The sequence below is a fragment of the Mesoplodon densirostris genome, chromosome 6 (genome assembly GCF_025265405.1).
Source record: "Mesoplodon densirostris isolate mMesDen1 chromosome 6, mMesDen1 primary haplotype, whole genome shotgun sequence".
NCBI classification, from domain to species: Eukaryota; Metazoa; Chordata; class Mammalia; order Artiodactyla; family Ziphiidae; genus Mesoplodon; species Mesoplodon densirostris.
In genome coordinates, this window is record NC_082666.1 from 92,403,266 (window position 1) to 92,475,354 (window position 72,089).

The window sequence follows — 72,089 nt, forward strand, 5'->3', positions numbered from 1 at the left end:
GACCCTTAGAAGCTTACAAGTAAGCTGGAATCTTCAAAAGTTACAATATTTATAAGTAAAAAGATTTATTAAAATGAATAACCAAGTGTTTTAATTGACATCAGAAGATCAAACCAATAAACCCTGAGAACATAGATAAAAGATAAATAAAGATATGAGCAGAACTTAATACAACAGCAAACGTATAAAATTGAGGTGATTTAGTAAGTCCAAAGAATATTCTTTGAAAAGATTGAAAAGACACACTTTGAGTAAGGAAAACAAAAACATAAGTGAAGAATATACAGAAAGAATCAGGACAATGTTATAGCAGAGAATATATGAAATGCCAGTAAATTTGAACATTTCTGTAAAGGGGACCATTTCCTAGCTCCTAAAGCTTACCAAAACTGACACAAGAGGAAGTCATTTAAGGTCATCATGTCTGCCCTTGGCATTCTCGGAACGCCCTGGCCTCAGAATGCAGCAACTGTAGTCCATGGTAACCTGAGGAGAGGGGGCGGGGCTGAGGCAGGTTGGAACACTGCCCTCACTGAGGGAGTGGGTGTGGCCATCTCTGCTGTGACTGAACAAAGGGAAGGGGAGCATGGGGCCGAGGGCAGGGCCGTCAGAGCCCGGCAGGCCCAGTGGGGTGTCACAAGCATTTAGGCCCAGGCCAAAGGGCGCCTTCTTTGTCTGAACAGCTGCCCAAACTCTCACCTTTCCACTCAGGCCGCCCTCTTACTTGAAGTGTGTGTGGAACCTCTCCACGCAGTACACCTCGCTGCACAGCTAACCATAGGTCTGGGCATCGTAGCTTCCTGCCAGGTGACCGATGTTCGCAGGTAGATCGGTCCCTGGGACACACGCGGAGAGGCTCCTGCCGGGGCCACAGGCCGCCCACTACCCCAGCCCCAGATTGGTGCCGCACAGCAGCCCTGTCTGAGTCCCCTCCCTCTAGAGGGAGTATTTAAACAACACTTCTAGAAAACGGAGTCCTCGCGCGCAACTCATTGGAGGGACACAAATTAATCTTTGCCGACTTTCTGCTGAAACTTAGGAGCATTCACACCTAAGCCTCTTACACGGTCAGCTGTTTAGCTAAACATGAGCTCATGATCTAAATTTACACAATAATGAAGAGATCAGCTACAAGGGGAGACAATCAGCAAAAACAATCAATACCAGAATTAGATTCCCAAAGCCATCCATCAGATGTTGGAATAATCAGGTGCAAGGCAGGATATATACAGAAAACTGGAACTGAAACAAGAAACAAGGATGTTTTCAAAGTCTGGTAGGATCTCTAAAACATTTTTAAAGTACATGTCATTGATAAAGCTAACTACTCAAAGGTTGTGTAATACAACAGATTAATCATTGAGAAGAGTGAAATTATGCTGTTTTGAAAACTATGGCAGGTAAGATTTTCTGCCTAATTATATAAGAAGATTTATCTAAAACATACACATTATTTCAAAGACTTATTGGCTGTGAAATAAGTTAAGGGTATTTCAAATGGCTTGTCTGCAATGAAAGGTGCTATGTACGGAATCACAGAAAGTCGAGGGGAAAATATGTCAATATATACATTGCTATAGGTTGAACTAAGCCTTAGGACAGCAACAATGTAGAGGACCATACCCTTAGAAGCTTACAAGTAAGCTGGAATCTTCAAAAGTTCCAATATTTATAAGTAAAAAGATTTATTAAAATGAATAACCAAGTGTTTTAATTGACATCAGAAGATCAAACCAATAAACCCTGAGAACATAGATAAAAGATAAATAAAGATATGAGCAGAACTTAATACAACAGCAAACGTATAAAATTGAGGTGATTTAGTAAGTCCAAAGAATATTCTTTGAAAAGATTGAGAAGACACACTTTGATTAAGGAAAACAAAAACGTAAGTAAAGAATATCCAGAAAGAGACAGGACAAAGTTATAGCAGAGAATATATGAAATGCCAGTAAATTTGAATATTTCTGTAAAGGGGACCATTTCCTAGCTCCTAAAGTTTACCAAAACTGACACAAGAGGAAATCATTTAAGGTCATCAGGTCTTCCCTTGGCATTCTCGGAACGCCCTGGCCTCAGAATTCAGCATCTGTAGTCCAGGGTAACCTGCGGAGAGGGGGCGGGGCTGAGTGTGGTTGGAACACTGCCCTCACTGAGGGAGTGGGTGTGGCCATCTCTGCTGTGACCGAACAATGGCAGGGGAGCATGGGTCCCAGGGAAGGGCCCTCAGAGCCCAGCAGGCCCTGTGTGGTGTCACAAGCATTTAGGCCCAGACTAAAGGGCGCCTTCTTTGTCTGAAGAGCTGCCCAAACTCTCACCTTTCCACTCAGGCCGCCCTCTTACTTGAAGTGTGTTTGGAAGCTGTCCGCGCAGTACACTTCGCTACACAGCTAACCATAGGTCTGGGCATCGTAGCTTCCTGGCAGGTGACCGAAGTTCGCAGGCATATGAGTCCCTGGGACACACGCGGAGAGGCTCCTGCCCGGGCCACAGGCCGCCCACTGCCCCAGCCCCAGATCAGGGGCCGCAAAGCAGCCCTGTCTGAGTCCCCTGCCTCTGGAGGTAGTATTGTACCAACACTTCTAGAAATAGGTGTCGTCGCGGGCAACTCATTGGAGGGACACAAATAAATCTTTGCCGACTTTCTGCTGAAACTTAGGAGCGTTCACACCTAAGCCTCTTACAAGGTCAGCTGTTTAGCTAAACATGAGCTCATGATCTAAATTTACACAATAATGAAGAGATCAGCTACAAGGGGAGACAATCAGCAAAAACAATCAATACCAGAATTAGATTCCCAAGGCCATCCATCAGATGTTGGAATAATCAGGTGCAAGGCAGGATGTATACATAAAACTGGAACTGAAACAAGAAATAAGGATGTTTTCAAAGTCTGGTACGATCTCTAAAACATTTTTAAAGTACATGTCATTGATAAAGCTAAATACTCAAAGGTTGTGTAATCCAACAGATTAATCATTGAGAAGAGTGAAATTATGCTGTTTTGAAAACTATGCCAGGTCAGATTTTCTGCCTAATTATATAAGAAGATTTATCTAAAACATACACATTATTTCAAAGACTTATTGGCTGTGAAATAAGTTAACGGTATTTCAAATGGCTTGTCTGCAATGAAAGGTGCTATGTAGGGAATCACAGAAAGTCGAGGGGAAAATATGTCAATATATACATTGCTATAGGTTGAACTAAGCCTTAGGACAGCAACAATGTAGAGGACCTGACCCTTAGAAGCTTACAAGTAAGCTGGAATCTTCAAAAGTTATAATTTTTATAAGTAAAAATATTTATTAAAATGAATAACCAAGTGTTTTAATTGACATCAGAAGATCAAACCAATAAACCCTGAGAACATAGATAAAAGAAAAATAAAGATATGAGCAGAACTTAATACAACAGCAAACGTATAAAATTGAGGTGATTTAGTAAGTCCAAAGAATATTCTTTGAAAAGATTTAAAAGACACACTTTGAGTAAGGAAAACAAAAACATAAGTAAAGAATATATAGAAAGAGTCAGGACAATGTTATAGCAAAGAATATATGAAATGCCAGTAAATTTGAATATTTCTGTAAAGGGGACCATTTCCTAGCTCCTAAAGTTTACCAAAACTGAGACAAGAGGAAATCATTTAAGGTCCTCATGCCTGCCCTTGTCATTCTGAGAACGAACTGGCCTCAGAATGCAGCATCTGTAGTCCATAGTAACCTGCGGAGGTGGGGCGGGGCTGAGGGAGTTTGGAACACTGCCCTCACTGAGGGAGTGGGTGTGGCCATCTCTGCTGTGACTGAACAAAGTGCAGGGGAGCAGGGGTCCCAGGCAAGGGCACTCAGAGCCCAGCAGGCCCAGTGTGGTTTCACAAGCATTTAGGCCCAGGCCAAAGGGTGCCTTCTTTGCCTGAACAGCTGCCCAAACTCTCACCTTTCCACTCAGGCCACCCTCTTTCTTGAAGTGTGTGTGGAAGCTGTCCGCGCAGTACACCTCGCTGCACAGCTAACCATAGGACTGGGCATCGTAGCTTCCTGCCAGGTGACCGAAGTTCGCAGGAAGATGGGTCCCTGGGACACACACGGAGAGGCTCCTGCCCGGGCCACAGGCCGCCCACTGCCCCAGCCCCAGTTCAGCGGCCGAAAATCAGCCCTGTGTGAGTCTCCTGCCTCTAGAAGGAGTATTGGACCAACACTTCTAGAAAATGGGGTCCTCACGGGCAACTCATTGGAGGGACAGAAATAAATCTTTGCCGACTTTCTGCTGAAACTTAGGAGCGTTCACACCAAAGCCTCTTACAAGGTCAGCTCTTTAGCTAAACATGAGCTCATTATCGAAATTTACACAATAATGAAGTGATCAGCTACAAGGGGAGACAATCAGCAAAAACAATCAATACCAGAATTAGATTCCCAAGGCCATCCATCAGATGTTGGAATAATCAGGTGCAAGGCAGGATATATACATAACACTGGAACTGAAACAAGAAACAAGGGTGTTTTCAAATTCTGGTACGATCTCTAAAACATTTTTAAAGTACATGTCATTGATAAAGCTAAATACTCAAAGGTTGTGTAATCCAACAGATTAATCATTGAGAAGAGTGAAATTATGCTGTTTTGAAAATTATGGCAGGTGAGATTTTCTTCCTAATTATATAAGAAGATTTCTCTAAAACATACACATTATTTCAAAGACTTATTGGCTGTGAAATAAGTTAGGGTATTTCAAATGGCTTGTCTGCAATGAAAGGTGCTATGTAGGGAATCACAGAAAGTCGAGGGGAAAATATGTCAATATATACATTGCTATAGGTTGAACTAAGCCTTAGGACAGCAACAATGTAGAGGACCTGACCCTTAGAAGCTTACAAGTAAGCTGGAATCTTCAAAAGTTCCAATATTTATAAGTAAAAAGATTTATTAAAATGAATAACCAAGTGTTTTAATTGACATCAGAAGATCAAACCAATAAACCCTGAGAACATAGATAAAAGATAAATAAAGATATGAGCAGAACTTAATACAACAGCAAACGTATAAAATTGAGGTGATTTAGTAAGTCCAAAGAATATTCTTTGAAAAGATTGAAAAGACACACTTTGATTAAGGAAAACAAAAACATAAGTGAAGAATATACAGAAAGAATCAGGACAATGTTATAGCAGAGAATATATGAAATGCCAGTAAATTTGAACATTTCTGTAAAGGGGACCATTTCCTAGCTCCTAAAGCTTACCAAAACTGACACAAGAGGAAGTCATTTAAGGTCATCATGTCTGCCCTTGGCATTCTCGGAACGCCCTGGCCTCAGAATGCAGCAACTGTAGTCCATGGTAACCTGAGGAGAGGGGGCGGGGCTGAGGCAGGTTGGAACACTGCCATCACTGAGGGAGTGGGTGTGGCCATCTCTGCTGTGACTGAACAAAGGGAAGGGGAGCATGGGGCCGAGGGCAGGGCCGTCAGAGCCCGGCAGGCCCAGTGGGGTGTCACAAGCATTTAGGCCCAGGCCAAAGGGCGCCTTCTTTGTCTGAACAGCTGCCCAAACTCTCACCTTTCCACTCAGGCCGCCCTCTTACTTGAAGTGTGTGTGGAACCTCTCCACGCAGTACACCTCGCTGCACAGCTAAACATAGGTCTGGGCATCGTAGCTTCCTGCCAGGTGACCGATGTTCGCAGGTAGATCGGTCCCTGGGACACACGCGGAGAGGCTCCTGCCCGGGCCACAGGCCGCCCACTACCCCAGCCCCAGATTGGTGCCGCACAGCAGCCCTGTCTGAATCCCCTCCCTCTAGAGGGAGTATTTAAACAACACTTCTAGAAAACGGAGTCCTCGCGCGCAACTCATTGGAGGGACACAAATTAATCTTTGCCGACTTTCTGCTGAAACTTAGGAGCATTCACACCTAAGCCTCTTACACGGTCAGCTGTTTAGCTAAACATGAGCTCATGATCTAAATTTACACAATAATGAAGAGATCAGCTACAAGTGGAGACAATCAGCAAAAACAATCAATACCATAATTAGATTCCCAAAGCCATCCATCAGATGTTGGAATAATCAGGTGCAAGGCAGGATATATACAGAAAACTGGAACTGAAACAAGAAACAAGGATGTTTTCAAAGTCTGGTCGGATCTCTAAAACATTTTTAAAGTACATGTCATTGATAAAGCTAACTACTCAAAGGTTGTGTAATACAACAGATTAATCATTGAGAAGAGTGAAATTATGCTGTTTTGAAAACTATGGCAGGTAAGATTTTCTGCCTAATTATATAAGAAGATTTATCTAAAACATACACATTATTTCAAAGACTTATTGGCTGTGAAATAAGTTAAGGGTATTTCAAATGGCTTGTCTGCAATGAAAGGTGCTATGTACGGAATCACAGAAAGTCGAAGGGAAAATATGTCAATATATACATTGCTATAGGTTGAACTAAGCCTTAGGACAGCAACAATGTAGAGGACCATACCCTTAGAAGCTTACAAGTAAGCTGGAATCTTCAAAAGTTCCAATATTTATAAGTAAAAAGATTTATTAAAATGAATAACCAAGTGTTTTAATTGACATCAGAAGATCAAACCAATAAACCCTGAGAACATAGATAAAAGATAAATAAAGATATGAGCAGAACTTAATACAACAGCAAACGTATAAAATTGAGGTGATTTAGTAAGTCCAAAGAATATTCTTTGAAAAGATTGAGAAGACACACTTTGATTAAGGAAAACAAAAACGTAAATAAAGAATATCCAGAAAGAGACAGGACAAAGTTATAGCAGAGAATATATGAAATGCCAGTAAATTTGAATATTTCTGTAAAGGGGACCATTTCCTAGCTCCTAAAGTTTACCAAAACTGACACAAGAGGAAATCATTTAAGGTCATCAGGTCTTCCCTTGGCATTCTCGGAACGCCCTGGCCTCAGAATTCAGCATCTGTAGTCCAGGGTAACCTGCGGAGAGGGGGCGGGGCTGAGTGTGGTTGGAACACTGCCCTCACTGAGGGAGTGGGTGTGGCCATCTCTGCTGTGACCGAACAATGGCAGGGGAGCATGGGTCCCAGGGAAGGGCCCTCAGAGCCCAGCAGGCCCTGTGTGGTGTCACAAGCATTTAGGCCCAGACTAAAGGGCGCCTTCTTTGTCTGAAGAGCTGCCCAAACTCTCACCTTTCCACTCAGGCCGCCCTCTTACTTGAAGTGTGTTTGGAAGCTGTCCGCGCAGTACACTTCGCTACACAGCTAACCATAGGTCTGGGCATCGTAGCTTCCTGGCAGGTGACCGAAGTTCGCAGGCATATGAGTCCCTGGGACACACGCGGAGAGGCTCCTGCCCGGGCCACAGGCCGCCCACTGCCCCAGCCCCAGATCAGGGGCCGCAAAGCAGCCCTGTCTGAGTCCCCTGCCTCTGGAGGTAGTATTGTACCAACACTTCTAGAAATAGGTGTCGTCGCGGGCAACTCATTGGAGGGACACAAATAAATCTTTGCCGACTTTCTGCTGAAACTTAGGAGCGTTCACACCTAAGCCTCTTACAAGGTCAGCTGTTTAGCTAAACATGAGCTCATGATCTAAATTTACACAATAATGAAGAGATCAGCTACAAGGGGAGACAATCAGCAAAAACAATCAATACCAGAATTAGATTCCCAAGGCCATCCAGCAGATGTTGGAATAATCAGGTGCAAGGCAGGATATATACATAAAACTGGAACTGAAACAAGAAATAAGGATGTTTTCAAAGTCTGGTACGATCTCTAAAACATTTTTAAAGTACATGTCATTGATAAAGCTAAATACTCAAAGGTTGTGTAATCCAACAGATTAATCATTGAGAAGAGTGAAATTATGCTGTTTTGAAAACTATGCCAGGTCAGATTTTCTGCCTAATTATATAAGAAGATTTATCTAAAACATACACATTATTTCAAAGACTTATTGGCTGTGAAATAAGTTAACGGTATTTCAAATGGCTTGTCTGCAATGAAAGGTGCTATGTAGGGAATCACAGAAAGTCGAGGGGAAAATATGTCAATATATACATTGCTATAGGTTGAACTAAGCCTTAGGACAGCAACAATGTAGAGGACCTGACCCTTAGAAGCTTACAAGTAAGCTGGAATCTTCAAAAGTTACAATTTTTATAAGTAAAAATATTTATTAAAATGAATAACCAAGTGTTTTAATTGACATCAGAAGATCAAACCAATAAACCCTGAGAACATAGATAAAAGAAAAATAAAGATATGAGCAGAACTTAATACAACAGCAAACGTATAAAATTGAGGTGATTTAGTAAGTCCAAAGAATATTCTTTGAAAAGATTTAAAAGACACACTTTGAGTAAGGAAAACAAAAACATAAGTAAAGAATATATAGAAAGAGTCAGGACAATGTTATAGCAAAGAATATATGAAATGCCAGTAAATTTGAATATTTCTGTAAAGGGGACCATTTCCTAGCTCCTAAAGTTTACCAAAACTGAGACAAGAGGAAATCATTTAAGGTCCTCATGCCTGCCCTTGTCATTCTGAGAATGAACTGGCCTCAGAATGCAGCATCTGTAGTCCATGGTAACCTGCGGAGGTGGGGCGGGGCTGAGGGAGTTTGGAACACTGCCCTCACTGAGGGAGTGGGTGTGGCCATCTCTGCTGTGACTGAACAAAGTGCAGGGGAGCAGGGGTCCCAGGCAAGGGCACTCAGAGCCCAGCAGGCCCAGTGTGGTTTCACAAGCATTTAGGCCCAGGCCAAAGGGTGCCTTCTTTGCCTGAACAGCTGCCCAAACTCTCACCTTTCCTCTCAGGCCACCCTCTTTCTTGAAGTGTGTGTGGAAGCTGTCCGCGCAGTACACCTCGCTGCACAGCTAACCATAGGACTGGGCATCGTAGCTTCCTGCCAGGTGACCGAAGTTCGCAGGAAGATGGGTCCCTGGGACACACACGGAGAGGCTCCTGCCCGGGCCACAGGCCGCCCACTGCCCCAGCCCCAGTTCAGCGGCCGAAAATCAGCCCTGTCTGAGTCTCCTGCCTCTAGAAGGAGTATTGGACCAACACTTCTAGAAAATGGGGTCCTCACGGGCAACTCATTGGAGGGACAGAAATAAATCTTTGCCGACTTTCTGCTGAAACTTAGGAGCGATCACACCAAAGCCTCTTACAAGGTCAGCTCTTTAGCTAAACATGAGCTCATTATCGAAATTTACACAATAATGAAGTGATCAGCTACAAGGGGAGACAATCAGCAAAAACAATCAATACCAGAATTAGATTCCCAAGGCCATCCATCAGATGTTGGAATAATCAGGTGCAAGGCAGGATATATACATAACACTGGAACTGAAACAAGAAACAAGGGTGTTTTCAAATTCTGGTACGATCTCTAAAACATTTTTAAAGTACATGTCATTGATAAAGCTAAATACTCAAAGGTTGTGTAATACAACAGATTAATCATTGAGAAGAGTGAAATTATGCTGTTTTGAAAATTATGGCAGGTGAGATTTTCTTCCTAATTATATAAGAAGATTTCTCTAAAACATACACATTATTTCAAAGACTTATTGGCTGTGAAATAAGTTAGGGTATTTCAAATGGCTTGTCTGCAATGAAAGGTGCTATGTAGGGAATCACAGAAAGTCGAGGGGAAAATATGTCAATATATACATTGCTATAGGTTGAACTAAGCCTTAGGACAGCAACAATGTAGAGGACCTGACCCTTAGAAGCTTACAAGTAAGCTGGAATCTTCAAAAGTTACAATATTTATAAGTAAAAAGATTTATTAAAATGAATAACCAAGTGTTTTAATTGACATCAGAAGATCAAACCAATAAACCCTGAGAACATAGATAAAAGATAAATAAAGATATGAGCAGAACTTAATACAACAGCAAACGTATAAAATTGAGGTGATTTAGTAAGTCCAAAGAATATTCTTTGAAAAGATTGAAAAGACACACTTTGATTAAGGAAAACAAAAACATAAGTGAAGAATATACAGAAAGAATCAGGACAATGTTATAGCAGAGAATATATGAAATGCCAGTAAATTTGAACATTTCTGTAAAGGGGACCATTTCCTAGCTCCTAAAGTTTACCAAAACTGACACAAGAGGAAGTCATTTAAGGTCATCCTGTCTGCCCTTGGCATTCTCGGAACGCCCTGGCCTCAGAATGCAACAACTGTAGTCCATGGTAACCTGAGGATAGGGGGCGGAGCTGAGGCAGGTTGGAACACTGCCCTCACTGAGGGAGTGGGTGTGGCCATCTCTGCTGTGACTGAACAAAGGGAAGGGGAGCATGGGGCCGAGGGCAGGGCCGTCAGAGCCCGGCAGGCCCAGTGGGGTGTCACAAGCATTTAGGCCCAGGCCAAAGGGCGCCTTCTTTGTCTGAACAGCTGCCCAAACTCTCACCTTTCCACTCAGGCCGCCCTCTTACTTGAAGTGTGTGTGGAACCTCTCCACGCAGTACACCTCGCTGCACAGCTAACCATAGGTCTGGGCATCGTAGCTTCCTGCCAGGTGACCGATGTTCGCAGGTAGCTCGGTCCCTGGGACACACGCGGAGAGGCTCCTGCCCGGGCCACAGGCCGCCCACTACCCCAGCCCCAGTTTGGTGCCGCACAGCAGCCCTGTCTGAGTCCCCTCCCTCTAGAGGGAGTATTTAAACAACACTTCTAGAAAACGGAGTCCTCGCGCGCAACTCATTGGAGGCACACAAATTAATCTTTGCCGACTTTCTGCTGAAACTTAGGAGCATTCACACCTAAGCCTCTTACACGGTCAGCTGTTTAGCTAAACATGAGCTCATGATCTAAATTTACACAATAATGAAGAGATCAGCTACAAGGGGAGACAATCAGCAAAAACAATCAATACCAGAATTAGATTCCCAAAGCCATCCATCAGATGTTGGAATAATCAGGTTCAAGGCAGGATATATACAGAAAACTGGAACTGAAACAAGAAACAAGGATGTTTTCAAAGTCTGGTAGGATCTCTAAAACATTTTTAAAGTACATGTCATTGATAAAGCTAACTACTCAAAGGTTGTGTAATACAACAGATTAATCATTGAGAAGAGTGAAATTATGCTGTTTCGAAAACTATGGCAGGTCAGATTTTCTGCCTAATTATATAAGAAGATTTCTCTAAAACATACACATGATTTCAAAGAGTTATTGGATGTGAAATAACTTAAGGGTATTTCAAATGGCTTGTCTGCAATGAAAGGTGCTATGTACGGAATCACAGAAAGTCGAAGGGAAAATATGTCAATATATACATTGCTATAGGTTGAACTAAGCCTTAGGACAGCAACAATGTAGAGGACCATACCCTTAGAAGCTTACAAGTAAGCTGGAATCTTCAAAAGTTCCAATATTTATAAGTAAAAAGATTTATTAAAATGAATAACCAAGTGTTTTAATTGACATCAGAAGATCAAACCAATAAACCCTGAGAACATAGATAAAAGATAAATAAAGATATGAGCAGAACTTAATACAACAGCAAACGTATAAAATTGAGGTGATTTAGTAAGTCCAAAGAATATTCTTTGAAAAGATTGAGAAGACACACTTTGATTAAGGAAAACAAAAACGTAAATAAAGAATATCCAGAAAGAGACAGGACAAAGTTATAGCAGAGAATATATGAAATGCCAGTAAATTTGAATATTTCTGTAAAGGGGACCATTTCCTAGCTCCTAAAGTTTACCAAAACTGACACAAGAGGAAATCATTTAAGGTCATCAGGTCTTCCCTTGGCATTCTCGGAACGCCCTGGCCTCAGAATTCAGCATCTGTAGTCCAGGGTAACCTGCGGAGAGGGGGCGGGGCTGAGTGTGGTTGGAACACTGCCCTCACTGAGGGAGTGGGTGTGGCCATCTCTGCTGTGACCGAACAATGGCAGGGGAGCATGGGTCCCAGGGAAGGGCCCTCAGAGCCCAGCAGGCCCTGTGTGGTGTCACAAGCATTTAGGCCCAGACTAAAGGGCGCCTTCTTTGTCTGAAGAGCTGCCCAAACTCTCACCTTTCCACTCAGGCCGCCCTCTTACTTGAAGTGTGTTTGGAAGCTGTCCGCGCAGTACACTTCGCTACACAGCTAACCATAGGTCTGGGCATCGTAGCTTCCTGGCAGGTGACCGAAGTTCGCAGGCATATGAGTCCCTGGGACACACGCGGAGAGGCTCCTGCCCGGGCCACAGGCCGCCCACTGCCCCAGCCCCAGATCAGGGGCCGCAAAGCAGCCCTGTCTGAGTCCCCTGCCTCTGGAGGTAGTATTGTACCAACACTTCTAGAAATAGGTGTCGTCGCGGGCAACTCATTGGAGGGACACAAATAAATCTTTGCCGACTTTCTGCTGAAACTTAGGAGCGTTCACACCTAAGCCTCTTACAAGGTCAGCTGTTTAGCTAAACATGAGCTCATGATCTAAATTTACACAATAATGAAGAGATCAGCTACAAGGGGAGACAATCAGCAAAAACAATCAATACCAGAATTAGATTCCCAAGGCCATCCATCAGATGTTGGAATAATCAGGTGCAAGGCAGGATATATACATAAAACTGGAACTGAAACAAGAAATAAGGATGTTTTCAAAGTCTGGTACGATCTCTAAAACATTTTTAAAGTACATGTCATTGATAAAGCTAAATACTCAAAGGTTGTGTAATCCAACAGATTAATCATTGAGAAGAGTGAAATTATGCTGTTTTGAAAACTATGCCAGGTCAGATTTTCTGCCTAATTATATAAGAAGATTTATCTAAAACATACACATTATTTCAAAGACTTATTGGCTGTGAAATAAGTTAACGGTATTTCAAATGGCTTGTCTGCAATGAAAGGTGCTATGTAGGGAATCACAGAAAGTCGAGGGGAAAATATGTCAATATATACATTGCTATAGGTTGAACTAAGCCTTAGGACAGCAACAATGTAGAGGACCTGACCCTTAGAAGCTTACAAGTAAGCTGGAATCTTCAAAAGTTACAATTTTTATAAGTAAAAATATTTATTAAAATGAATAACCAAGTGTTTTAATTGACATCAGAAGATCAAACCAATAAACCCTGAGAACATAGATAAAAGAAAAATAAAGATATGAGCAGAACTTAATACAACAGCAAACGTATAAAATTGAGGTGATTTAGTAAGTCCAAAGAATATTCTTTGAAAAGATTTAAAAGACACACTTTGAGTAAGGAAAACAAAAACATAAGTAAAGAATATATAGAAAGAGTCAGGACAATGTTATAGCAAAGAATATATGAAATGCCAGTAAATTTGAATATTTCTGTAAAGGGGACCATTTCCTAGCTCCTAAAGTTTACCAAAACTGAGACAAGAGGAAATCATTTAAGGTCCTCATGCCTGCCCTTGTCATTCTGAGAATGAACTGGCCTCAGAATGCAGCATCTGTAGTCCATGGTAACCTGCGGAGGTGGGGCGGGGCTGAGGGAGTTTGGAACACTGCCCTCACTGAGGGAGTGGGTGTGGCCATCTCTGCTGTGACTGAACAAAGTGCAGGGGAGCAGGGGTCCCAGGCAAGGGCACTCAGAGCCCAGCAGGCCCAGTGTGGTTTCACAAGCATTTAGGCCCAGGCCAAAGGGTGCCTTCTTTGCCTGAACAGCTGCCCAAACTCTCACCTTTCCTCTCAGGCCACCCTCTTTCTTGAAGTGTGTGTGGAAGCTGTCCGCGCAGTACACCTCGCTGCACAGCTAACCATAGGACTGGGCATCGTAGCTTCCTGCCAGGTGACCGAAGTTCGCAGGAAGATGGGTCCCTGGGACACACACGGAGAGGCTCCTGCCCGGGCCACAGGCCGCCCACTGCCCCAGCCCCAGTTCAGCGGCCGAAAATCAGCCCTGTCTGAGTCTCCTGCCTCTAGAAGGAGTATTGGACCAACACTTCTAGAAAATGGGGTCCTCACGGGCAACTCATTGGAGGGACAGAAATAAATCTTTGCCGACTTTCTGCTGAAACTTAGGAGCGATCACACCAAAGCCTCTTACAAGGTCAGCTCTTTAGCTAAACATGAGCTCATTATCGAAATTTACACAATAATGAAGTGATCAGCTACAAGGGGAGACAATCAGCAAAAACAATCAATACCAGAATTAGATTCCCAAGGCCATCCATCAGATGTTGGAATAATCAGGTGCAAGGCAGGATATATACATAACACTGGAACTGAAACAAGAAACAAGGGTGTTTTCAAATTCTGGTACGATCTCTAAAACATTTTTAAAGTACATGTCATTGATAAAGCTAAATACTCAAAGGTTGTGTAATACAACAGATTAATCATTGAGAAGAGTGAAATTATGCTGTTTTGAAAATTATGGCAGGTGAGATTTTCTTCCTAATTATATAAGAAGATTTCTCTAAAACATACACATTATTTCAAAGACTTATTGGCTGTGAAATAAGTTAGGGTATTTCAAATGGCTTGTCTGCAATGAAAGGTGCTATGTAGGGAATCACAGAAAGTCGAGGGGAAAATATGTCAATATATACATTGCTATAGGTTGAACTAAGCCTTAGGACAGCAACAATGTAGAGGACCTGACCCTTAGAAGCTTACAAGTAAGCTGGAATCTTCAAAAGTTACAATATTTATAAGTAAAAAGATTTATTAAAATGAATAACCAAGTGTTTTAATTGACATCAGAAGATCAAACCAATAAACCCTGAGAACATAGATAAAAGATAAATAAAGATATGAGCAGAACTTAATACAACAGCAAACGTATAAAATTGAGGTGATTTAGTAAGTCCAAAGAATATTCTTTGAAAAGATTGAAAAGACACACTTTGATTAAGGAAAACAAAAACATAAGTGAAGAATATACAGAAAGAATCAGGACAATGTTATAGCAGAGAATATATGAAATGCCAGTAAATTTGAACATTTCTGTAAAGGGGACCATTTCCTAGCTCCTAAAGTTTACCAAAACTGACACAAGAGGAAGTCATTTAAGGTCATCCTGTCTGCCCTTGGCATTCTCGGAACGCCCTGGCCTCAGAATGCAGCAACTGTAGTCCATGGTAACCTGAGGATAGGGGGCGGAGCTGAGGCAGGTTGGAACACTGCCCTCACTGAGGGAGTGGGTGTGGCCATCTCTGCTGTGACTGAACAAAGGGAAGGGGAGCATGGGGCCGAGGGCAGGGCCGTCAGAGCCCGGCAGGCCCAGTGGGGTGTCACAAGCATTTAGGCCCAGGCCAAAGGGCGCCTTCTTTGTCTGAACAGCTGCCCAAACTCTCACCTTTCCACTCAGGCCGCCCTCTTACTTGAAGTGTGTGTGGAACCTCTCCACGCAGTACACCTCGCTGCACAGCTAACCATAGGTCTGGGCATCGTAGCTTCCTGCCAGGTGACCGATGTTCGCAGGTAGCTCGGTCCCTGGGACACACGCGGAGAGGCTCCTGACCGGGCCACAGGCCGCCCACTACCCCAGCCCCAGTTTGGTGCCGCACAGCAGCCCTGTCTGAGTCCCCTCCCTCTAGAGGGAGTATTTAAACAACACTTCTAGAAAACGGAGTCCTCGCGCGCAACTCATTGGAGGCACACAAATTAATCTTTGCCGACTTTCTGCTGAAACTTAGGAGCATTCACACCTAAGCCTCTTACACGGTCAGCTGTTTAGCTAAACATGAGCTCATGATCTAAATTTACACAATAATGAAGAGATCAGCTACAAGGGGAGACAATCAGCAAAAACAATCAATACCAGAATTAGATTCCCAAAGCCATCCATCAGATGTTGGAATAATCAGGTTCAAGGCAGGATATATACAGAAAACTGGAACTGAAACAAGAAACAAGGATGTTTTCAAAGTCTGGTAGGATCTCTAAAACATTTTTAAAGTACATGTCATTGATAAAGCTAACTACTCAAAGGTTGTGTAATACAACAGATTAATCATTGAGAAGAGTGAAATTATGCTGTTTCGAAAACTATGGCAGGTCAGATTTTCTGCCTAATTATATAAGAAGATTTCTCTAAAACATACACATGATTTCAAAGAGTTATTGGCTGTGAAATAACTTAAGGGTATTTCAAATGGCTTGTCTGCCATGAAAGGTGCTATGTAGGGTATCACAGAAACTCGAGGGGAAAATATGTCAATATATACATTGCTATAGGTTAAAGTAAGCCTTAGGACAGCAACAATGTAGAGGACCTGACCCTTAGAAACTTACAAGTAAGCTGGAATCTTCAAAAGTTCCAATCTTTATAAGTAAAAAGATTTATTAAAATGAATAACCAAGTGTTTTAATTGACATCAGAAGATCAAACAAATAAACCCTGAGAACATAGATAAAAGATAAATAAAGATATGAGCAGAACTTAATACAACAGCAAACGTATAAAATTGGGGTGATTTAGTAAGTCCAAAGAATATTCTTTGAAAAGATTGAAAAGACACACTTTGATTAAGGAAAACAAAAATGTAAGTAAAGAATATACAGAAAGAGTCAGGACAAAGTTATAGCAGAGAATATATGAAATGCCAGTAAATTTGAACATTTCTGTAAAGGGGACCATTTCCTAGCTCCTAAAGTTTACCAAAACTGACACAAGATGAAATTATTTAAGGTCATCATGTCTGCCCTTGGCATGCTCGGAACGCCCTGGCCTCAGAATGCAGCATCTGTAGTCCATGGTAACCTGCGGAGAGGGGGCGGGGATGAGCGAGGTTGGAACACTGCCCTCACTGAGGGAGTGGGTGTGGCCAGCTCTGCTGTGACTGACAAAGGCCAGGGGAGCATGTGGCCGACGGCAGGGCCCTCAGTGCCCGGCAGGCCCAGTGGGGTGTCACAAGCTTTTACGCCCAGGCCAAAAGGCGCCTTCTTTGTCTGAACAGCTGCCCAAACACTCATCTTACCACTCAGGCCGCCCTCTTACTTGAAGTGTGTGTGGAACCTGTCCACGCAGTACACCTCGCTGCACAGCTAACCATAGGTCTGGGCATCGTAGATTCCTGTCAGGTGACCAAAGTTCGCAGGCAGATTGGTCCCTGGGACACACGCGGAGAGGCTCCTGCCTGGGCCACAGGCCGCCCACTACCCCAGCCCCAGATTGGGGGCCACACAGCAGCCCTGTCTGAGTCCTCTGCCTGTAGAGGGAGTATTGGACCAACACATCTAGAAAACGGGGTCCTCGCGGGCAACTCATTGGAGGGACACAAATAAATCTTTGCCGACTTTCTGCTGAAACTTTGGAGCGTTCACACCTAAGCCTCTTACAAGCTCAGCTGTTTAGCTAAACATGATCTCGTGATCGAAATTTACACAATAATGAAGAGATCAGCTACAAGGGGAGAAAATCAGCAAAAACAATCAATACCAGAATTAGATTCCCAAGGCCATCCATCAGATGTTGGAACAATCAGGTGCAAGGCAGGATATATACAGAAAACTGGAACTGAAAGAAGAAACAAGGATGTTTTCAAAGTCTAGTACGATCTCTAAAACATTTTTAAAGTACATGTCATTGATAAAGCTAAATACTCAAAGGTTGTGTAATACAACAGATTAATCATTGAGAAGAGTGAAATTATGCTGTTTTGAAAACTATGGCAGGTCAGATTTTCTGCCTAATTATATAAGAAGATTTATCTAAAACCTACACATTATTTCAAAGACTTATTGGCTGTGAAATAAGTTAAGGGTATTTCAAATGGCTTGTCTGCAATGAAAGGTACTATCTAGGGAATCACAGAAAGTCGAGGGGAAAATATGTCAATATATACATTGCTATATGTTGAACTAAGCCTTAGGACAGCAACAATGTAGAGCACCTGACACTTAGAAACTTGCAAGTAAGCTAGAATCTTCAAAAGTTCAAATCTTTATAAGTAAAAAGATTTATTAAAATGAATAACCAAGTGTTTTAATTGACGTCAGAATATCAAACAAATAAACGCTGAGAACATAGATAAAAGATAAATAAAGATATGAGCAGAACTTAATACAACAGGAAAAGTATAAAATTGAGGTGATTTGGTAAGTCCAAAGAATATTCTTTGAAAAGATTGAAAAGACACACTTTGATTAAGGAAAACAAAAACATAAGTAAAGAATATACAGAAAGAGTCAGGACAATGTTATAGCAGAGAATATATGAAATGACAGTAAATTTGAACATTTCTGTAAAGGGGACCATTTCCTAGCTCCTAAAGTTTACCAAAACTGACACAAGAGGAAGTCATTTAAGGTAATCATGTCTGCCCTTGGCATTCTCGGAACGCCCTGGCCTCAGAATGCAGCAACTGTAGTCCATGGTAACCTGCGGAGAGGGGGCGGGGCTGAGGGAGGTTGGAACACTGCCCTCACTGAGGGACTGGATGTGGCCATCTCTGCTGTGACTGAAAAAAGGGCAGGGGAGCTTGGGGCCGAGGGCAGGGCCCTCAGAGCCCCGCAGGCCCAGTGGGGTGTCACAAGCATTTAGGCCCAGGCCAAAGGGCGCCTTCTTTGTCTGAACAGCTGCCCAAACTCTCACCTTTCCACTCAGGCCGCCCTCTTACTTGAAGTGTGTGTGGAACCAGTCCACGCAGTACACCTCGATGCACAGCTAACCATAGGTCTGGGCATCGTAGCTTCCTGTCAGGTGACCGAAGTTCGCAGGTAGATGGGTCCCTGGGACACACGCGGAGAGGCTCCTGCCCGGGCCACAGGCCGCCCACTACCCCAGCACCAGATTGAGGCCACAGAGCAGCCCTGTCTGAGTCCCCTCCCTCTAGAGGGAGTATTGGACCAACATTTCTAGATAACGGAGTCCTCTCGGGCAACTCATTGGAGGGACACAAATAAATCTTTGCCGACTTTCTGCTGAAACTTAGGAGCATTCACACCTAAGCCTCTTACAAGGTCATCTGTTTAGCTAAACATGAGCTCATGATCTAAATTTACACAATAATGAAGAGATCAGCTAAAAGGGGAGACAATCCGCAAAAATAATCAATACCAGAATTAGATTTCCAAGGCCATCCATCAGATGTTGGAATAATCAGGTGCAAGGAAGGATATATACATAAAACTGGAACTGAATTAAGAAACCACATGTTTTCAAAGTCTGGTAGGATCTCTAAAACATTTTTAAAGTACATGTCATTGATAAAGCTAAATACTCAAAGTTTGTGTAATACAACAGATTAATCATTGAGAAGAGTGTAATTATGCTGTTTTGAAAACTATGGCAGGTCAGATTTTCTGCCTAATTATATAAGAAGATTTCTCTAAAACATACACATGATTTCAAAGAGTTATTGGCTGTGAAATAACTTAAGGGTATTTCAAATGGCTTGTCTGCCATGAAAGGTGCTATGTAGGGTATCACAGAAACTCGAGGGGAAAATATGTCAATATATACATTGCTATAGGTTAAAGTAAGCCTTAGGACAGCAACAATGTAGAGGACCTGACCCTTAGAAACTTACAAGTAAGCTGGAATCTTCAAAAGTTCCAATCTTTATAAGTAAAAAGATTTATTAAAATGAATAACCAAGTGTTTTAATTGACATCAGAAGATCAAACCAATAAACCCTGAGAACATAGATAAAAGATAAATAAAGATATGAGCAGAACTTAATACAACAGCAAACGTATAAAATTGGGGTGATTTAGTAAGTCCAAAGAATATTCTTTGAAAAGATTGAAAAGACACACTTTGATTAAGGAAAACAAAAATGTAAGTAAAGAATATACAGAAAGAGTCAGGACAAAGTTATAGCAGAGAATATATGAAATGCCAGTAAATTTGAACATTTCTGTAAAGGGGACCATTTCCTAGCTCCTAAAGTTTACCAAAACTGACACAAGAGGAAATTATTTAAGGTCATCATGTCTGCCTTTGGCATGCTCGGAACGCCCTGGCCTCAGAATGCAGCATCTGTAGTCCATGGTAACCTGCGGAGAGTGGGCGGGGATGAGCGAGGTTGGAACACTGCCCTCACTGAGGGAGTGGGTGTGGCCAGCTCTGCTGTGACTGACAAAGGCCAGGGGAGCATGTGGCCGAGGGCAGGGCCCTCAGTGCCCGGCAGGCCCAGTGGGGTGTCACAAGCTTTTACGCCCAGGCCAAAAGGCGCCTTCTTTGTCTGAACAGCTGCCCAAACACTCATCTTACCACTCAGGCCGCCCTCTTACTTGAAGTGTGTGTGGAACCTGTCCACGCAGTACACCTCGCTGCACAGCTAACCATAGGTCTGGGCATCGTAGATTCCTGCCAGGTGACCAAAGTTCGCAGGCAGATTGGTCCCTGGGACACACGCGGAGAGGCTCCTGCCTGGGCCACAGGCCGCCCACTACCCCAGCCCCAGATTGGGGGCCACACAGCAGCCCTGTCTGAGTCCTCTGCCTGTAGAGGGAGTATTGGACCAACACATCTAGAAAACGGGGTCCTCGCGGGCAACTCATTGGAGGGACACAAATAAATCTTTGCCGACTTTCTGCTGAAACTTTGGAGCGTTCACACCTAAGCCTCTTACAAGCTCAGCTGTTTAGCTAAACATGATCTCGTGATCGAAATTTACACAATAATGAAGAGATCAGCTACAAGGGGAGAAAATCAGCAAAAACAATCAATACCAGAATTAGATTCCCAAGGCCATCCATCAGATGTTGGAACAATCAGGTGCAAGGCAGGATATATACATAAAACTGGAACTGAAAGAAGAAACAAGGATGTTTTCAAAGTCTAGTACGATCTCTAAAACATTTTTAAAGTACATGTCATTGATAAAGCTAAATACTCAAAGGTTGTGTAATACAACAGATTAATCATTGAGAAGAGTGAAATTATGCTGTTTTGAAAACTATGGCAGGTCAGATTTTCTGCCTAATTATATAAGAAGATTTATCTAAAACCTACACATTATTTCAAAGACTTATTGGCTGTGAAATAAGTTAAGGGTATTTCAAATGGCTTGTCTGCAATGAAAGGTACTATCTAGGGAATCACAGAAAGTCGAGGGGAAAATATGTCAATATATACATTGCTATATGTTGAACTAAGCCTTAGGACAGCAACAATGTAGAGCACCTGACACTTAGAAACTTGCAAGTAAGCTAGAATCTTCAAAAGTTCAAATCTTTATAAGTAAAAAGATTTATTAAAATGAATAACCAAGTGTTTTAATTGACGTCAGAATATCAAACAAATAAACGCTGAGAACATAGATAAAAGATAAATAAAGATATGAGCAGAACTTAATACAATAGGAAAAGTATAAAATTGAGGTGATTTGGTAAGTCCAAAGAATATTCTTTGAAAAGATTGAAAAGACACACTTTGATTAAGGAAAACAAAAACATAAGTAAAGAATATACAGAAAGAGTCAGGACAATGTTATAGCAGAGAATATATGAAATGACAGTAAATTTGAACATTTCTGTAAAGGGGACCATTTCCTAGCTCCTAAAGTTTACCAAAACTGACACAAGAGGAAGTCATTTAAGGTAATCATGTCTGCCCTTGGCATTCTCGGAACGCCCTGGCCTCAGAATGCAGCAACTGTAGTCCATGGTAACCTGCGGAGAGGGGGCGGGGCTGAGGGAGGTTGGAACACTGCCCTCACTGAGGGACTGGGTGTGGCCATCTCTGCTGTGACTGAAAAAAGGGCAGGGGAGCTTGGGGCCGAGGGCAGGGCCCTCAGAGCCCCGCAGGCCCAGTGGGGTGTCACAAGCATTTAGGCCCAGGCCAAAGGGCGCCTTCTTTGTCTGAACAGCTGCCCAAACTCTCACCTTTCCACTCAGGCCGCCCTCTTACTTGAAGTGTGTGTGGAACCAGTCCACGCAGTACACCTCGATGCACAGCTAACCATAGGTCTGGGCATCGTAGCTTCCTGTCAGGTGACCGAAGTTCACAGGTAGATGGGTCCCTGGGACACACGCGGAGAGGCTCCTGCCCGGGCCACAGGCCGCCCACTACCCCAGCCCCAGATTGAGGCCACAGAGCAGCCCTGTCTGAGTCCCCTCCCTCTAGAGGGAGTATTGGACCAACATTTCTAGAAAACGGAGTCCTCGCGGGCAACTCATTGGAGGGACACAAATAAATCTTTGCCGACTTTCTGCTGAAACTTAGGAGCCTTCACACCTAAGCCTCTTACAAGGTCATCTGTTTAGCTAAACATGAGCTCATGATCTAAATTTACACAATAATGAAGAGATCACCTAAAAGGGGAGACAATCCGCAAAAATAATCAATACCAGAATTAGATTTCCAAGGCCATCCATCAGATGTTGGAATAATCAGGTGCAAGGCAGGATATATACATAAAACTGGAACTGAATTAAGAAACCACATGTTTTCAAAGTCTGGTAGGATCTCTAAAACATTTTTAAAGTACATGTCATTGATAAAGCTAAATACTCAAAGTTTGTGTAATACAACAGATTAATCATTGAGAAGAGTGTAATTATGCTGTTTTGAAAACTATGGCAGGTCACATTTTCTGCCTAATTATATAAGAAGAATTATCTAAAACATACACATTATTTCAAAGACTTATTGGCTGTGAAATAAGTTAAGGGTATTTCAAATGGCTTGTCTGCAATGAAAGGTGCTATGTAGGGAATCACAGAAAGTCGAGGGGAAAATATGTCAATATATACATTGCTATAGGTTGAACTAAGCCTTAGGACAGCAACAATGTAGAGGACCTGATCCTTAGAAGCTTACAAGTAAGCTGGAATCTTCAAAAGTTACAATATTTATAAGTAAAAAGATTTATTAAAATGAATAACCAAGTGTTTTAATTAACATCAGAAGATCAAACCAATAAACCCTGAGAACATAGATAAAAGAAAAATAAAGATATGAGCAGAACTTAATACAACAGCAAACGTATAAAATTGAGGTGATTTAGTAAGTCCAAAGAATATTCTTTGAAAAGATTTAAAAGACACACTTTGAGTAAGGAAAACAAAAACATAAGTAAAGAATATATAGAAAGAGTCAGGACAATGTTATAGCAAAGAATATATGAAATGCCAGTAAATTTGAATATTTCTGTAAAGGGGACCATTTCCTAGCTCCTAAAGTTTACCAAAACTGAGACAAGAGGAAATCATTTAAGGTCCTCATGCCTGCCCTTGGCATTCTGAGAACGCCCTGGCCTCAGAATGCAGCATCTGTAGTCCATGGTAACCTGCGGAGGGGGGGCGGGGCTGAGGGAGTTTGGAACACTGCCCTCACTGAGGGAGTGGGTGTGGCCATCTCTGCTGTGACTGAACAAAGTGCAGGGGAGCAGGGGTCCCAGGCAAGGGCACTCAGAGCCCAGCAGGCCCAGTGTGGTTTCACAAGCATTTAGGCCCAGGCCAAAGGGTGCCTTCTTTGCCTGAACAGCTGCCCAAACTCTCACCTTTCCACTCAGGCCACCCTCTTTCTTGAAGTGTGTGTGGAAGCTGTCCGCGCAGTACACCTCGCTGCACAGCTAACCATAGGACTGGGCATCGTAGCTTCCTGCCAGGTGACCGAAGTTCGCAGGAAGATGGGTCCCTGGGACACACACGGAGAGGATCCTGCCCGGGCCACAGGCCGCCCACTGCCCCAGCCCCAGTTCAGCGGCCGAAAATCAGCCCTGTCTGAGTCTCCTGCCTCTAGAAGGAGTATTGGACCAACACTTCTAGAAAATGGGGTCCTCACGGGCAACTCATTGGAGGGACAGAAATAAATCTTTGCCGACTTTCTGCTGAAACTTAGGAGCGTTCACACCAAAGCCTCTTACAAGGTCAGCTCTTTAGCTAAACATGAGCTCATTATCGAAATTTACACAATAATGAAGTGATCAGCTACAAGGGGAGACAATCAGCAAAAACAATCAATACCAGAATTAGATTCCCAAGGCCATCCATCAGATGTTGGAATAATCAGGTGCAAGGCAGGATATATACATAACACTGGAACTGAAACAAGAAACAAGGGTGTTTTCAAATTCTGGTACGATCTCTAAAACATTTTTAAAGTACATGTCATTGATAAAGCTAAATACTCAAAGGTTGTGTAATACAACAGATTAATCATTGAGAAGAGTGAAATTATGCTGTTTTGAAAATTATGGCAGGTGAGATTTTCTTCCTAATTATATAAGAAGATTTCTCTAAAACATACACATTATTTCAAAGACTTATTGGCTGTGAAATAAGTTAGGGTATTTCAAATGGCTTGTCTGCAATGAAAGGTGCTATGTAGGGAATCACAGAAAGTCGAGGGGAAAATATGTCAATATATACATTGCTATAGGTTGAACTAAGCCTTAGGACAGCAACAATGTAGAGGACCTGACCCTTAGAAGCTTACAAGTAAGCTGGAATCTTCAAAAGTTACAATATTTATAAGTAAAAAGATTTATTAAAATGAATAACCAAGTGTTTTAATTGACATCAGAAGATCAAACCAATAAACCCTGAGAACATAGATAAAAGATAAATAAAGATATGAGCAGAACTTAATACAACAGCAAACGTATAAAATTGAGGTGATTTAGTAAGTCCAAAGAATATTCTTTGAAAAGATTGAAAAGACACACTTTGATTAAGGAAAACAAAAACATAAGTGAAGAATATACAGAAAGAATCAGGACAATGTTATAGCAGAGAATATATGAAATGCCAGTAAATTTGAACATTTCTGTAAAGGGGACCATTTCCTAGCTCCTAAAGTTTACCAAAACTGACACAAGAGGAAGTCATTTAAGGTCATCCTGTCTGCCCTTGGCATGCTCGGAACGCCCTGGCCTCAGAATGCAGCAACTGTAGTCCATGGTAACCTGAGGATAGGGGGCGGAGCTGAGGCAGGTTGGAACACTGCCCTCACTGAGGGAGTGGGTGTGGCCATCTCTGCTGTGACTGAACAAAGGGAAGGGGAGCATGGGGCCGAGGGCAGGGCCGTCAGAGCCCGGCAGGCCCAGTGGGGTGTCACAAGCATTTAGGCCCAGGCCAAAGGGCGCCTTCTTTGTCTGAACAGCTGCCCAAACTCTCACCTTTCCACTCAGGCCGCCCTCTTACTTGAAGTGTGTGTGGAACCTCTCCACGCAGTACACCTCGCTGCACAGCTAACCATAGGTCTGGGCATCGTAGCTTCCTGCCAGGTGACCGATGTTCGCAGGTAGATCGGTCCCTGGGACACACGCGGAGAGGCTCCTGCCCGGGCCACAGGCCGCCCACTACCCCAGCCCCAGATTGGTGCCGCACAGCAGCCCTGTCTGAGTCCCCTCCCTCTAGAGGGAGTATTTAAACAATACTTCTAGAAAACGGAGTCCTCGCGCGCAACTCATTGGAGGGACACAAATTAATCTTTGCCGACTTTCTGCTGAAACTTAGGAGCATTCACACCTAAGCCTCTTACACGGTCAGCTGTTTAGCTAAACATGAGCTCATGATCTAAATTTACACAATAATGAAGAGATCAGCTACAAGGGGAGACAATCAGCAAAAACAATCAATACCATAATTAGATTCCCAAAGCCATCCATCAGATGTTGGAATAATCAGGTGCAAGGCAGGATATATACAGAAAACTGGAACTGAAACAAGAAACAAGGATGTTTTCAAAGTCTGGTAGGATCTCTAAAACATTTTTAAAGTACATGTCATTGATAAAGCTAACTACTCAAAGGTTGTGTAATACAACAGATTAATCATTGAGAAGAGTGAAATTATGCTGTTTCGAAAACTATGGCAGGTCAGATTTTCTGCCTAATTATATAAGAAGATTTCTCTAAAACATACACATGATTTCAAAGAGTTATTGGCTGTGAAATAACTTAAGGGTATTTCAAATGGCTTGTCTGCAATGAAAGGTGCTATGTAGGGTATCACAGAAACTCGAGGGGAAAATATGTCAATATATACATTGCTATAGGTTAAAGTAAGCCTTAGGAGAGCAACAATGTAGAGGACCTGACCCTTAGAAACTTACAAGTAAGCTGGAATCTTCAAAAGTTCCAATCTTTATAAGTAAAAAGATTTATTAAAATGAATAACCAAGTGTTTTAATTGACATCAGAAGATCAAACCAATAAACCCTGAGAACATAGATAAAAGATAAATAAAGATATGAGCAGAACTTAATACAACAGCAAACGTATAAAATTGGGGTGATTTAGTAAGTCCAAAGAATATTCTTTGAAAAGATTGAAAAGACACACTTTGATTAAGGAAAACAAAAATGTAAGTAAAGAATATACAGAAAGAGTCAGGACAAAGTTATAGCAGAGAATATATGAAATGCCAGTAAATTTGAACATTTCTGTAAAGGGGACCATTTCCTAGCTCCTAAAGTTTACCAAAACTGACACAAGAGGAAATCATTTAAGGTCATCATGTCTGCCCTTGGCATGCTCGGAACGCCCTGGCCTCAGAATGCAGCATCTGTAGTCCATGGTAACCTGCGGAGAGGGGGCGGGGATGAGCGAGGTTGGAACACTGCCCTCACTGAGGGAGTGGGTGTGGCCAGCTCTGCTGTGACTGACAAAGGCCAGGGCAGCATGTGGCCGAGGGCAGGGCCCTCAGTGCCCGGCAGGCCCAGTGGGGTGTCACAAGCTTTTACGCCCAGGCCAAAAGGCGCCTTCTTTGTCTGAACAGCTGCCCAAACACTCATCTTACCACTCAGGCCGCCCTCTTACTTGAAGTGTGTGTGGAACCTGTCCACGCAGTACACCTCGCTGCACAGCTAACCATAGGTCTGGGCATCGTAGATTCCTGCCAGGTGACCAAAGTTCGCAGGCAGATTGGTCCCTGGGACACACGCGGAGAGGCTCCTGCCTGGGCCACAGGCCGCCCACTACCCCAGCCCCAGATTGGGGGCCACACAGCAGCCCTGTCTGAGTCCTCTGCCTGTAGAGGGAGTATTGGACCAACACATCTAGAAAACGGGGTCCTCGCGGGCAACTCATTGAAGGGACACAAATAAATCTTTGCCGACTTTCTGCTGAAACTTTGGAGCGTTCACACCTAAGCCTCTTACAAGCTCAGCTGTTTAGCTAAACATGATCTCGTGATCGAAATTTACACAATAATGAAGAGATCAGCTACAAGGGGAGAAAATCAGCAAAAACAATCAATACCAGAATTAGATTCCCAAGGCCATCCATCAGATGTTGGAACAATCAGGTGCAAGGCAGGATATATACATAAAACTGGAACTGAAAGAAGAAACAAGGATGTTTTCAAAGTCTAGTACGATCTCTAAAACATTTTTAAAGTACATGTCATTGATAAAGCTAAATACTCAAAGGTTGTGTAATACAACAGATTAATCATTGAGAAGAGTGAAATTATGCTGTTTTGAAAACTATGGCAGGTCAGATTTTCTGCCTAATTATATAAGAAGATTTATCTAAAACCTACACATTATTTCAAAGACTTATTGGCTGTGAAATAAGTTAAGGGTATTTCAAATGGCTTGTCTGCAATGAAAGGTACTATCTAGGGAATCACAGAAAGTCGAGGGGAAAATATGTCAATATATACATTGCTATATGTTGAACTAAGCCTTAGGACAGCAACAATGTAGAGCACCTGACACTTAGAAACTTGCAAGTAAGCTAGAATCTTCAAAAGTTCAAATCTTTATAAGTAAAAAGATTTATTAAAATGAATAACCAAGTGTTTTAATTGACGTCAGAATATCAAACAAATAAACGCTGAGAACATAGATAAAAGATAAATAAAGATATGAGCAGAACTTAATACAACAGGAAAAGTATAAAATTGAGGTGATTTGGTAAGTCCAAAGAATATTCTTTGAAAAGATTGAAAAGACACACTTTGATTAAGGAAAACAAAAACATAAGTAAAGAATATACAGAAAGAGTCAGGACAATGTTATAGCAGAGAATATATGAAATGACAGTAAATTTGAACATTTCTGTAAAGGGGACCATTTCCTAGCTCCTAAAGTTTACCAAAACTGACACAAGAGGAAATCATTTAAGGTCATCATGTCTGCCCTTGGCATTCTCGGAACGCCCTGGCCTCAGAATGCAGCAACTGTAGTCCATGGTAACCTGCGGAGAGGGGGCGGGGCTGAGGGAGGTTGGAACACTGCCCTCACTGAGGGACTGGGTGTGGCCATCTCTGCTGTGACTGGACAAAGGGCAGGGGAGCTTGGGCCCGAGGGCAGGGCCCTCAGAGCCCCGCAGGCCCAGTGGGGTGTCACAAGCATTTAGGCCCAGGCCAAAGGGCGCCTTCTTTGTCTGAACAGCTGCCCAAACTCTCACCTTTCCACTCAGGCCGCCCTCTTACTTGAAGTGTGTGTGGAACCAGTCCACGCAGTACACCTCGATGCACAGCTAACCATAGGTCTGGGCATCGTAGCTTCCTGTCAGGTGACCGAAGTTCGCAGGTAGATGGGTCCCTGGGACACACGCGGAGAGGCTCCTGCCCGGGCCACAGGCCGCCCACTACCCCAGCCCCAGATTGAGGCCACAGAGCAGCCCTGTCTGAGTCCCCTCCCTCTAGAGGGAGTATTGGACCAACATTTCTAGAAAACGGAGTCCTCGCGGGCAACTCATTGGAGGGACACAAATAAATCTTTGCCGACTTTCTGCTGAAACTTAGGAGCATTCACACCTAAGCCTCTTACAAGGTCATCTGTTTAGCTAAACATGAGCTCATGATCTAAATTTACACAATAATGAAGAGATCAGCTAAAAGGGGAGACAATCCGCAAAAATAATCAATACCAGAATTAGATTTCCAAGGCCATCCATCAGATGTTGGAATAATCAGGTGCAAGGCAGGATATATACATAAAACTGGAACTGAATTAAGAAACCACATGTTTTCAAAGTCTGGTAGGATCTCTAAAACATTTTTAAAGTACATGTCATTGATAAAGCTAAATACTCAAAGTTTGTGTAATACAACAGATTAATCATTGAGAAGAGTGTAATTATGCTGTTTTGAAAACTATGGCAGGTCACATTCTCTGCCTAATTATATAAGAAGAATTATCTAAAACATACACATTATTTCAAAGACTTATTGGCTGTGAAATAAGTTAAGGGTATTTCAAATGGCTTGTCTGCAATGAAAGGTGCTATGTAGGGAATCACAGAAAGTCGAGGGGAAAATATGTCAATATATACATTGCTATAGGTTGAACTAAGCCTTAGGACAGCAACAATGTAGAGGACCTGATCCTTAGAAGCTTACAAGTAAGCTGGAATCTTCAAAAGTTCCAATATTTATAAGTAAAAAGATTTATTAAAATGAATAACCAAGTGTTTTAATTAACATCAGAAGATCAAACCAATAAACCCTGAGAACATAGATAAAAGAAAAATAAAGATATGAGCAGAACTTAATACAACAGCAAACGTATAAAATTGAGGTGATTTAGTAAGTCCAAAGAATATTCTTTGAAAAGATTTAAAAGACACACTTTGAGTAAGGAACACAAAAACATAAGTAAAGAATATATAGAAAGAGTCAGGACAATGTTATAGCAAAGAATATATGAAATGCCAGTAAATTTGAATATTTCTGTAAAGGGGACCATTTCCTAGCTCCTAAAGTTTACCAAAACTGAGACAAGAGGAAATCATTTAAGGTCCTCATGCCTGCCCTTGGCATTCTGAGAACGCCCTGGCCTCAGAATGCAGCATCTGTAGTCCATGGTAACCTGTGGAGGGGGGGCGGGGCTGAGGGAGTTTGGAACACTGCCCTCACTGAGGGAGTGGGTGTGGCCATCTCTGCTGTGACTGAACAAAGTGCAGGGGAGCAGGGGTCCCAAGGAAGGGCACTCAGAGCCCAGCAGGCCCAGTGTGGTTTCACAAGCATTTAGGCCCAGGCCAAAGGGTGCCTTCTTTGCCTGAACAGCTGCCCAAACTCTTACCTTTCCACTCAGGCCACCCTCTTTCTTGAAGTGTGTGTGGAAGCTGTCCACGCAGTACACCTCGCTGCACAGCTAACCATAGGTCTGGGCATCGTAGCTTCCTGCCAGGTGACCGATGTTCGCAGGTAGATCGGTCCCTGGGACACACGCGGAGAGGCTCCTGCCCGGGCCACAGGCCGCCCACTACCTCAGCCCCAGATTGGTGCCGCACAGCAGCCCTGTCTGAGTTCCCTCCCTCTAGAGGGAGTATTTAACCAACACTTCTAGAAAACGGAGTCCTCGCACACAACTCATTGGAGGGACACAAATTAATCTTTGCCGACTTTCTGCTGAAACTTAGGAGCATTCACACCTAAGCCTCTTACACGGTCAGCTGTTTAGCTAAACATGAGCTCATGATCTAAATTTACAGAATAATGAAGAAATCAGCTACAAGGGGAGACAATCAGCAAAAACAATCAATACCATAATTAGATTCCCAAAGCCATCCATCAGATGTTGGAATAATCAGGTGCAAGGCAGGATATATACAGAAAACTGGAACTGAAACAAGAAACAAGGATGTTTTCAAAGTCTGGTAGGATCTCTAAAACATTTTTAAAGTACATGTCATTGATAAAGCTAACTACTCAAAGGTTGTGTAATACAACAGATTAATCATTGAGAAGAGTGAAATTATGCTGTTTCGAAAACTATGGAAGGTCAAATTTTCTGCCTAATTATATAAAAAGATTTCTCTAAAACATACACATTATTTCAAAGAGTTATTGGCTGTGAAATAACTTAAGGGTATTTCAAATGGCTTGTCTGCAATGAAAGGTGCTATGTAGGGAATCACAGAAAGTCGAGGGGAAAATATGTCAATATATACATTGCTATAGGTTAAAGTAAGCCTTAGGACAGCAACAATGTAGAGGACCTGACCCTTAGAAACTTACAATTAAGCTGGAATCTTCAAAAGTTCCAATCTTTATAAGTAAAAAGATTTATTAAAATGAATAACCAAGTGTTTTAATTGACATCAGAAGATCAAACAAATAAACCCTGAGAACATAGATAAAAGATAAATAAAGATATGAGCAGAACTTAATACAACAGCAAACGTATGAAATTGGGGTGATTTAGTAAGTCCAAAGAATATTCTTTGAAAAGATTGAAAAGACACACTTTGATTAAGGAAAACAAAAACATAAGTAAAGAATATACAGAAAGAGTCAGGACAATGTTATAGCAGAGAATATATGAAATGCCAGTAAATTTGAACATTTCTGTAAAGGGGACCATTTCCTAGCTCCTAAAGTTTACCAAAACTGACACAAGAGGAAATCATTTAAGGTCATCATGTCTGCCCTTGTCATGCTCGGAACGCCCTGGCCTCAGAATGCAGCATCTGTAGTCCATGGTAACCTGCGGAGAGGGGGCGGGGCTCAGCGACTTTGGAACACTGCCCTCACTGAGGGAGTGGGTGTGGCCAGCTCTGCTGTGACTGAACAAAGGCCAGGGGAGCATGTGGCCGAGGGCAGGGCCCTCAGTGCCCGGCAGGCCCAGTGGTGTGTCACAAGCTTTTACGCCCAGGCCAAAGGGCGCCTTCTTTGTCTGAACAGCTGCCCAAACACTCATCTTACCACTCAGGCCTCCCTCTTACTTGAAGTGTGTGTGGATCCTGTCCACGCAGTACACCTCGCTGCACAGCTAACCATAGGTCTGGGCATCGTAGATTCCTGCCAGGTGACCGAAGTTCGCAGGCAGATGGGTCCCTGGGACACACGCGGAGAGGCTCCTGCCTGGGCCACAGGCCGCCCACTACCCCAGCCCCAGATTGGGGCCACACAGCAGCCCTGTCTGAGTCCTCTGCCTGTAGAGGGAGTATTGGACCAACACATCTAGAAAACGGGGTCCTCGCGGGCAACTCATTGGAGGGACACAAATAAATCTTTGCCGACTTTCTGCTGAAACTTTGGAGCGTTCACACCTAAGCCTCTTACAAGCTCAGCTGTTTAGCTAAACATGATCTCGTGATCGAAATTTACACAATAATGAAGAGATCAGCTACAAGGGGAGAAAATCAGCAAAAACAATCAATACCAGAATTAGATTCCCAAGGCCATCCATCAGATGTTGGAACAATCAGGTGCAAGGCAGGATATATACATAAAATTGGAACTGAAAGAAGAAACAAGGATGTTTTCAAAGTCTAGTACGATCTCTAAAACATTTTTAAAGTACATGTCATTGATAAAGCTAAATACTCAAAGGTTGTGTAATACAACAGATTAATCATTGAGAAGAGTGAAATTATGCTGTTTTGAAAACTATGGCAGGTCAGATTTTCTGCCTAATTATATAAGAAGATTTATCTAAAACCTACACATTATTTCAAAGACTTATTGGCTGTGAAATAAGTTAAGGGTATTTCAAATGGCTTGTCTGCAATGAAAGGTGCTATGTAGGGAATCACAGAAAGTCGAGGGGAAAATATGTCAATATATACATTGCTATATGTTGAACTAAGCCTTAGGACAGCAACAATGTAGAGCACCTGACACTTAGAAACTTGCAAGTAAGCTAGAATCTTCAAAAGTTCAAATCTTTATAAGTAAAAAGATTTATTAAAATGAATAACCAAGTGTTTTAATTGACATTAGAAGATCAAACAAATAAACCCTGAGAACATAGATAAAAGATAAATAAAGATATGAGCAGAACTTAATACAACAGCAAACGTATAAAATTGAGGTGATTTAGTAAGTCCAAAGAATATTCTTTGAAAAGATTGAGAAGACACACTTTGATTAAGGAAAACAAAAACGTAAGTAAAGAATATCCGGAAAGAGACAGGACAAAGTTATAGCAGAGAATATATGAAATGACAGTAAATTTGAACATTTCTGTAAAGGGGACCATTTCCTAGCTCCTAAAGTTTACCAAAACTGACACAAGAGGAAGTCATTTAAGGTCATCATGTCTGCCCTTGGCATTCTCGGAACGCCCTGGCCTCAGAATGCAGCAACTGTAGTCCATGGTAACCTGCGGAGAGGGGGCGGGGCTGAGGGAGGTTGGAACACTGCCCTCACTGAGGGACTGGGTGTGGCCATCTCTGCTGTGACTGAACAAAGGGCAGGGGAGCTTGGGGCCGAGGGCAGGGCCCTCAGAGCCCGGCAGGCCCAGTGGGGTGTCACAAGCATTTAGGCCCAGGCCAAAGGGCGCCTTCTTTGTCTGAACAGCTGCCCAAACTCTCACCTTTCCACTCAGGCCGCCCTCTTACTTGAAGTGTGTGTGGAACCAGTCCACGCAGTACACCTCGATACACAGCTAACCATAGGTCTGGGCATCGTAGCTTCCTATCAGGTGACCGAAGTTCGCAGGTAGATGGGTCCCTGGGACACACGCGGAGAGGCTCCTGCCCGGGCCACAGGCCGCCCACTACCCCAGCCCCAGATTGAGGCCACAGAGCAGCCCTGTCTGAGTCACCTCCCTCTAGAGGGAGTATTGGACCAACATTTCTAGAAAACGGAGTCCTCGCGGGCAACTCATTGGAGGGACACAAATAAATCTTTGCCGACTTTCTGCTGAAACTTAGGAGCATTCACACCTAAGCCTCTTACAAGGTCATCTGTTTAGCTAAACATGAGCTCATGATCTAAATTTACACAATAATGAAGAGATCACCTAAAAGGGGAGACAATCCGCAAAAACAATCAATACCAGAATTAGATTTCCAAGGCCATCCATCAGATGTTGGAATAATCAGGTGCAAGGCAGGATATATACATAAAACTGGAACTGAAATAAGAAACCAGGATGTTTTCAAAGTCTGGTAGGATCTCTAAAACATTTTTAAAGTACATGTCATTGATAAAGCTAAATACTCAAAGTTTGTGTAATACAACAGATTAATCATTGAGAAGAGTGTAATTATGCTGTTTTGAAAACTATGGCAGGTCAGATTTTCTGCCTAATTATATAAGAAGATTTATCTAAAACATACACATTATTTCAAAGACTTATTGGCTGTGAAATAAGTTAAGGGTATTTCAAATGGCTTGTCTGCAATGAAAGGTGCTATGTAGGGAATCACAGAAAGTCGATGGGAAAATATGTCAATATATACATTGCTATAGGTTGAACTAAGCCTTAGGACAGCAACAATGTAGAGGACCATACCCTTAGAAGCTTACAAGTAAGCTGGAATCTTCAAAAGTTCCAATATTTATAAGTAAAAAGATTTATTAAAATGAATAACCAAGTGTTTGAATTGACAACAGAAGATCAAACCAATAAACCCTGAGAACATAGATAAAAGATAAATAAAGTTATGAGCAGAACTTAATACAACAGCAAACGTATAAAATTGAGGTGATTTAGTAAGTCCAAAGAATATTCTTTGAAAAGATTGAGAAGACACACTTTGATTAAGGAAAACAAAAACGTAAGTAAAGAATATCCAGAAAGAGACAGGACAAAGTTATAGCAGAGAATATTTGAAATGCCAGTAAATTTGAATATTTCTGTAAAGGGGACCATTTCCTAGCTCCTAAAGTTTACCAAAACTGACACAAGAGGAAATCATTTAAGGTCATCAGGTCTGCCCTTGGCATTCTCGGAACGCCCTGGCCTCAGAATTCAGCATCTGTAGTCCATGGTAACCTGCGGAGAGGGGGCGGGGCTGAGTGTGGTTGGAACACTGCCCTCACTGAGGGAGTGGGTGTGGCCATCTCTGCTGTGACTGAACAATGGCAGGGGAGCAGGGGTCCCAGGGAAGGGCCCTCAGAGCCCTGCAGGCCCAGTGTGGTGTCACAAGCATTTAGGCCCAGACCAAAGGGCGCCTTCTTTGTCTGAAGAGCTGCCCAAACTCTCACCTTTCCACTCAGGCCGCCCTCTTACTTGAAGTGTGTTTGGAAGCTGTCCGCGCAGTACACTTCGCTACACAGCTAACCATAGGTCTGGGCATCGTAGCTTCCTGGCAGGTGACCGAAGTTCGCAGGCATATGAGTCCCTGGGACACACGCGGAGAGGCTCCTGCCCGGGCCAAAGGCCGCCCACTGCCCCAGCCCCAGATCAGGGGCCGCAAAGCAGCCCTGTCTGAGTCCCCTGCCTCTGGAGGGAGTATTGTACCAACACTTCTAGAAATAGGTGTCGTCGCGGGCAACCCATTGGAGGGACACAAATAAATCTTTGCCGACTTTCTGCTGAAACTTAGGAGCGTTCACACCTAAGCCTCTTACAAGGTCAGCTGTTTAGCTAAACATGACCTCATGATCTAAATTTACACAATAATGAAGAGATCAGCTACAAGGGGAGACAATCCGCAAAAACAATCAATACCAGAATTAGATTCTCAAGGCCATCCATCAGATGTTGGAATAATCAGGTGCAAGGCAGGATATATACAGAAAACTGGAACTGAAACAAGAAACAAGGATGTTTTCAAAGTCTGGTACGATCTCTAAAACATTTTTAAAGTACATGTCATTGATAAAGCTAAATACTCAAAGGTTGTGTAATCCAACAGATTAATCATTGAGAAGAGTGAAATTATGCTGTTTTGAAAACTATGCCAGGTCAGATTTTCTGCCTAATTATATAAGAAGATTTATCTAAAACATACACATTATTTCAAAGACTTATTGGCTGTGAAATAAGTTAACGGTATTTCAAATGGCTTGTCTGCAATGAAAGGTGCTATGTAGGGAATCACAGAAAGTCGAGGAGAAAATGTGTCAATATATACATTGCTATAGGTGAACTAAGCCTTAGGACAGCAACAATGTAGAGGACCTGACCCTTAGAGGCTTACAAGTAAGCTGGAATCTTCAAAAGTTACAATTTTTATAAGTAAAAATATTTATTAAAATGAATAACCAAGTGTTTTAATTGACATCAGAAGATCAAACCAATAAACCCTGAGAACATAGATAAAAGAAAAATAAAGATATGAGCAGAACTTAATACAACAGCAAACGTATAAAATTGAGGTGATTTAGTAAGTCCAAAGAATATTCTTTGAAAAGATTTAAAAGACACACTTTGAGTAAGGAAAACAAAAACATAAGTAAAGAATATATAGAAAGAGTCAGGACAATGTTATAGCAAAGAATATATGAAATGCCAGTAAATTTGAATATTTCTGTAAAGGGGACCATTTCCTAGCTCCTAAAGTTTACCAAAACTGAGACAAGAGGAAATCATTTAAGGTCCTCATGCCTGCCCTTGTCATTCTGAGAACGCCCTGGCCTCAGAATGCAGCATCTGTAGTCCATGGTAACCTGCGGAGGGGGGGCGGGGCTGAGGGAGTTTGGAACACTGCCCTCACTGAGGGAGTGGGTGTGGCCATCTCTGCTGTGACTGAACAAAGTGCAGGGGAGCAGCGGTCCAAGGGAAGGGCACTCAGAGCCCAGCAGGCCCAGTGTGGTTTCACAAGCATTTAGGCCCAGGGCAAAGGGTGCCTTCTTTGCCTGAACAGCTGCCCAAACTCTCACCTTTCCACTCAGGCCACCCTCTTTCTTGAAGTGTGTGTGGAAGCTGTCCGCGCAGTACACCTCGCTGCACAGCTAACCATAGGACTGGGCATCGTAGCTTCCTGCCATGTGACCGAAGTTCGCAGGAAGATGGGTCCCTGGGACACACACGGAGAGGCTCCTGCCCGGGCCACAGGCCGCCCACTGCCCCAGCCCCAGTTCAGCGGCCGAAAATCAGCCCTGTCTGAGTCTCCTGCCTCTAGAAGGAGTATTGGACCAACACTTCTAGAAAATAGGGTCCTCACGGGCAACTCATTGTAGGGACAGAAATAAATCTTTGCCGACTTTCTGCTGAAACTTAGGAGCATTCACACCTAAGCCTCTTACAAGGTCAGCTCTTTAGCTAAACATGAGCTCATTATCGAAATTTACACAATAATGAAGAGATCAGCTACAAGGGGAGACAATCAGCAAAAACAATCAATACCAGAATTAGATTCCCAAGGCCAACCATCAGATGTTGGAATAATCAGCTGCAAGGCAGGATATATACATAACACTGGAACTGAAACAAGAAACAAGGGTGTTTTCAAATTCTGGTACGATCTCTAAAACATTTTTAAAGTACATGTCATTGATAAAGCTAAATACTCAAAGGTTGTGTAATACAACAGATTAATCATTGAGAAGAGTGAAATTATGCTGTTTTGAAAATTATGGCAGGTGAGATTTTCTTCCTAATTATATAAGAAGATTTCTCTAAAACATACACATTATTTCAAAGACTTATTGGCTGTGAAATAAGTTAGGGTATTTCAAATGGCTTGTCTGCAATGAAAGGTGCTATGTAGGGAATCACAGAAAGTCGAGGGGAAAATATGTCAATATATACATTGCTATAGGTTGAACTAAGCCTTAGGACAGCAACAATGTAGAGGACCTGACCCTTAGAAGCTTACAAGTAAGCTGGAATCTTCAAAAGTTCCAATATTTATAAGTAAAAAGATTTATTAAAATGAATAACCAAGTGTTTGAATTGACATCAGAAGATCAAACCAATAAACCCTGAGAACATAGATAAAAGATAAATAAAGATATGAGCAGAACTTAATACAACAGCAAACGTATAAAATTGAGGTGATTTAGTAAGTCCAAAGAATATTCTTTGAAAAGATTGAAAAGACACACTTTGATTAAGAAAAACAAAAACATAAGTGAAGAATATACAGAAAGAATCAGGACAATGTTATAGCAGAGAATATATGAAATGCCAGTAAATTTGAACATTTCTGTAAAGGGGTCCATTTCCTAGCTCCTAAAGTTTACCAAAACTGACACAAGAGGAAGTCATTTAAGGTCATCATGTCTGCCCTTGGCATTCTCGGAACGCCCTGGACTCAGAATGCAGCAACTGTAGTCCATGGTAACCTGCGGAGAGGGGGCGGGGCTGAGGCAGGTTGGAACACTGCCCTCACTGAGGGAGTGGGTGTGGCCATCTCTGCTGTGACTGAACAAAGGGAAGGGGAGCATGGGGCCGAGGGCAGGGCCGTCAGAGCCCGGCAGGCCCAGTGGGGTGTCACAAGCATTTAGGCCCAGGCCAAAGGGCGCCTTCTTTGTCTGAACAGCTGCCCAAACTCTCACCCTTCCACTCAGGCCGCCCTCTTACTTGAAGTGTGTGTGGAACCTCTCCACGCAGTACACCTCGCTGCACAGCTAACCATAGGTCTGGGCATCGTAGCTTCCTGCCAGGTGACTGATGTTCGCAGGTAGATCGGTCCCTGGGATACACGTGGAGAGGCTCCTGCCCGGGCCACAGGCCGCCCACTACCCCAGCCCCAGATTGGTGCCGCACAGCAGCCCTGTCTGAGTCCCCTCCCTCTAGAGGGAGTATTTAACCAACACTTCTAGAAAACGGAGTCGTCGCGTGCAACTCATTGGAGGGACACAAATTAATCTTTGCCGACTTTCTGCTGAAACTTAGGAGCATTCACACCTAAGCCTCTTACACGGTCAGCTGTTTAGCTAAACATGAGCTCATGATCTAAATTTACACAATAATGAAGAGATCAGCTACAAGGGGAGACAATCAGCAAAAACAATCAATACCAGAATTAGATTCCCAAGGCCATCCATCAGAAGTTGGAATAATCAGGTGCAACGCAGGATATATACATAAAACTGGAACTGAAACAAGAAACAAGGATGTTTTCAAAGTCTGGTAGGATCTCTAAAACATTATTAAAGTACATGTCATTGATAAAGCTAAATACTCAAAGGTTGTGTAATACAACAGATTAATCATTGAGAAGAGTGAAATTATGCTGTTTCGAAAACTATGGCAGGTCAGATTTTCTGCCTAATTATATAAGAAGATTTCTCTAAAACATACACATGATTTCAAAGAGTTATTGGCTGTGAAATAACTTAAGGGTATTTCAAATGGCTTGTCTGCAATGAAAGGTGCTATGTAGGGAATCACAGAAAGTCGAGGGGAAAATATGTCAATATATACATTGCTATAGGTTAAAGTAAGCCTTAGGACAGCAACAATGTAGAGGACCTGACCCTTAGAAACTTACAAGTAAGCAGGAATCTTCAAAAGTTCCAATCTTTATAAGTAAAAAGATTTATTAAAATTAATAACCAAGTGTTTTAATTGACATCAGAAGATCAAACAAATAAACCCTGAGAACATAGATAAAAGATAAATAAAGATATGAGCAGAACTTAATACAACAGCAAACGTATAAAATTGGGGTGATTTAGTAAGTCCAAAGAATATTCTTTGAAAAGATTGAAAAGACACACTTTGATTAAGGAAAACAAAAATGTAAGTAAAGAATATACAGAAAGAGTCAGGACAAAGTTATAGCAGAGAATATATGAAATGCCAGTAAATTTGAACATTTCTGTAAAGGGGACCATTTCCTAGCTCCTAAAGTTTACCAAAACTGAGACAAGAGGAAATCATTTAAGGTCCTCATGCCTGCCCTTGTCATTCTGAGAATGAACTGGCCTCAGAATGCAGCATCTGTAGTCCTTGGTAACCTGCGGAGGTGGGGCGGGGCTGAGGGAGTTTGGAACACTGCCCTCACTGAGGGAGTGGGTGTGGCCATCTCTGCTGTGACTGAACAAAGTGCAGGGGAGCAGGGGTCCCAGGCAAGGGCACTCAGAGCCCAGCAGGCCCAGTGTGGTTTCACAAGCATTTAGGCCCAGGCCAAAGGGTGCCTTCTTTGCCTGAACAGCTGCCCAAACTCTCACCTTTCCTCTCAGGCCACCCTCTTTCTTGAAGTGTGTGTGGAAGCTGTCCGCGCAGTACACCTCGCTGCACAGCTAACCATAGGACTGGGCATCGTAGCTTCCTGCCATGTGACCGAAGTTCGCAGGAAGATGGGTCCCTGGGACACACACGGAGAGGCTCCTGCCCGGGCCACAGGCCGCCCACTGCCCCAGCCCCAGTTCAGCGGCCGAAAATCAGCCCTGTCTGAGTCTCCTGCCTCTAGAAGGAGTATTGGACCAACACTTCTAGAAAATAGGGTCCTCACGGGCAACTCATTGTAGGGACAGAAATAAATCTTTGCCGACTTTCTGCTGAAACTTAGGAGCATTCACACCTAAGCCTCTTACAAGGTCAGCTCTTTAGCTAAACATGAGCTCATTATCGAAATTTACACAATAATGAAGAGATCAGCTACAAGGGGAGACAATCAGCAAAAACAATCAATACCAGAATTAGATTCCCAAGGCCAACCATCAGATGTTGGAATAATCAGCTGCAAGGCAGGATATATACATAACACTGGAACTGAAACAAGAAACAAGGGTGTTTTCAAATTCTGGTACGATCTCTAAAACATTTTTAAAGTACATGTCATTGATAAAGCTAAATACTCAAAGGTTGTGTAATACAACAGATTAATCATTGAGAAGAGTGAAATTATGCTGTTTTGAAAATTATGGCAGGTGAGATTTTCTTCCTAATTATATAAGAAGATTTCTCTAAAACATACACATTATTTCAAAGACTTATTGGCTGTGAAATAAGTTAGGGTATTTCAAATGGCTTGTCTGCAATGAAAGGTGCTATGTAGGGAATCACAGAAAGTCGAGGGGAAAATATGTCAATATATACATTGCTATAGGTTGAACTAAGCCTTAGGACAGCAACAATGTAGAGGACCTGACCCTTAGAAGCTTACAAGTAAGCTGGAATCTTCAAAAGTTCCAATATTTATAAGTAAAAAGATTTATTAAAATGAATAACCAAGTGTTTGAATTGACATCAGAAGATCAAACCAATAAACCCTGAGAACATAGATAAAAGATAAATAAAGATATGAGCAGAACTTAATACAACAGCAAACGTATAAAATTGAGGTGATTTAGTAAGTCCAAAGAATATTCTTTGAAAAGATTGAAAAGACACACTTTGATTAAGAAAAACAAAAACATAAGTGAAGAATATACAGAAAGAATCAGGACAATGTTATAGCAGAGAATATATGAAATGCCAGTAAATTTGAACATTTCTGTAAAGGGGTCCATTTCCTAGCTCCTAAAGTTTACCAAAACTGACACAAGAGGAAGTCATTTAAGGTCATCATGTCTGCCCTTGGCATTCTCGGAACGCCCTGGACTCAGAATGCAGCAACTGTAGTCCATGGTAACCTGCGGAGAGGGGGCGGGGCTGAGGCAGGTTGGAACACTGCCCTCACTGAGGGAGTGGGTGTGGCCATCTCTGCTGTGACTGAACAAAGGGAAGGGGAGCATGGGGCCGAGGGCAGGGCCGTCAGAGCCCGGCAGGCCCAGTGGGGTGTCACAAGCATTTAGGCCCAGGCCAAAGGGCGCCTTCTTTGTCTGAACAGCTGCCCAAACTCTCACCCTTCCACTCAGGCCGCCCTCTTACTTGAAGTGTGTGTGGAACCTCTCCACGCAGTACACCTCGCTGCACAGCTAACCATAGGTCTGGGCATCGTAGCTTCCTGCCAGGTGACTGATGTTCGCAGGTAGATCGGTCCCTGGGATACACGTGGAGAGGCTCCTGCCCGGGCCACAGGCCGCCCACTACCCCAGCCCCAGATTGGTGCCGCACAGCAGCCCTGTCTGAGTCCCCTCCCTCTAGAGGGAGTATTTAACCAACACTTCTAGAAAACGGAGTCGTCGCGTGCAACTCATTGGAGGGACACAAATTAATCTTTGCCGACTTTCTGCTGAAACTTAGGAGCATTCACACCTAAGCCTCTTACACGGTCAGCTGTTTAGCTAAACATGAGCTCATGATCTAAATTTACACAATAATGAAGAGATCAGCTACAAGGGGAGACAATCAGCAAAAACAATCAATACCAGAATTAGATTCCCAAGGCCATCCATCAGAAGTTGGAATAATCAGGTGCAACGCAGGATATATACATAAAACTGGAACTGAAACAAGAAACAAGGATGTTTTCAAAGTCTGGTAGGATCTCTAAAACATTATTAAAGTACATGTCATTGATAAAGCTAAATACTCAAAGGTTGTGTAATACAACAGATTAATCATTGAGAAGAGTGAAATTATGCTGTTTCGAAAACTATGGCAGGTCAGATTTTCTGCCTAATTATATAAGAAGATTTCTCTAAAACATACACATGATTTCAAAGAGTTATTGGCTGTGAAATAACTTAAGGGTATTTCAAATGGCTTGTCTGCAATGAAAGGTGCTATGTAGGGAATCACAGAAAGTCGAGGGGAAAATATGTCAATATATACATTGCTATAGGTTAAAGTAAGCCTTAGGACAGCAACAATGTAGAGGACCTGACCCTTAGAAACTTACAAGTAAGCAGGAATCTTCAAAAGTTCCAATCTTTATAAGTAAAAAGATTTATTAAAATTAATAACCAAGTGTTTTAATTGACATCAGAAGATCAAACAAATAAACCCTGAGAACATAGATAAAAGATAAATAAAGATATGAGCAGAACTTAATACAACAGCAAACGTATAAAATTGGGGTGATTTAGTAATTCCAAAGAATATTCTTTGAAAAGATTGAAAAGACACACTTTGATTAAGGAAAACAAAAATGTAAGTAAAGAATATACAGAAAGAGTCAGGACAAAGTTATAGCAGAGAATATATGAAATGCCAGTAAATTTGAACATTTCTGTAAAGGGGACCATTTCCTAGCTCCTAAAGTTTACCAAAACTGAGACAAGAGGAAATCATTTAAGGTCCTCATGCCTGCCCTTGTCATTCTGAGAATGAACTGGCCTCAGAATGCAGCATCTGTAGTCCATGGTAACCTGCGGAGGTGGGGCGGGGCTGAGGGAGTTTGGAACACTGCCCTCACTGAGGGAGTGGGTGTGGCCATCTCTGCTGTGACTGAACAAAGTGCAGGGGAGCAGGGGTCCCAGGCAAGGGCACTCAGAGCCCAGCAGGCCCAGTGTGGTTTCACAAGCATTTAGGCCCAGGCCAAAGGGTGCCTTCTTTGCCTGAACAGCTGCCCAAACTCTCACCTTTCCTCTCAGGCCACCCTCTTTCTTGAAGTGTGTGTGGAAGCTGTCCGCGCAGTACACCTCGCTGCACAGCTAACCATAGGACTGGGCATCGTAGCTTCCTGCCAGGTGACCGAAGTTCGCAGGAAGATGGGTCCCTGGGACACACACGGAGAGGCTCCTGCCCGGGCCACAGGCCGCCCACTGCCCCAGCCCCAGTTCAGCGGCCGAAAATCAGCCCTGTCTGAGTCTCCTGCCTCTAGAAGGAGTATTGGACCAACACTTCTAGAAAATGGGGTCCTCACGGGCAACTCATTGGAGGGACAGAAATAAATCTTTGCCGACTTTCTGCTGAAACTTAGGAGCGATCACACCAAAGCCTCTTACAAGGTCAGCTCTTTAGCTAAACATGAGCTCATTATCGAAATTTACACAATAATGAAGTGATCAGCTACAAGGGGAGACAATCAGCAAAAACAATCAATACCAGAATTAGATTCCCAAGGCCATCCATCAGATGTTGGAATAATCAGGTGCAAGGCAGGATATATACATAACACTGGAACTGAAACAAGAAACAAGGGTGTTTTCAAATTCTGGTACGATCTCTAAAACATTTTTAAAGTACATGTCATTGATAAAGCTAAATACTCAAAGGTTGTGTAATACAACAGATTAATCATTGAGAAGAGTGAAATTATGCTGTTTTGAAAATTATGGCAGGTGAGATTTTCTTCCTAATTATATAAGAAGATTTCTCTAAAACATACACATTATTTCAAAGACTTATTGGCTGTGAAATAAGTTAGGGTATTTCAAATGGCTTGTCTGCAATGAAAGGTGCTATGTAGGGAATCACAGAAAGTCGAGGGGAAAATATGTCAATATATACATTGCTATAGGTTGAACTAAGCCTTAGGACAGCAACAATGTAGAGGACCTGACCCTTAGAAGCTTACAAGTAAGCTGGAATCTTCAAAAGTTACAATATTTATAAGTAAAAAGATTTATTAAAATGAATAACCAAGTGTTTTAATTGACATCAGAAGATCAAACCAATAAACCCTGAGAACATAGATAAAAGATAAATAAAGATATGAGCAGAACTTAATACAACAGCAAACGTATAAAATTGAGGTGATTTAGTAAGTCCAAAGAATATTCTTTGAAAAGATTGAAAAGACACACTTTGATTAAGGAAAACAAAAACATAAGTGAAGAATATACAGAAAGAATCAGGACAATGTTATAGCAGAGAATATATGAAATGCCAGTAAATTTGAACATTTCTGTAAAGGGGACCATTTCCTAGCTCCTAAAGTTTACCAAAACTGACACAAGAGGAAGTCATTTAAGGTCATCCTGTCTGCCCTTGGCATTCTCGGAACGCCCTGGCCTCAGAATGCAGCAACTGTAGTCCATGGTAACCTGAGGATAGGGGGCGGAGCTGAGGCAGGTTGGAACACTGCCCTCACTGAGGGAGTGGGTGTGGCCATCTCTGCTGTGACTGAACAAAGGGAAGGGGAGCATGGGGCCGAGGGCAGGGCCGTCAGAGCCCGGCAGGCCCAGTGGGGTGTCACAAGCATTTAGGCCCAGGCCAAAGGGCGCCTTCTTTGTCTGAACAGCTGCCCAAACACTCACCTTTCCACTCAGGCCGCCCTCTTACTTGAAGTGTGTGTGGAACCTCTCCACGCAGTACACCTCGCTGCACAGCTAACCATAGGTCTGGGCATCGTAGCTTCCTGCCAGGTGACCGATGTTCGCAGGTAGCTCGGTCCCTGGGACACACGCGGAGAGGCTCCTGACCGGGCCACAGGCCGCCCACTACCCCAGCCCCAGTTTGGTGCCGCACAGCAGCCCTGTCTGAGTCCCCTCCCTCTAGAGGGAGTATTTAAACAACACTTCTAGAAAACGGAGTCCTCGCGCGCAACTCATTGGAGGCACACAAATTAATCTTTGCCGACTTTCTGCTGAAACTTAGGAGCATTCACACCTAAGCCTCTTACACGGTCAGCTGTTTAGCTAAACATGAGCTCATGATCTAAATTTACACAATAATGAAGAGATCAGCTACAAGGGGAGACAATCAGCAAAAACAATCAATACCAGAATTAGATTCCCAAAGCCATCCATCAGATGTTGGAATAATCAGGTTCAAGGCAGGATATATACAGAAAACTGGAACTGAAACAAGAAACAAGGATGTTTTCAAAGTCTGGTAGGATCTCTAAAACATTTTTAAAGTACATGTCATTGATAAAGCTAACTACTCAAAGGTTGTGTAATACAACAGATTAATCATTGAGAAGAGTGAAATTATGCTGTTTCGAAAACTATGGCAGGTCAGATTTTCTGCCTAATTATATAAGAAGATTTCTCTAAAACATACACATGATTTCAAAGAGTTATTGGCTGTGAAATAACTTAAGGGTATTTCAAATGGCTTGTCTGCCATGAAAGGTGCTATGTAGGGTATCACAGAAACTCGAGGGGAAAATATGTCAATATATACATTGCTATAGGTTAAAGTAAGCCTTAGGACAGCAACAATGTAGAGGACCTGACCCTTAGAAACTTACAAGTAAGCTGGAATCTTCAAAAGTTCCAATCTTTATAAGTAAAAAGATTTATTAAAATGAATAACCAAGTGTTTTAATTGACATCAGAAGATCAAACAAATAAACCCTGAGAACATAGATAAAAGATAAATAAAGATATGAGCAGAACTTAATACAACAGCAAACGTATAAAATTGGGGTGATTTAGTAAGTCCAAAGAATATTCTTTGAAAAGATTGAAAAGACACACTTTGATTAAGGAAAACAAAAATGTAAGTAAAGAATATACAGAAAGAGTCAGGACAAAGTTATAGCAGAGAATATATGAAATGCCAGTAAATTTGAACATTTCTGTAAAGGGGACCATTTCCTAGCTCCTAAAGTTTACCAAAACTGACACAAGATGAAATTATTTAAGGTCATCATGTCTGCCCTTGGCATGCTCGGAACGCCCTGGCCTCAGAATGCAGCATCTGTAGTCCATGGTAACCTGCGGAGAGGGGGCGGGGATGAGCGAGGTTGGAACACTGCCCTCACTGAGGGAGTGGGTGTGGCCAGCTCTGCTGTGACTGACAAAGGCCAGGGGAGCATGTGGCCGACGGCAGGGCCCTCAGTGCCCGGCAGGCCCAGTGGGGTGTCACAAGCTTTTACGCCCAGGCCAAAAGGCGCCTTCTTTGTCTGAACAGCTGCCCAAACACTCATCTTACCACTCAGGCCGCCCTCTTACTTGAAGTGTGTGTGGAACCTGTCCACGCAGTACACCTCGCTGCACAGCTAACCATAGGTCTGGGCATCGTAGATTCCTGTCAGGTGACCAAAGTTCGCAGGCAGATTGGTCCCTGGGACACACGCGGAGAGGCTCCTGCCTGGGCCACAGGCCGCCCACTACCCCAGCCCCAGATTGGGGGCCACACAGCAGCCCTGTCTGAGTCCTCTGCCTGTAGAGGGAGTATTGGACCAACACATCTAGAAAACGGGGTCCTCGCGGGCAACTCATTGGAGGGACACAAATAAATCTTTGCCGACTTTCTGCTGAAACTTTGGAGCGTTCACACCTAAGCCTCTTACAAGCTCAGCTGTTTAGCTAAACATGATCTCGTGATCGAAATTTACACAATAATGAAGAGATCAGCTACAAGGGGAGAAAATCAGCAAAAACAATCAATACCAGAATTAGATTCCCAAGGCCATCCATCAGATGTTGGAACAATCAGGTGCAAGGCAGGATATATACAGAAAACTGGAACTGAAAGAAGAAACAAGGATGTTTTCAAAGTCTAGTACGATCTCTAAAACATTTTTAAAGTACATGTCATTGATAAAGCTAAATACTCAAAGGTTGTGTAATACAACAGATTAATCATTGAGAAGAGTGAAATTATGCTGTTTTGAAAACTATGGCAGGTCAGATTTTCTGCCTAATTATATAAGAAGATTTATCTAAAACCTACACATTATTTCAAAGACTTATTGGCTGTGAAATAAGTTAAGGGTATTTCAAATGGCTTGTCTGCAATGAAAGGTACTATCTAGGGAATCACAGAAAGTCGAGGGGAAAATATGTCAATATATACATTGCTATATGTTGAACTAAGCCTTAGGACAGCAACAATGTAGAGCACCTGACACTTAGAAACTTGCAAGTAAGCTAGAATCTTCAAAAGTTCAAATCTTTATAAGTAAAAAGATTTATTAAAATGAATAACCAAGTGTTTTAATTGACGTCAGAATATCAAACAAATAAACGCTGAGAACATAGATAAAAGATAAATAAAGATATGAGCAGAACTTAATACAACAGGAAAAGTATAAAATTGAGGTGATTTGGTAAGTCCAAAGAATATTCTTTGAAAAGATTGAAAAGACACACTTTGATTAAGGAAAACAAAAACATAAGTAAAGAATATACAGAAAGAGTCAGGACAATGTTATAGCAGAGAATATATGAAATGACAGTAAATTTGAACATTTCTGTAAAGGGGACCATTTCCTAGCTCCTAAAGTTTACCAAAACTGACACAAGAGGAAGTCATTTAAGGTAATCATGTCTGCCCTTGGCATTCTCGGAACGCCCTGGCCTCAGAATGCAGCAACTGTAGTCCATGGTAACCTGCGGAGAGGGGGCGGGGCTGAGGGAGGTTGGAACACTGCCCTCACTGAGGGACTGGATGTGGCCATCTCTGCTGTGACTGAAAAAAGGGCAGGGGAGCTTGGGGCCGAGGGCAGGGCCCTCAGAGCCCCGCAGGCCCAGTGGGGTGTCACAAGCATTTAGGCCCAGGCCAAAGGGCGCCTTCTTTGTCTGAACAGCTGCCCAAACTCTCACCTTTCCACTCAGGCCGCCCTCTTACTTGAAGTGTGTGTGGAACCAGTCCACGCAGTACACCTCGATGCACAGCTAACCATAGGTCTGGGCATCGTAGCTTCCTGTCAGGTGACCGAAGTTCGCAGGTAGATGGGTCCCTGGGACACACGCGGAGAGGCTCCTGCCCGGGCCACAGGCCGCCCACTACCCCAGCACCAGATTGAGGCCACAGAGCAGCCCTGTCTGAGTCCCCTCCCTCTAGAGGGAGTATTGGACCAACATTTCTAGATAACGGAGTCCTCTCGGGCAACTCATTGGAGGGACACAAATAAATCTTTGCCGACTTTCTGCTGAAACTTAGGAGCATTCACACCTAAGCCTCTTACAAGGTCATCTGTTTAGCTAAACATGAGCTCATGATCTAAATTTACACAATAATGAAGAGATCAGCTAAAAGGGGAGACAATCCGCAAAAATAATCAATACCAGAATTAGATTTCCAAGGCCATCCATCAGATGTTGGAATAATCAGGTGCAAGGAAGGATATATACATAAAACTGGAACTGAATTAAGAAACCACATGTTTTCAAAGTCTGGTAGGATCTCTAAAACATTTTTAAAGTACATGTCATTGATAAAGCTAAATACTCAAAGTTTGTGTAATACAACAGATTAATCATTGAGAAGAGTGTAATTATGCTGTTTTGAAAACTATGGCAGGTCAGATTTTCTGCCTAATTATATAAGAAGATTTCTCTAAAACATACACATGATTTCAAAGAGTTATTGGCTGTGAAATAACTTAAGGGTATTTCAAATGGCTTGTCTGCCATGAAAGGTGCTATGTAGGGTATCACAGAAACTCGAGGGGAAAATATGTCAATATATACATTGCTATAGGTTAAAGTAAGCCTTAGGACAGCAACAATGTAGAGGACCTGACCCTTAGAAACTTACAAGTAAGCTGGAATCTTCAAAAGTTCCAATCTTTATAAGTAAAAAGATTTATTAAAATGAATAACCAAGTGTTTTAATTGACATCAGAAGATCAAACCAATAAACCCTGAGAACATAGATAAAAGATAAATAAAGATATGAGCAGAACTTAATACAACAGCAAACGTATAAAATTGGGGTGATTTAGTAAGTCCAAAGAATATTCTTTGAAAAGATTGAAAAGACACACTTTGATTAAGGAAAACAAAAATGTAAGTAAAGAATATACAGAAAGAGTCAGGACAAAGTTATAGCAGAGAATATATGAAATGCCAGTAAATTTGAACATTTCTGTAAAGGGGACCATTTCCTAGCTCCTAAAGTTTACCAAAACTGACACAAGAGGAAATTATTTAAGGTCATCATGTCTGCCCTTGGCATGCTCGGAACGCCCTGGCCTCAGAATGCAGCATCTGTAGTCCATGGTAACCTGCGGAGAGTGGGCGGGGATGAGCGAGGTTGGAACACTGCCCTCACTGAGGGAGTGGGTGTGGCCAGCTCTGCTGTGACTGACAAAGGCCAGGGGAGCATGTGGCCGAGGGCAGGGCCCTCAGTGCCCGGCAGGCCCAGTGGGGTGTCACAAGCTTTTACGCCCAGGCCAAAAGGCGCCTTCTTTGTCTGAACAGCTGCCCAAACACTCATCTTACCACTCAGGCCGCCCTCTTACTTGAAGTGTGTGTGGAACCTGTCCACGCAGTACACCTCGCTGCACAGCTAACCATAGGTCTGGGCATCGTAGATTCCTGCCAGGTGACCAAAGTTCGCAGGCAGATTGGTCCCTGGGACACACGCGGAGAGGCTCCTGCCTGGGCCACAGGCCGCCCACTACCCCAGCCCCAGATTGGGGGCCACACAGCAGCCCTGTCTGAGTCCTCTGCCTGTAGAGGGAGTATTGGACCAACACATCTAGAAAACGGGGTCCTCGCGGGCAACTCATTGGAGGGACACAAATAAATCTTTGCCGACTTTCTGCTGAAACTTTGGAGCGTTCACACCTAAGCCTCTTACAAGCTCAGCTGTTTAGCTAAACATGATCTCGTGATCGAAATTTACACAATAATGAAGAGATCAGCTACAAGGGGAGAAAATCAGCAAAAACAATCAATACCAGAATTAGATTCCCAAGGCCATCCATCAGATGTTGGAACAATCAGGTGCAAGGCAGGATATATACATAAAACTGGAACTGAAAGAAGAAACAAGGATGTTTTCAAAGTCTAGTACGATCTCTAAAACATTTTTAAAGTACATGTCATTGATAAAGCTAAATACTCAAAGGTTGTGTAATACAACAGATTAATCATTGAGAAGAGTGAAATTATGCTGTTTTGAAAACTATGGCAGGTCAGATTTTCTGCCTAATTATATAAGAAGATTTATCTAAAACCTACACATTATTTCAAAGACTTATTGGCTGTGAAATAAGTTAAGGGTATTTCAAATGGCTTGTCTGCAATGAAAGGTACTATCTAGGGAATCACAGAAAGTCGAGGGGAAAATATGTCAATATATACATTGCTATATGTTGAACTAAGCCTTAGGACAGCAACAATGTAGAGCACCTGACACTTAGAAACTTGCAAGTAAGCTAGAATCTTCAAAAGTTCAAATCTTTATAAGTAAAAAGATTTATTAAAATGAATAACCAAGTGTTTTAATTGACGTCAGAATATCAAACAAATAAACGCTGAGAACATAGATAAAAGATAAATAAAGATATGAGCAGAACTTAATACAATAGGAAAAGTATAAAATTGAGGTGATTTGGTAAGTCCAAAGAATATTCTTTGAAAAGATTGAAAAGACACACTTTGATTAAGGAAAACAAAAACATAAGTAAAGAATATACAGAAAGAGTCAGGACAATGTTATAGCAGAGAATATATGAAATGACAGTAAATTTGAACATTTCTGTAAAGGGGACCATTTCCTAGCTCCTAAAGTTTACCAAAACTGACACAAGAGGAAGTCATTTAAGGTAATCATGTCTGCCCTTGGCATTCTCGGAACGCCCTGGCCTCAGAATGCAGCAACTGTAGTCCATGGTAACCTGCGGAGAGGGGGCGGGGCTGAGGGAGGTTGGAACACTGCCCTCACTGAGGGACTGGGTGTGGCCATCTCTGCTGTGACTGAAAAAAGGGCAGGGGAGCTTGGGGCCGAGGGCAGGGCCCTCAGAGCCCCGCAGGCCCAGTGGGGTGTCACAAGCATTTAGGCCCAGGCCAAAGGGCGCCTTCTTTGTCTGAACAGCTGCCCAAACTCTCACCTTTCCACTCAGGCCGCCCTCTTACTTGAAGTGTGTGTGGAACCAGTCCACGCAGTACACCTCGATGCACAGCTAACCATAGGTCTGGGCATCGTAGCTTCCTGTCAGGTGACCGAAGTTCACAGGTAGATGGGTCCCTGGGACACACGCGGAGAGGCTCCTGCCCGGGCCACAGGCCGCCCACTACCCCAGCCCCAGATTGAGGCCACAGAGCAGCCCTGTCTGAGTCCCCTCCCTCTAGAGGGAGTATTGGACCAACATTTCTAGAAAACGGAGTCCTCGCGGGCAACTCATTGGAGGGACACATATAAATCTTTGCCGACTTTCTGCTGAAACTTAGGAGCCTTCACACCTAAGCCTCTTACAAGGTCATCTGTTTAGCTAAACATGAGCTCATGATCTAAATTTACACAATAATGAAGAGATCACCTAAAAGGGGAGACAATCCGCAAAAATAATCAATACCAGAATTAGATTTCCAAGGCCATCCATCAGATGTTGGAATAATCAGGTGCAAGGCAGGATATATACATAAAACTGGAACTGAATTAAGAAACCACATGTTTTCAAAGTCTGGTAGGATCTCTAAAACATTTTTAAAGTACATGTCATTGATAAAGCTAAATACTCAAAGTTTGTGTAATACAACAGATTAATCATTGAGAAGAGTGTAATTATGCTGTTTTGAAAACTATGGCAGGTCACATTTTCTGCCTAATTATATAAGAAGAATTATCTAAAACATACACATTATTTCAAAGACTTATTGGCTGTGAAATAAGTTAAGGGTATTTCAAATGGCTTGTCTGCAATGAAAGGTGCTATGTAGGGAATCACAGAAAGTCGAGGGGAAAATATGTCAATATATACATTGCTATAGGTTGAACTAAGCCTTAGGACAGCAACAATGTAGAGGACCTGATCCTTAGAAGCTTACAAGTAAGCTGGAATCTTCAAAAGTTACAATATTTATAAGTAAAAAGATTTATTAAAATGAATAACCAAGTGTTTTAATTAACATCAGAAGATCAAACCAATAAACCCTGAGAACATAGATAAAAGAAAAATAAAGATATGAGCAGAACTTAATACAACAGCAAACGTATAAAATTGAGGTGATTTAGTAAGTCCAAAGAATATTCTTTGAAAAGATTTAAAAGACACACTTTGAGTAAGGAAAACAAAAACATAAGTAAAGAATATATAGAAAGAGTCAGGACAATGTTATAGCAAAGAATATATGAAATGCCAGTAAATTTGAATATTTCTGTAAAGGGGACCATTTCCTAGCTCCTAAAGTTTACCAAAACTGAGACAAGAGGAAATCATTTAAGGTCCTCATGCCTGCCCTTGGCATTCTGAGAACGCCCTGGCCTCAGAATGCAGCATCTGTAGTCCATGGTAACCTGCGGAGGGGGGGCGGGGCTGAGGGAGTTTGGAACACTGCCCTCACTGAGGGAGTGGGTGTGGCCATCTCTGCTGTGACTGAACAAAGTGCAGGGGAGCAGGGGTCCCAGGCAAGGGCACTCAGAGCCCAGCAGGCCCAGTGTGGTTTCACAAGCATTTAGGCCCAGGCCAAAGGGTGCCTTCTTTGCCTGAACAGCTGCCCAAACTCTCACCTTTCCACTCAGGCCACCCTCTTTCTTGAAGTGTGTGTGGAAGCTGTCCGCGCAGTACACCTCGCTGCACAGCTAACCATAGGACTGGGCATCGTAGCTTCCTGCCAGGTGACCGAAGTTCGCAGGAAGATGGGTCCCTGGGACACACACGGAGAGGATCCTGCCCGGGCCACAGGCCGCCCACTGCCCCAGCCCCAGTTCAGCGGCCGAAAATCAGCCCTGTGTGAGTCTCCTGCCTCTAGAAGGAGTATTGGACCAACACTTCTAGAAAATGGGGTCCTCACGGGCAACTCATTGGAGGGACAGAAATAAATCTTTGCCGACTTTCTGCTGAAACTTAGGAGCGTTCACACCAAAGCCTCTTACAAGGTCAGCTCTTTAGCTAAACATGAGCTCATTATCGAAATTTACACAATAATGAAGTGATCAGCTACAAGGGGAGACAATCAGCAAAAACAATCAATACCAGAATTAGATTCCCAAGGCCATCCATCAGATGTTGGAATAATCAGGTGCAAGGCAGGATATATACATAACACTGGAACTGAAACAAGAAACAAGGGTGTTTTCAAATTCTGGTACGATCTCTAAAACATTTTTAAAGTACATGTCATTGATAAAGCTAAATACTCAAAGGTTGTGTAATACAACAGATTAATCATTGAGAAGAGTGAAATTATGCTGTTTTGAAAATTATGGCAGGTGAGATTTTCTTCCTAATTATATAAGAAGATTTCTCTAAAACATACACATTATTTCAAAGACTTATTGGCTGTGAAATAAGTTAGGGTATTTCAAATGGCTTGTCTGCAATGAAAGGTGCTATGTAGGGAATCACAGAAAGTCGAGGGGAAAATATGTCAATATATACATTGCTATAGGTTGAACTAAGCCTTAGGACAGCAACAATGTAGAGGACCTGACCCTTAGAAGCTTACAAGTAAGCTGGAATCTTCAAAAGTTACAATATTTATAAGTAAAAAGATTTATTAAAATGAATAACCAAGTGTTTTAATTGACATCAGAAGATCAAACCAATAAACCCTGAGAACATAGATAAAAGATAAATAAAGATATGAGCAGAACTTAATACAACAGCAAACGTATAAAATTGAGGTGATTTAGTAAGTCCAAAGAATATTCTTTGAAAAGATTGAAAAGACACACTTTGATTAAGGAAAACAAAAACATAAGTGAAGAATATACAGAAAGAATCAGGACAATGTTATAGCAGAGAATATATGAAATGCCAGTAAATTTGAACATTTCTGTAAAGGGGACCATTTCCTAGCTCCTAAAGTTTACCAAAACTGACACAAGAGGAAGTCATTTAAGGTCATCCTGTCTGCCCTTGGCATGCTCGGAACGCCCTGGCCTCAGAATGCAGCAACTGTAGTCCATGGTAACCTGAGGATAGGGGGCGGAGCTGAGGCAGGTTGGAACACTGCCCTCACTGAGGGAGTGGGTGTGGCCATCTCTGCTGTGACTGAACAAAGGGAAGGGGAGCATGGGGCCGAGGGCAGGGCCGTCAGAGCCCGGCAGGCCCAGTGGGGTGTCACAAGCATTTAGGCCCAGGCCAAAGGGCGCCTTCTTTGTCTGAACAGCTGCCCAAACTCTCACCTTTCCACTCAGGCCGCCCTCTTACTTGAAGTGTGTGTGGAACCTCTCCACGCAGTACACCTCGCTGCACAGCTAACCATAGGTCTGGGCATCGTAGCTTCCTGCCAGGTGACCGATGTTCGCAGGTAGATCGGTCCCTGGGACACACGCGGAGAGGCTCCTGCCCGGGCCACAGGCCGCCCACTACCCCAGCCCCAGATTGGTGCCGCACAGCAGCCCTGTCTGAGTCCCCTCCCTCTAGAGGGAGTATTTAAACAATACTTCTAGAAAACGGAGTCCTCGCGCGCAACTCATTGGAGGGACACAAATTAATCTTTGCCGACTTTCTGCTGAAACTTAGGAGCATTCACACCTAAGCCTCTTACACGGTCAGCTGTTTAGCTAAACATGAGCTCATGATCTAAATTTACACAATAATGAAGAGATCAGCTACAAGGGGAGACAATCAGCAAAAACAATCAATACCATAATTAGATTCCCAAAGCCATCCATCAGATGTTGGAATAATCAGGTGCAAGGCAGGATATATACAGAAAACTGGAACTGAAACAAGAAACAAGGATGTTTTCAAAGTCTGGTAGGATCTCTAAAACATTTTTAAAGTACATGTCATTGATAAAGCTAACTACTCAAAGGTTGTGTAATACAACAGATTAATCATTGAGAAGAGTGAAATTATGCTGTTTCGAAAACTATGGCAGGTCAGATTTTCTGCCTAATTATATAAGAAGATTTCTCTAAAACATACACATGATTTCAAAGAGTTATTGGCTGTGAAATAACTTAAGGGTATTTCAAATGGCTTGTCTGCAATGAAAGGTGCTATGTAGGGTATCACAGAAACTCGAGGGGAAAATATGTCAATATATACATTGCTATAGGTTAAAGTAAGCCTTAGGAGAGCAACAATGTAGAGGACCTGACCCTTAGAAACTTACAAGTAAGCTGGAATCTTCAAAAGTTCCAATCTTTATAAGTAAAAAGATTTATTAAAATGAATAACCAAGTGTTTTAATTGACATCAGAAGATCAAACCAATAAACCCTGAGAACATAGATAAAAGATAAATAAAGATATGAGCAGAACTTAATACAACAGCAAACGTATAAAATTGGGGTGATTTAGTAAGTCCAAAGAATATTCTTTGAAAAGATTGAAAAGACACACTTTGATTAAGGAAAACAAAAATGTAAGTAAAGAATATACAGAAAGAGTCAGGACAAAGTTATAGCAGAGAATATATGAAATGCCAGTAAATTTGAACATTTCTGTAAAGGGGACCATTTCCTAGCTCCTAAAGTTTACCAAAACTGACACAAGAGGAAATCATTTAAGGTCATCATGTCTGCCCTTGGCATGCTCGGAACGCCCTGGCCTCAGAATGCAGCATCTGTAGTCCATGGTAACCTGCGGAGAGGGGGCGGGGATGAGCGAGGTTGGAACACTGCCCTCACTGAGGGAGTGGGTGTGGCCAGCTCTGCTGTGACTGACAAAGGCCAGGGCAGCATGTGGCCGAGGGCAGGGCCCTCAGTGCCCGGCAGGCCCAGTGGGGTGTCACAAGCTTTTACGCCCAGGCCAAAAGGCGCCTTCTTTGTCTGAACAGCTGCCCAAACACTCATCTTACCACTCAGGCCGCCCTCTTACTTGAAGTGTGTGTGGAACCTGTCCACGCAGTACACCTCGCTGCACAGCTAACCATAGGTCTGGGCATCGTAGATTCCTGCCAGGTGACCAAAGTTCGCAGGCAGATTGGTCCCTGGGACACACGCGGAGAGGCTCCTGCCTGGGCCACAGGCCGCCCACTACCCCAGCCCCAGATTGGGGGCCACACAGCAGCCCTGTCTGAGTCCTCTGCCTGTAGAGGGAGTATTGGACCAACACATCTAGAAAACGGGGTCCTCGCGGGCAACTCATTGAAGGGACACAAATAAATCTTTGCCGACTTTCTGCTGAAACTTTGGAGCGTTCACACCTAAGCCTCTTACAAGCTCAGCTGTTTAGCTAAACATGATCTCGTGATCGAAATTTACACAATAATGAAGAGATCAGCTACAAGGGGAGAAAATCAGCAAAAACAATCAATACCAGAATTAGATTCCCAAGGCCATCCATCAGATGTTGGAACAATCAGGTGCAAGGCAGGATATATACATAAAACTGGAACTGAAAGAAGAAACAAGGATGTTTTCAAAGTCTAGTACGATCTCTAAAACATTTTTAAAGTACATGTCATTGATAAAGCTAAATACTCAAAGGTTGTGTAATACAACAGATTAATCATTGAGAAGAGTGAAATTATGCTGTTTTGAAAACTATGGCAGGTCAGATTTTCTGCCTAATTATATAAGAAGATTTATCTAAAACCTACACATTATTTCAAAGACTTATTGGCTGTGAAATAAGTTAAGGGTATTTCAAATGGCTTGTCTGCAATGAAAGGTACTATCTAGGGAATCACAGAAAGTCGAGGGGAAAATATGTCAATATATACATTGCTATATGTTGAACTAAGCCTTAGGACAGCAACAATGTAGAGCACCTGACACTTAGAAACTTGCAAGTAAGCTAGAATCTTCAAAAGTTCAAATCTTTATAAGTAAAAAGATTTATTAAAATGAATAACCAAGTGTTTTAATTGACGTCAGAATATCAAACAAATAAACGCTGAGAACATAGATAAAAGATAAATAAAGATATGAGCAGAACTTAATACAACAGGAAAAGTATAAAATTGAGGTGATTTGGTAAGTCCAAAGAATATTCTTTGAAAAGATTGAAAAGACACACTTTGATTAAGGAAAACAAAAACATAAGTAAAGAATATACAGAAAGAGTCAGGACAATGTTATAGCAGAGAATATATGAAATGACAGTAAATTTGAACATTTCTGTAAAGGGGACCATTTCCTAGCTCCTAAAGTTTACCAAAACTGACACAAGAGGAAATCATTTAAGGTCATCATGTCTGCCCTTGGCATTCTCGGAACGCCCTGGCCTCAGAATGCAGCAACTGTAGTCCATGGTAACCTGCGGAGAGGGGGCGGGGCTGAGGGAGGTTGGAACACTGCCCTCACTGAGGGACTGGGTGTGGCCATCTCTGCTGTGACTGGACAAAGGGCAGGGGAGCTTGGGCCCGAGGGCAGGGCCCTCAGAGCCCCGCAGGCCCAGTGGGGTGTCACAAGCATTTAGGCCCAGGCCAAAGGGCGCCTTCTTTGTCTGAACAGCTGCCCAAACTCTCACCTTTCCACTCAGGCCGCCCTCTTACTTGAAGTGTGTGTGGAACCAGTCCACGCAGTACACCTCGATGCACAGCTAACCATAGGTCTGGGCATCGTAGCTTCCTGTCAGGTGACCGAAGTTCGCAGGTAGATGGGTCCCTGGGACACACGCGGAGAGGCTCCTGCCCGGGCCACAGGCCGCCCACTACCCCAGCCCCAGATTGAGGCCACAGAGCAGCCCTGTCTGAGTCCCCTCCCTCTAGAGGGAGTATTGGACCAACATTTCTAGAAAACGGAGTCCTCGCGGGCAACTCATTGGAGGGACACAAATAAATCTTTGCCGACTTTCTGCTGAAACTTAGGAGCATTCACACCTAAGCCTCTTACAAGGTCATCTGTTTAGCTAAACATGAGCTCATGATCTAAATTTACACAATAATGAAGAGATCAGCTAAAAGGGGAGACAATCCGCAAAAATAATCAATACCAGAATTAGATTTCCAAGGCCATCCATCAGATGTTGGAATAATCAGGTGCAAGGCAGGATATATACATAAAACTGGAACTGAATTAAGAAACCACATGTTTTCAAAGTCTGGTAGGATCTCTAAAACATTTTTAAAGTACATGTCATTGATAAAGCTAAATACTCAAAGTTTGTGTAATACAACAGATTAATCATTGAGAAGAGTGTAATTATGCTGTTTTGAAAACTATGGCAGGTCACATTCTCTGCCTAATTATATAAGAAGAATTATCTAAAACATACACATTATTTCAAAGACTTATTGGCTGTGAAATAAGTTAAGGGTATTTCAAATGGCTTGTCTGCAATGAAAGGTGCTATGTAGGGAATCACAGAAAGTCGAGGGGAAAATATGTCAATATATACATTGCTATAGGTTGAACTAAGCCTTAGGACAGCAACAATGTAGAGGACCTGATCCTTAGAAGCTTACAAGTAAGCTGGAATCTTCAAAAGTTCCAATATTTATAAGTAAAAAGATTTATTAAAATGAATAACCAAGTGTTTTAATTAACATCAGAAGATCAAACCAATAAACCCTGAGAACATAGATAAAAGAAAAATAAAGATATGAGCAGAACTTAATACAACAGCAAACGTATAAAATTGAGGTGATTTAGTAAGTCCAAAGAATATTCTTTGAAAAGATTTAAAAGACACACTTTGAGTAAGGAACACAAAAACATAAGTAAAGAATATATAGAAAGAGTCAGGACAATGTTATAGCAAAGAATATATGAAATGCCAGTAAATTTGAATATTTCTGTAAAGGGGACCATTTCCTAGCTCCTAAAGTTTACCAAAACTGAGACAAGAGGAAATCATTTAAGGTCCTCATGCCTGCCCTTGGCATTCTGAGAACGCCCTGGCCTCAGAATGCAGCATCTGTAGTCCATGGTAACCTGTGGAGGGGGGGCGGGGCTGAGGGAGTTTGGAACACTGCCCTCACTGAGGGAGTGGGTGTGGCCATCTCTGCTGTGACTGAACAAAGTGCAGGGGAGCAGGGGTCCCAAGGAAGGGCACTCAGAGCCCAGCAGGCCCAGTGTGGTTTCACAAGCATTTAGGCCCAGGCCAAAGGGTGCCTTCTTTGCCTGAACAGCTGCCCAAACTCTTACCTTTCCACTCAGGCCACCCTCTTTCTTGAAGTGTGTGTGGAAGCTGTCCACGCAGTACACCTCGCTGCACAGCTAACCATAGGTCTGGGCATCGTAGCTTCCTGCCAGGTGACCGATGTTCGCAGGTAGATCGGTCCCTGGGACACACGCGGAGAGGCTCCTGCCCGGGCCACAGGCCGCCCACTACCTCAGCCCCAGATTGGTGCCGCACAGCAGCCCTGTCTGAGTTCCCTCCCTCTAGAGGGAGTATTTAACCAACACTTCTAGAAAACGGAGTCCTCGCACACAACTCATTGGAGGGACACAAATTAATCTTTGCCGACTTTCTGCTGAAACTTAGGAGCATTCACACCTAAGCCTCTTACACGGTCAGCTGTTTAGCTAAACATGAGCTCATGATCTAAATTTACAGAATAATGAAGAAATCAGCTACAAGGGGAGACAATCAGCAAAAACAATCAATACCATAATTAGATTCCCAAAGCCATCCATCAGATGTTGGAATAATCAGGTGCAAGGCAGGATATATACAGAAAACTGGAACTGAAACAAGAAACAAGGATGTTTTCAAAGTCTGGTAGGATCTCTAAAACATTTTTAAAGTACATGTCATTGATAAAGCTAACTACTCAAAGGTTGTGTAATACAACAGATTAATCATTGAGAAGAGTGAAATTATGCTGTTTCGAAAACTATGGAAGGTCAAATTTTCTGCCTAATTATATAAAAAGATTTCTCTAAAACATACACATTATTTCAAAGAGTTATTGGCTGTGAAATAACTTAAGGGTATTTCAAATGGCTTGTCTGCAATGAAAGGTGCTATGTAGGGAATCACAGAAAGTCGAGGGGAAAATATGTCAATATATACATTGCTATAGGTTAAAGTAAGCCTTAGGACAGCAACAATGTAGAGGACCTGACCCTTAGAAACTTACAATTAAGCTGGAATCTTCAAAAGTTCCAATCTTTATAAGTAAAAAGATTTATTAAAATGAATAACCAAGTGTTTTAATTGACATCAGAAGATCAAACAAATAAACCCTGAGAACATAGATAAAAGATAAATAAAGATATGAGCAGAACTTAATACAACAGCAAACGTATGAAATTGGGGTGATTTAGTAAGTCCAAAGAATATTCTTTGAAAAGATTGAAAAGACACACTTTGATTAAGGAAAACAAAAACATAAGTAAAGAATATACAGAAAGAGTCAGGACAATGTTATAGCAGAGAATATATGAAATGCCAGTAAATTTGAACATTTCTGTAAAGGGGACCATTTCCTAGCTCCTAAAGTTTACCAAAACTGACACAAGAGGAAATCATTTAAGGTCATCATGTCTGCCCTTGTCATGCTCGGAACGCCCTGGCCTCAGAATGCAGCATCTGTAGTCCATGGTAACCTGCGGAGAGGGGGCGGGGCTCAGCGACTTTGGAACACTGCCCTCACTGAGGGAGTGGGTGTGGCCAGCTCTGCTGTGACTGAACAAAGGCCAGGGGAGCATGTGGCCGAGGGCAGGGCCCTCAGTGCCCGGCAGGCCCAGTGGTGTGTCACAAGCTTTTACGCCCAGGCCAAAGGGCGCCTTCTTTGTCTGAACAGCTGCCCAAACACTCATCTTACCACTCAGGCCTCCCTCTTACTTGAAGTGTGTGTGGATCCTGTCCACGCAGTACACCTCGCTGCACAGCTAACCATAGGTCTGGGCATCGTAGATTCCTGCCAGGTGACCGAAGTTCGCAGGCAGATGGGTCCCTGGGACACACGCGGAGAGGCTCCTGCCTGGGCCACAGGCCGCCCACTACCCCAGCCCCAGATTGGGGCCACACAGCAGCCCTGTCTGAGTCCTCTGCCTGTAGAGGGAGTATTGGACCAACACATCTAGAAAACGGGGTCCTCGCGGGCAACTCATTGGAGGGACACAAATAAATCTTTGCCGACTTTCTGCTGAAACTTTGGAGCGTTCACACCTAAGCCTCTTACAAGCTCAGCTGTTTAGCTAAACATGATCTCGTGATCGAAATTTACACAATAATGAAGAGATCAGCTACAAGGGGAGAAAATCAGCAAAAACAATCAATACCAGAATTAGATTCCCAAGGCCATCCATCAGATGTTGGAACAATCAGGTGCAAGGCAGGATATATACATAAAATTGGAACTGAAAGAAGAAACAAGGATGTTTTCAAAGTCTAGTACGATCTCTAAAACATTTTTAAAGTACATGTCATTGATAAAGCTAAATACTCAAAGGTTGTGTAATACAACAGATTAATCATTGAGAAGAGTGAAATTATGCTGTTTTGAAAACTATGGCAGGTCAGATTTTCTGCCTAATTATATAAGAAGATTTATCTAAAACCTACACATTATTTCAAAGACTTATTGGCTGTGAAATAAGTTAAGGGTATTTCAAATGGCTTGTCTGCAATGAAAGGTGCTATGTAGGGAATCACAGAAAGTCGAGGGGAAAATATGTCAATATATACATTGCTATATGTTGAACTAAGCCTTAGGACAGCAACAATGTAGAGCACCTGACACTTAGAAACTTGCAAGTAAGCTAGAATCTTCAAAAGTTCAAATCTTTATAAGTAAAAAGATTTATTAAAATGAATAACCAAGTGTTTTAATTGACATTAGAAGATCAAACAAATAAACCCTGAGAACATAGATAAAAGATAAATAAAGATATGAGCAGAACTTAATACAACAGCAAACGTATAAAATTGAGGTGATTTAGTAAGTCCAAAGAATATTCTTTGAAAAGATTGAGAAGACACACTTTGATTAAGGAAAACAAAAACGTAAGTAAAGAATATCCGGAAAGAGACAGGACAAAGTTATAGCAGAGAATATATGAAATGACAGTAAATTTGAACATTTCTGTAAAGGGGACCATTTCCTAGCTCCTAAAGTTTACCAAAACTGACACAAGAGGAAGTCATTTAAGGTCATCATGTCTGCCCTTGGCATTCTCGGAACGCCCTGGCCTCAGAATGCAGCAACTGTAGTCCATGGTAACCTGCGGAGAGGGGGCGGGGCTGAGGGAGGTTGGAACACTGCCCTCACTGAGGGACTGGGTGTGGCCATCTCTGCTGTGACTGAACAAAGGGCAGGGGAGCTTGGGGCCGAGGGCAGGGCCCTCAGAGCCCGGCAGGCCCAGTGGGGTGTCACAAGCATTTAGGCCCAGGCCAAAGGGCGCCTTCTTTGTCTGAACAGCTGCCCAAACTCTCACCTTTCCACTCAGGCCGCCCTCTTACTTGAAGTGTGTGTGGAACCAGTCCACGCAGTACACCTCGATGCACAGCTAACCATAGGTCTGGGCATCGTAGCTTCCTATCAGGTGACCGAAGTTCGCAGGTAGATGGGTCCCTGGGACACACGCGGAGAGGCTCCTGCCCGGGCCACAGGCCGCCCACTACCCCAGCCCCAGATTGAGGCCACAGAGCAGCCCTGTCTGAGTCACCTCCCTCTAGAGGGAGTATTGGACCAACATTTCTAGAAAACGGAGTCCTCGCGGGCAACTCATTGGAGGGACACAAATAAATCTTTGCCGACTTTCTGCTGAAACTTAGGAGCATTCACACCTAAGCCTCTTACAAGGTCATCTGTTTAGCTAAACATGAGCTCATGATCTAAATTTACACAATAATGAAGAGATCACCTAAAAGGGGAGACAATCCGCAAAAACAATCAATACCAGAATTAGATTTCCAAGGCCATCCATCAGATGTTGGAATAATCAGGTGCAAGGCAGGATATATACATAAAACTGGAACTGAAATAAGAAACCAGGATGTTTTCAAAGTCTGGTAGGATCTCTAAAACATTTTTAAAGTACATGTCATTGATAAAGCTAAATACTCAAAGTTTGTGTAATACAACAGATTAATCATTGAGAAGAGTGTAATTATGCTGTTTTGAAAACTATGGCAGGTCAGATTTTCTGCCTAATTATATAAGAAGATTTATCTAAAACATACACATTATTTCAAAGACTTATTGGCTGTGAAATAAGTTAAGGGTATTTCAAATGGCTTGTCTGCAATGAAAGGTGCTATGTAGGGAATCACAGAAAGTCGAGGGGAAAATATGTCAATATATACATTGCTATAGGTTGAACTAAGCCTTAGGACAGCAACAATGTAGAGGACCATACCCTTAGAAGCTTACAAGTAAGCTGGAATCTTCAAAAGTTCCAATATTTATAAGTAAAAAGATTTATTAAAATGAATAACCAAGTGTTTGAATTGACATCAGAAGATCAAACCAATAAACCCTGAGAACATAGATAAAAGATAAATAAAGTTATGAGCAGAACTTAATACAACAGCAAACGTATAAAATTGAGGTGATTTAGTAAGTCCAAAGAATATTCTTTGAAAAGATTGAGAAGACACACTTTGATTAAGGAAAACAAAAACGTAAGTAAAGAATATCCAGAAAGAGACAGGACAAAGTTATAGCAGAGAATATTTGAAATGCCAGTAAACTTGAATATTTCTGTAAAGGGGACCATTTCCTAGCTCCTAAAGTTTACCAAAACTGACACAAGAGGAAATCATTTAAGGTCATCAGGTCTGCCCTTGGCATTCTCGGAACGCCCTGGCCTCAGAATTCAGCATCTGTAGTCCATGGTAACCTGCGGAGAGGGGGCGGGGCTGAGTGTGGTTGGAACACTGCCCTCACTGAGGGAGTGGGTGTGGCCATCTCTGCTGTGACTGAACAATGGCAGGGGAGCAGGGGTCCCAGGGAAGGGCCCTCAGAGCCCTGCAGGCCCAGTGTGGTGTCACAAGCATTTAGGCCCAGACCAAAGGGCGCCTTCTTTGTCTGAAGAGCTGCCCAAACTCTCACCTTTCCACTCAGGCCGCCCTCTTACTTGAAGTGTGTTTGGAAGCTGTCCGCGCAGTACACTTCGCTACACAGCTAACCATAGGTCTGGGCATCGTAGCTTCCTGGCAGGTGACCGAAGTTCGCAGGCATATGAGTCCCTGGGACACACGCGGAGAGGCTCCTGCCCGGGCCAAAGGCCGCCCACTGCCCCAGCCCCAGATCAGGGGCCGCAAAGCAGCCCTGTCTGAGTCCCCTGCCTCTGGAGGGAGTATTGTACCAACACTTCTAGAAATAGGTGTCGTCGCGGGCAACCCATTGGAGGGACACAAATAAATCTTTGCCGACTTTCTGCTGAAACTTAGGAGCGTTCACACCTAAGCCTCTTACAAGGTCAGCTGTTTAGCTAAACATGACCTCATGATCTAAATTTACACAATAATGAAGAGATCAGCTACAAGGGGAGACAATCCGCAAAAACAATCAATACCAGAATTAGATTCTCAAGGCCATCCATCAGATGTTGGAATAATCAGGTGCAAGGCAGGATATATACAGAAAACTGGAACTGAAACAAGAAACAAGGATGTTTTCAAAGTCTGGTACGATCTCTAAAACATTTTTAAAGTACATGTCATTGATAAAGCTAAATACTCAAAGGTTGTGTAATCCAACAGATTAATCATTGAGAAGAGTGAAATTATGCTGTTTTGAAAACTATGCCAGGTCAGATTTTCTGCCTAATTATATAAGAAGATTTATCTAAAACATACACATTATTTCAAAGACTTATTGGCTGTGAAATAAGTTAACGGTATTTCAAATGGCTTGTCTGCAATGAAAGGTGCTATGTAGGGAATCACAGAAAGTCGAGGAGAAAATGTGTCAATATATACATTGCTATAGGTGAACTAAGCCTTAGGACAGCAACAATGTAGAGGACCTGACCCTTAGAGGCTTACAAGTAAGCTGGAATCTTCAAAAGTTACAATTTTTATAAGTAAAAATATTTATTAAAATGAATAACCAAGTGTTTTAATTGACATCAGAAGATCAAACCAATAAACCCTGAGAACATAGATAAAAGAAAAATAAAGATATGAGCAGAACTTAATACAACAGCAAACGTATAAAATTGAGGTGATTTAGTAAGTCCAAAGAATATTCTTTGAAAAGATTTAAAAGACACACTTTGAGTAAGGAAAACAAAAACATAAGTAAAGAATATATAGAAAGAGTCAGGACAATGTTATAGCAAAGAATATATGAAATGCCAGTAAATTTGAATATTTCTGTAAAGGGGACCATTTCCTAGCTCCTAAAGTTTACCAAAACTGAGACAAGAGGAAATCATTTAAGGTCCTCATGCCTGCCCTTGTCATTCTGAGAACGCCCTGGCCTCAGAATGCAGCATCTGTAGTCCATGGTAACCTGCGGAGGGGGGGCGGGGCTGAGGGAGTTTGGAACACTGCCCTCACTGAGGGAGTGGGTGTGGCCATCTCTGCTGTGACTGAACAAAGTGCAGGGGAGCAGCGGTCCAAGGGAAGGGCACTCAGAGCCCAGCAGGCCCAGTGTGGTTTCACAAGCATTTAGGCCCAGGGCAAAGGGTGCCTTCTTTGCCTGAACAGCTGCCCAAACTCTCACCTTTCCACTCAGGCCACCCTCTTTCTTGAAGTGTGTGTGGAAGCTGTCCGCGCAGTACACCTCGCTGCACAGCTAACCATAGGACTGGGCATCGTAGCTTCCTGCCATGTGACCGAAGTTCGCAGGAAGATGGGTCCCTGGGACACACACGGAGAGGCTCCTGCCCGGGCCACAGGCCGCCCACTGCCCCAGCCCCAGTTCAGCGGCCGAAAATCAGCCCTGTCTGAGTCTCCTGCCTCTAGAAGGAGTATTGGACCAACACTTCTAGAAAATAGGGTCCTCACGGGCAACTCATTGTAGGGACAGAAATAAATCTTTGCCGACTTTCTGCTGAAACTTAGGAGCATTCACACCTAAGCCTCTTACAAGGTCAGCTCTTTAGCTAAACATGAGCTCATTATCGAAATTTACACAATAATGAAGAGATCAGCTACAAGGGGAGACAATCAGCAAAAACAATCAATACCAGAATTAGATTCCCAAGGCCAACCATCAGATGTTGGAATAATCAGCTGCAAGGCAGGATATATACATAACACTGGAACTGAAACAAGAAACAAGGGTGTTTTCAAATTCTGGTACGATCTCTAAAACATTTTTAAAGTACATGTCATTGATAAAGCTAAATACTCAAAGGTTGTGTAATACAACAGATTAATCATTGAGAAGAGTGAAATTATGCTGTTTTGAAAATTATGGCAGGTGAGATTTTCTTCCTAATTATATAAGAAGATTTCTCTAAAACATACACATTATTTCAAAGACTTATTGGCTGTGAAATAAGTTAGGGTATTTCAAATGGCTTGTCTGCAATGAAAGGTGCTATGTAGGGAATCACAGAAAGTCGAGGGGAAAATATGTCAATATATACATTGCTATAGGTTGAACTAAGCCTTAGGACAGCAACAATGTAGAGGACCTGACCCTTAGAAGCTTACAAGTAAGCTGGAATCTTCAAAAGTTCCAATATTTATAAGTAAAAAGATTTATTAAAATGAATAACCAAGTGTTTGAATTGACATCAGAAGATCAAACCAATAAACCCTGAGAACATAGATAAAAGATAAATAAAGATATGAGCAGAACTTAATACAACAGCAAACGTATAAAATTGAGGTGATTTAGTAAGTCCAAAGAATATTCTTTGAAAAGATTGAAAAGACACACTTTGATTAAGAAAAACAAAAACATAAGTGAAGAATATACAGAAAGAATCAGGACAATGTTATAGCAGAGAATATATGAAATGCCAGTAAATTTGAACATTTCTGTAAAGGGGTCCATTTCCTAGCTCCTAAAGTTTACCAAAACTGACACAAGAGGAAGTCATTTAAGGTCATCATGTCTGCCCTTGGCATTCTCGGAACGCCCTGGACTCAGAATGCAGCAACTGTAGTCCATGGTAACCTGCGGAGAGGGGGCGGGGCTGAGGCAGGTTGGAACACTGCCCTCACTGAGGGAGTGGGTGTGGCCATCTCTGCTGTGACTGAACAAAGGGAAGGGGAGCATGGGGCCGAGGGCAGGGCCGTCAGAGCCCGGCAGGCCCAGTGGGGTGTCACAAGCATTTAGGCCCAGGCCAAAGGGCGCCTTCTTTGTCTGAACAGCTGCCCAAACTCTCACCCTTCCACTCAGGCCGCCCTCTTACTTGAAGTGTGTGTGGAACCTCTCCACGCAGTACACCTCGCTGCACAGCTAACCATAGGTCTGGGCATCGTAGCTTCCTGCCAGGTGACTGATGTTCGCAGGTAGATCGGTCCCTGGGATACACGTGGAGAGGCTCCTGCCCGGGCCACAGGCCGCCCACTACCCCAGCCCCAGATTGGTGCCGCACAGCAGCCCTGTCTGAGTCCCCTCCCTCTAGAGGGAGTATTTAACCAACACTTCTAGAAAACGGAGTCGTCGCGTGCAACTCATTGGAGGGACACAAATTAATCTTTGCCGACTTTCTGCTGAAACTTAGGAGCATTCACACCTAAGCCTCTTACACGGTCAGCTGTTTAGCTAAACATGAGCTCATGATCTAAATTTACACAATAATGAAGAGATCAGCTACAAGGGGAGACAATCAGCAAAAACAATCAATACCAGAATTAGATTCCCAAGGCCATCCATCAGAAGTTGGAATAATCAGGTGCAACGCAGGATATATACATAAAACTGGAACTGAAACAAGAAACAAGGATGTTTTCAAAGTCTGGTAGGATCTCTAAAACATTATTAAAGTACATGTCATTGATAAAGCTAAATACTCAAAGGTTGTGTAATACAACAGATTAATCATTGAGAAGAGTGAAATTATGCTGTTTCGAAAACTATGGCAGGTCAGATTTTCTGCCTAATTATATAAGAAGATTTCTCTAAAACATACACATGATTTCAAAGAGTTATTGGCTGTGAAATAACTTAAGGGTATTTCAAATGGCTTGTCTGCAATGAAAGGTGCTATGTAGGGAATCACAGAAAGTCGAGGGGAAAATATGTCAATATATACATTGCTATAGGTTAAAGTAAGCCTTAGGACAGCAACAATGTAGAGGACCTGACCCTTAGAAACTTACAAGTAAGCAGGAATCTTCAAAAGTTCCAATCTTTATAAGTAAAAAGATTTATTAAAATTAATAACCAAGTGTTTTAATTGACATCAGAAGATCAAACAAATAAACCCTGAGAACATAGATAAAAGATAAATAAAGATATGAGCAGAACTTAATACAACAGCAAACGTATAAAATTGGGGTGATTTAGTAAGTCCAAAGAATATTCTTTGAAAAGATTGAAAAGACACACTTTGATTAAGGAAAACAAAAATGTAAGTAAAGAATATACAGAAAGAGTCAGGACAAAGTTATAGCAGAGAATATATGAAATGCCAGTAAATTTGAACATTTCTGTAAAGGGGACCATTTCCTAGCTCCTAAAGTTTACCAAAACTGACACAAGAGGAAATCATTTAAGGTCATCATGTCTGCCCTTGGCATGCTCGGAACGCCCTGGCCTCAGAATGCAGCATCAGTAGTCCATGGTAACCTGCGGAGAGGGGGCGGGGCTGAGCGAGGTTGGAACACTGCCCTCACTGAGGGAGTGGGTGTGGCCAGCTCTGCTGTGACTGACAAAGGCCAGGGGAGCATGTGGCCGAGGGCAGGGCCCTCAGTGCCCGGCAGGCCCAGTGGGGTGTCACAAGCTTTTACGCCCAGGCCAAAAGGCGCCTTCTTTGTCTGAACAGCTGCCCAAACACTCATCTTACCACTCAGGCCGCCCTCTTACTTGAAGTGTGTGTGGAACCTGTCCACGCAGTACACCTCGCTGCACAGCTAACCATAGGTCTGGGCATCGTAGATTCCTGCCATGTGACCGAAGTTCGCAGGCAGATGGGTCCCTGGGACACACGCGGAGAGGCTCCTGCCTGGGCCACAGGCCGCCCACTACCCCAGCCCCAGATTGGGGGCCACACAGCAGCCCTGTCTGAGTCCTCTGCCTGTAGAGGGAGTATTGGACCAACACATCTAGAAAACGGGGTCCTCGCGGGCAACTCATTGGAGGGACACAAATAAATCTTTGCCGACTTTCTGCTGAAACTTTGGAGCGTTCACACCTAAGCCTCTTACAAGCTCAGCTGTTTAGCTAAACATGATCTCGTGATCGAAATTTACACAATAATGAAGAGATCAGCTACAAGGGGAGAAAATCAGCAAAAACAATCAATACCAGAATTAGATTCCCAAGGCCATCCATCAGATGTTGGAACAATCAGGTGCAAGGCAGGATATATACATAAAACTGGAACTGAAAGAAGAAACAAGGATGTTTTCAAAGTCTAGTACGATCTCTAAAACATTTTTAAAGTACATGTCATTGATAAAGCTAAATACTCAAAGGTTGTGTAATACAACAGATTAATCATTGAGAAGAGTGTAATTATGCTGTTTTGAAAACTATGGCAGGTCAGATTTTCTGCCCAATTATATAAGAAGATTTATCTAAAACATACACATTATTTCAAAGACTTATTGGCTGTGAAATAAGTTAAGGGTATTTCAAATGGCTTGTCTGCAATGAAAGGTGCTATGTAGGGAATCACAGAAAGGCGAGGGGAAAATATGTCAATATATACATTGCTATAGGTTGAACTAAGCCTTAGGACAGCAACAATGTAGAGGACCTGACCCTTAGAAGCTTACAAGTAAGCTGGAATCTTCAAAAGTTCCAATATTTATAAGTAAAAAGATTTATTAAAATGAATAACCAAGTGTTTTAATTGACATCAGAAGATCAAACCAATAAACCCTGAGAACATAGATAAAAGATAAATAAAGATATGAGCAGAACTTAATACAACAGCAAACGTATAAAATTGAGGTGATTTAGTAAGTCCAAAGAATATTCTTTGAAAAGATTTAGAAGACACACTTTGATTAAGGAAAACAAAAACATAAGTAAACAATATCCAGAAAGAGACAGGACAAAGTTATAGCAGAGAATATATGAAATGATTGTAAATTTGAATATTTCTGTAAAGGGGACCATTTCCTAGCTCCTAAAGTTTACCAAAACTGACACAAGAGGAAATCATTTAAGATCATCAGGTCTGCCCTTGGCATTCTCGGAACGCCCTGGCCTCAGAATTCAGCATCTGTAGTCCATGGTAACCTGCGGAGAGGGGGCGGGGCTGAGTGTGGTTGGAACACTGCCCTCACTGAGGGAGTGGGTGCGGCCATCTCTGCTGTGACTGAACAATGGCAGGGGAGCAGGGGTCCCAGGGAAGGGCCCTCAGAGCCCAGCAGGCCCAGTGTGGTGTCACAAGCATTTAGGCCCAGACCAAAGGGCGCCTTCTTTGTCTGAAGAGCTGCCCAAACTCTCACCTTTCCACTCAGGCCGCCCTCTTACTTGAAGTGTGTTTGGAAGCTGTCCGCGCAGTACATTTCGCTACACAGCTAACCATAGGTCTGGGCATCGTAGCTTCCTGGCAGGTGACCGAAGTTCACAGGCATATGAGTCCCTGGGACACACGCGGAGAGGCTCCTGCCCAGGCCACAGGCCGCCCACTGCCCCAGCCCCAGATCAGGGGCCGCAAAGCAGCCCTGTCTGAGTCCCCTGCCTCTGGAGGGAGTATTGTACCAACACTTCTAGAAATAGGTATCGTCGCGGGCAACTCATTGGAGGGACACAAATAAATCTTTGCCGACTTTCTGCTGAAACTTAGGAGCGTTCACACCTAAGCCTCTTACAAGGTCAGCTGTTTAGCTAAACATGAGCTCATGATCTAAATTTACACAATAATGAAGAGATCAGCTACAAGGGGAGACAATCAGCAAAAACAATCAATACCAGAATTAGATTCCCAAGGCCATCCATCAGATGTTGGAATAATCAGGTGCAAGGCAGGATATATACATAAAACTGGAACTGAAACAAGAAACAAGGATGTTTTCAAAGTCTGGTACGATCTCTAAAACATTTTTAAAGTACATGTCATTGATAAAGCTAAATACTCAAAGGTTGTGTAATCCAACAGATTAATCATTGAGAAGAGTGAAATTATGCTGTTTTGAAAATTATGGCAGGTGAGATTTTCTTCCTAATTATATAAGAAGATTTCTCTAAAACATACACATTATTTCAAAGACTTATTGGCTGTGAAATAAGTTAGGGTATTTCAAATGGCTTGTCTGCAATGAAAGGTGCTATGTAGGGAATCACAGAAAGTCGAGGGGAAAATATGTCAATATATACATTGCTATAGGTTGAACTAAGCCTTAGGACAGCAACAATGTAGAGGACCTGACCCTTAGAAGCTTACAAGTAAGCTGGAATCTTCAAAAGTTCCAATATTTATAAGTAAAAAGATTTATTAAAATGAATAACCAAGTGTTTGAATTGACATCAGAAGATCAAACCAATAAACCCTGAGAACATAGATAAAAGATAAATAAAGATATGAGCAGAACTTAATACAACAGCAAACGTATAAAATTGAGGTGATTTAGTAAGTCCAAAGAATATTCATTGAAAAGATTGAAAAGACACACTTTGATTAAGGAAAACAAAAACATAAGTGAAGAATATACAGAAAGAATCAGGACAATGTTATAGCAGAGAATATATGAAATGCCAGTAAATTTGAACATTTCTGTGAAGGGGACCATTTCCTAGCTCCTAAAGTTTACCAAAACTGACACAAGAGGAAGTCATTTAAGGTCATCATGTCTGCCCTTGGCATTCTCGGAACGCCCTGGACTCAGAATGCAGCAACTGTAGTCCATGGTAACCTGAGGAGAGGGGGCGGGGCTGAGGCAGGTTGGAACACTGCCCTCACTGAGGGAGTGGGTGTGGCCATCTCTGCTGTGACTGAACAAAGGGAAGGGGAGCATGGGGCCGAGGGCAGGGCCGTCAGAGCCCGGCAGGCCCAGTGGGGTGTCACAAGCATTTAGGCCCAGGCCAAAGGGCGCCTTCTTTGTCTGAACAGCTGCCCAAACTCTCACCTTTCCACTCAGGCCGCCCTCTTACTTGAAGTGTGTGTGGAACCTCTCCACGCAGTACACCTCGCTGCACAGCTAACCATAGGTCTGGGCATCGTAGCTTCCTGCCAGGTGACCGATGT